The 68123-nt window shown below is 58.4% G+C and overlaps 3 protein-coding genes across 4 annotated transcripts; 2 read left to right on the top strand and 1 right to left on the bottom strand.

Annotated features, from left to right (window-relative positions):
- The first annotated feature begins 11159 nt into the window (after nt 1-11159).
- Nucleotides 11160-16589, top strand: FGF19 (fibroblast growth factor 19). Its single transcript, XM_045486223.1, has 3 exons — nt 11160-11616; nt 11969-12072; nt 14901-16589. Exons 1-3 carry the CDS (start codon nt 11376-11378, stop codon nt 15213-15215), a joined length of 660 nt encoding a protein of 219 aa, XP_045342179.1. The 5' UTR covers nt 11160-11375; the 3' UTR covers nt 15216-16589.
- A 10648-nt stretch (nt 16590-27237) lies between these two features.
- On the top strand, nt 27238-45113 carry LTO1 (LTO1 maturation factor of ABCE1). Of its 2 annotated transcripts, none has more exons than XM_045486222.1 (6): nt 27238-27406; nt 29582-29687; nt 31353-31423; nt 34267-34384; nt 34675-34787; nt 43560-45113. In XM_045486222.1, exons 1-5 carry the CDS (start codon nt 27357-27359, stop codon nt 34741-34743), a joined length of 414 nt encoding a protein of 137 aa, XP_045342178.1. In that variant the 5' UTR covers nt 27238-27356; the 3' UTR covers nt 34744-34787; nt 43560-45113. The 2 variants fall into 2 exon arrangements, with proteins under 2 accessions (XP_045342178.1, XP_045342177.1); XM_045486221.1 differs by lacking the exon at nt 43560-45113 and adding an exon at nt 35300-36399.
- On the bottom strand, nt 44025-59072 carry CCND1 (cyclin D1). Its single transcript, XM_045486219.1, has 6 exons — nt 58893-59072; nt 56693-57086; nt 54919-55134; nt 54228-54387; nt 50027-50175; nt 44025-47501 (listed from the first exon to the last, which is right to left on the bottom strand). The coding sequence occupies exons 2-6, from the start codon at nt 56888-56890 to the stop codon at nt 47337-47339; spliced, it is 888 nt and encodes a 295-aa protein (XP_045342175.1). The 5' UTR covers nt 56891-57086; nt 58893-59072; the 3' UTR covers nt 44025-47336.
- Nucleotides 59073-68123: the final 9051 nt, after the last annotated feature.

Raw genomic sequence — 68123 nt, 5'->3', positions numbered from 1 at the left:
GCGTGCTGTAGTGGGACAAGCATTGACCGATGGAGCCTGCAACGTGTCCCCAGTAGGTGGGTCCCCCTGAATCCTGTGGATGTGACCTTATTTGGACAAAGGGTCTTTGCACATGTACTCAAGTGAAGGACCCAAGATGAGATCATCCTGGATTATCCGGGAGGGGGGGGGGCCCTAAGTCCAGTGACAAGTGTCCCTGTAAGGAAGGAGCCAGGAGTGGGAGATGTGAGACACAGGTGGCGGGGCGGGAGGGGGAGGGGTGCGTGGAGCCCCAGCAGCTGGAGTTACAGGAAGGACCCTGCCCCTCAGAGCATCTGGGAGGATCAGCCCTGTCTCCATTCTCATCTGGGAGTTCCGGCCTCCGGGGCGAAGACCGAATCAGTTTCTGCTGCCCAGGGAGGGAGCCTTGGTTCCCACAGCCCCGGACGCTAACGCAGGGGTCCGCGGGTTCCGACCTGGAATCCCAGCCCCCGTGCTTGCGGGCTGTGCGGCCGTGGGCGGGAGTCCCCACGGCCCTCCCGGTAGGTGTGAGACTCCAGGTGAAACAGAGCCTGGCACAGAGTAGGTGCCCAGGGAATGGCCACCGGTGTTCTCGCAGATGCTGACTGTCGGTGGGCTGGGCCATTTCGAGTTAAAGAGCACCGAACGCCACGTCCCTACCCCTCGGGAGCGTCCCACGTGAGCTGGTGGGAGGCAGGTCGTAGTGATGCCTGGGGCACGGGTGGTCCTGGGGCCGCTCAGGGGCTGTGTGAGGTGCCTCAGCTGTGGCCCCCCCACCCCCCACCCCACCTGGCACCAGACTCCACACCAGTAAGGGACAGAGGAGTCAGAGCTGGCCACCCCTCGCCGGGGACATCACATAAGCACATTTCGGGTCACTGGTCCCGAGTGCAAGACAGACAGATACCATGACTCCAACTGTCTTGTGAGGAGGCCTCCGGAAGGAACCCTTAAAACAAACAAAATCATGGGACTGAGACGCTGATGATGAGAGCGGAAGTTTCGCCCACGAGGGGCCAGGCTTTCTACGCTGGTGACGTGGTCGCATCACTGCCTGGCCGGTGTCTGAGGGGCACACCCTGCCCCTCCCCCCATCACTGACACCCTCGGGGACGCAGGCCGGCCCAGCCTGCTGAGCCATGATCAGCCAGAGGCAGGGCAGACATCGAGTTTGTGTCTGCCCCTGGCCCTTGACTGTGGGGAGTGAGCCCATGGCTCTGCTTGAAGATCGAGGTACGGCCACCTTCCTGGGGCCACGGAGCGGCCACTGCCAGGGTCAGGTGTCAGCATTCCTGTCCAAGGACGACCACGCACTTAGTGAGGCTGGTGATGAGCTGTGCCTGGTGAGGAGAGGCCTGTGCGTGCACGGCACAATGCCTGACCGCCTCCAAGGCCAGGCTTGGGCTCCGAGGACCCGGTCCCTCCACAAGGCTGATTCCTGGCCTCCCGGGGTCATGAGCCTCTTGGAGAAGGTGTTGAGAACTGTCTGTAGGTGGGGCCCAGAAACCTTGACATGAGATCCCAAGGGTTCACGGGTCCGAATTAACACGGGGGTGCCGTCGAGACTTGAACAGGGCTTACGGGTGGATATTTGTGGGAAAGGAGAATGGAGGCAGGTGTGTGGACAAAAGGGGACATGGGGCGGGGTTGGAAAGAAGAAGAAAAAGGGGGTAGAGCCGGAGGAGGGGTGTGGGTTGGGGGCCCCTCCGATCTCTACTGGGGAGGACCATCTGGCTGACTGTCCCGGGCCTCAGTCTCCCCGTCTGGAGAGTGGGGCTGGGTCAGGCCCTTGCACACACACTGCATTCTATAGACGGTGGGGAAACAGGAATCAGACCGGAAACAAGGGGGTCAGGGGGAGGGGTGTCACCCGAGAGTTGACGGGTCAGCCCGGGAATGACGGACGGGTGAGGCTGGAACAACCCCCGGGGGGACCCGGAGGCAAGGGCTGGCGGTGTCTGAGTCCAGACCGGCCCTGGGCAAGGCTTCGGGAAGAGGTCCCTTCTTGTCACAGCTGAAGCACGAGGGGTCTGGGTTGGGGCTCCCACCGCCCCCCCCCCAGAGGTGCCTGGCGAGGAGTCCAGCCCACCTCGGGGGACCCTCGAGCCTTTGCTAAGCCTCTCCTCACACAGCCCTCTGCAGGGTCTCGTCCCATTTCCTAGATGGGGAAACCGGGTCAAGTGCTTGTCCCAAGGCACACGGCAGGAGCCTCTGGAAGGAATCTCCGGCCCCCTTCGTCTGTGGTATGTGCGGCCAGAAACCCTAGCCGGAACTGAGCCCCGAGCATCTGTTTAAATGCCTCAAAACAGAAATACCTCTGTTGTCCGCTGACCTGCTGGGAAGGCAGGGCCGGAAGCCCAGGAGGCCGAAGCCACCGCTCTCCTGACCTTCCTCCCTTCCTTCTCTCCTTCCTTCCTTAACCCAGGTTTATCATGCAACTACACGCCAGGGCTGTGCTGGGCTGAGGGGCGACGGCCGTGACCGAGACCTCCACGGCCCCAGCCACGGCGTCCGCCGAACAGACCGCGGGCGTCAGGTTACCCGCGCACTCATGAACACACACTCGGGCAGGCACGCTCATCCACGGGCACGCACTCGGTCATGTGCTCACGCTCAGGCGCACGCCCGGGAGGGTTCGCGCGCGTGCACGCGCACAGGGTCTGGTGGCGCCGGTCACCGGTAATCGGACCGTGCAGAATGCTCCGGAACTGGGCTTCTCAAGGTCTCTTTTCTCCCTAAAGGGGCTGTTGCCTGGGACCTGGGTGCAGATTTGCTTCTGAGGTCTTACACGAGAGAAACCACTTCAAACAAGGTGCTGAATTCCCAGTACAGAGTAAGACCCCCCAAATCATTTCCCATTAAAGAGGAAGAAAAGGGAAAAAAAAAAAGGCATTACTTACAACCAAGTGACAGAAGACTGAGTCACTATCTATTTGCACAGAGGAGGATGGGGTGGGGTGGGGAGAGGGTTCCTGAGGGAATGACAAGACTTTGGGGTCATTCTCCAGGGAATGGCTGCCTCGGAAAATATGTCCTCTGCCTGTGACATCAGGGACGCAACACGACTCCCGTTTATCTAGGAGACATGCCCCAAAGGACCCAAAATAGCCCCACTTCTTCTCCACACCCCACTTGGTGCTGCTGCTGTGGGTGGGCCCCGTGGCTTCCCAAGCCTTGGTTTCCTGCTCTGGAAAATGGGACGTACGACAGTGGCCACACGCATTCATGGCACTCTTGTAGAGCCCCCCGGGGACGGTGGCTGGGAACCGGGTGCGTGGGCTGCAAACCGCGACCCAAGCAAGGCCTGCCACAAACTGGTACCAGGCAGGTGGGGTGGGTTTCCCCTTCTGTTTTTTTTTTTTATTTTTTGAGAAAGTCCACACCTCCAGAGAAGTTTCTAGAGCGGTGTAAAGAACGCCCATCCCCTTTTCGCCTGTATCACGGCCCTTCCCACCACAGTGGCATTCTCACTGCCTCGTACACACGCATTTATTTTCCTGAACCGTCGGAACGCGAGTCGTGACCAGGACTACGCGAGAGGACTCCGGCACGGGGCTCTGGAACGCAAGGACACTGTGTACATAACCAGGATGCGAGCGCCCGACCCAGGACACCTAACCACGCAGGTGCTAACTAACCAATGAGAGTCCGTACCCAAAGGTCCCCAGGGGTCTCAGCGGTGCCCTTTATGGCGACTTGCTTCCCGGTTACTTTTCAAAAATTGAGGGGAAAGTCACGTAACACAGTGTGAGCCATTTCATTTACTTATCTATTTTAAGATTTTTTAAATAACATTTTAAGTAACCTCTACACTCAATGCGGAGCTCAAACTCACAACCCTGAGGCCAAGAGTCACACACTCCACCGAATGAGCCAGCCAGGTGCCCCCAGGGTCAACCACTTTAAAGTGTAATATTTATTTTTATTTTGTTTATGTTTTTATTTACTTTTGAGACAGAGGGAGACAGAGCATGAGCAGGGGAGGGGCAGAGAGAGAGGGAGACACAGAATCGGAAGCAGGCTCCAGGCTCCGAGCCGTCAGCCCAGAGCCCGACGCGGGGCTCGAACCCACCAACCGTGAGATCATGACCTGAGCCGAAGTCGGACGCTTAACCACTGAGCCATCCAGGCGCCCCTAAAGTGTAATATTTAGGGGCATGTGGGTAGCTCAGCCAGTTAATCATCTGACTCTTAATTTCGACTCGAGTCATGGTCTCGTAGTTCATGAGATCGAAACTTGTCTTGGGCTAGAATCGTGGACGACATGCAACCTACTTCGGATTCTCATTCTCTCTCTCTCAAAATAAATAAGTAAACTTAAAAAAAATAAAGTGTAAATTCAGGGCACCTGGCTGGCTAAGTCACAGGAGCACGCGACTCTTGATCTCAGGGTTGTGGGTTCAAGCCCTGCGCTGGGTATAGAGATAACTTAGAAGTAAAATCTTAAAAAAATAATAACGAGTTAAGCGTGCAATCCGGCATTGCATTTACTGCCTTCACAGCCACCAGAAAAGGACACTCCTGACCCGCCAGTCGGTCGGTCAGTCCCCGGGGCACCTCCTCCCCAACCCCCTGGAATGACCAGTCTGCTCAAGTAGGTGTCTTAAAATATTTTTTAAAATGTTTATTTAGTTATCTTGAGAGAGAGAGGGAGAGAGAGAGAGAGAGACGGGGGGGGGGGGGGAGGAAGAGAGAGAAAGAGAGAGAGAGAGAATCTCAAGCAGGACCACACTCTCAGCTCAGGAGCCTGACACAGGGCTCCATCTCATGAATCGTGAGACCATGAGCCAAGATCAAGAGTCGGATGTTCCGCTGACTGAGCCACCCAGACGCCCCTCAAGCAGGTGGGTTTTTTTTAAATTTTTAAATGTTTATTGATTTTTGAGAGAGAGAGAGAGAGAGAGAGAGCAAGCAGGGGAGGAGCAGAGAGAGAGAGAGAGAGAGAGATGGGGACAGAATCCAAAGCAGGCTCCAGGCCCTGAGCTGTCAGCACAGAGCCCGACGCGGGGCTTGAACCCATGGACCGTGAGATCGTGACCCGAGTCGAAGTCGGACGCTTCACCGACTGAGCCACCCAGGCGCCCCATCCCAAGCAGGTGTTTTTAAGAAGGAGCCATCAGCACGTGGGGTTTTTCTTTTTTAAAAAGACTTTATTACAAATCAAATGTCACACTGGAGTCTGGGTGTGCTCCGGGAGGGAAGGGACGTTGCGGTGATAGAGTGTGTTTCTGGTCCCTTCTCTGCTGCCCACACACCGAACGTCTTTGGGCGAATCTTTCCTCCTCTCTGGTTCTTATTCTGTTCATTTGCTGATCCGGGGTTTCTAAGAAATTGTCTTAAAGGTCCCATCCAACCCTTGAATGAATCACGTGACCAGGCATCGGGCTTCAGTGCCCCTGGCCTCCGGGAATATCTGTCCTGCTCCAGGGTCTCCTCCCAGGCCTGAGGGAAAGGGCCAAGTGCGCAGAAGTGCTGTCCTTGGGTGGGGGGTGGGATCTCACTCGGGGCTTCTCTCTCTCTCTCTCTCTCTCTCTCTCTCTCTCTCTCTCGGAGCCTGGCTTCGCGCCTTGGTGTTTCACCTGCCAGATGGGTCAACAGCTGACTCCTGGTGCTACGGCAGGAACTCTGTGAGAAATGGCTTTGTGAAGCAGACCCCTCCCCGGAGGTGAGGTCTTCTAGGTCGGCGAGGCAGGCAGACTGGCTCTGGTCCCGGGTGAAAGTCGCTGCCCGTCCTCCTCCTGCCCTGGTGGGTTTCTTTCTCTCATGGACGCCTCTCCAAGAGGCCTTCCGGCGTTCCCAAGGTCATGGGGAAAACGAGAGTGGGTAGGGCAGTGTCCGAAACAGCTCCTGAAATGTACTTATGGTGCAGGGGACAGTCTCCAGGATGGGTACACTGCTGGGGACTTCTGGAGAAAGTTCCTGTTTGCGCTACTCCCGCTGGCCCCAACAATCCTGCAACAGAAATGTCAACCCTCACCCACATGGGGCCCCCCTGCTTGCATCACTGGGTGCCCCAAGCACACGCCCTCCGGCTGGGTTAGGAGCCCTGCCCCTGGGGTGACATGGGGCAAGAAAAGGTCTGATGCCTGAGGTCTGCCCCATCAGGAGTGCCCGGAAAGTGTTGGCAGATCAACGAACAATCAGTACGGGGAGGGAAGCCAGGGAAGGGTGGAAGGAAGGACGGACAGAATGCGCAAGGAAAGGATAGACAAACGCAGAGGCCAATGCATTCATAGCCGCATCGACGCCTCCTGGTTCCTTTAAGTGATTCGTGCACTATATCTTGACCCCCAACGACACGTCAGCTTCTGCTCAAGTCACCGAGGGGCACGGCTGTGTCAGGAGCGGGGCCGACTGAGCCGGGGCGGGGGTGGGGTGGCCTCTTGCGGTCCTGCCGGCCAGGGGGCCCACTGCGTCAGGAGGGCTGCCACTCAGCGGCTCCGGGGCTCTCCGGTATCCGTATTTCAATGCTATGGCTTTTGGAGGCATCACTGTTAGCACAGTTCAAGTTTTCTCACGAAGCAACTTTTTGTTTTCTTTCACTCGGTGACATTTACCACGTTCTCGCGTTCCTCAGATATCCATACGCCGACAGGTCCAAACATTTTCCACGGAGCACCTGTCCGCTTTGACGAATAGAATCCACGTACAGAAATCAGCTTTGCAGCCACGTTGGCCAGAGTTCCTGGGTCCCAGGAAAGAGTGCCGGCTCCTGTATCACAGATGAGAAAGGAAGGTCCAACCACACCCAGGTCCTGCCCGACAGGGGAGCTGGGCCAGTGGGTGGGCCTCGGGGCCTTGGGGGTGGCGTGAGGGTTCTGAATCGGTGGCGAAAGAGGCTTCCCGTCCCAGGACCTGTGGTACTTGCTGTGCCTGTGACTTCAACAGAGTCTCAGACTGGGGGAGGTTGTGCCTTCCTTTAGGTGTGGATACAGCAGTGTCGAAGGGGGCTGTAGGAGAGGTTTAATGCCCTGGGAGACGTTCACAAGAAGAGGGGGAAAGGAGGATGTAATTCAAATGCTGTTTCTTTTAAAAATTTTTTTTAATGTTTTTATTTATTTTTGAGACAGAGAGAGACAGAGCATGAGCAGGGGAGGGGCAGAGAGAGAGAGAGGGAGACACAGAATCCGAAGCAGGCTCCAGGCTCCGAGCTGTCAGCACAGAGCCCCATGCGGGGCTCGAACTCACAGACCGCGAGATCATGACCTGAGCCGAAGTCAGATGCTCAACCAACTGAGCCACCCAGGCGCCCCTGTTTTTTTTTTTTTTTTCTTTTTTTTTTTTTTAAGATAAATATATACTTTTTAAAAGTCTGAGGAAGACATTCACCCAAATAGAAGCAGCTCATAATGCGGTCATGATACGCTAGGTTTCAGACTTGTCCCTGGTGTGTTTTTCTGTACTTTTCAAATTTGCAACCACAAACGAGGGCTACTTTTGCAGAAAATATCCAAACTCCATTTCACTGAGGCATAACTTAAAACGCACCCTAATTTTAAGGGCACCATTCAGTGAATTTTGACGGATCTCATTGTTACCATCCCGGTCAAGAAAAAGGACATTCCCATCATCCCAGAAAGCTTCCTCCTGCCTCTTTCTGGTCAATCCCAACCCCCATCTCCTGCCTCAGGCAACTACCGATCAGCTTTTTGTCACCGTAGATTAGACTGGTTTTTTCCCAGTGTGGCCACTACATTTTAAAATAAGCATTAAACGTGAGCAAAGAGAGCCAGAGAACAGCCTTTAGATAAATAACAGCTACCCTATTCTGCACCCGCATATGCTAGGCGGTCTCTACATAGGTATTTATCTCTCCTTCGCTAACGAGATCTTTGCCAGTCCTCACATTAACTCATTTGGAGCTTATAGCGTTCCTTTCGCTGTGTTACAAATAAGGAAACTGAGGCTCAAAGAAGGCTTCCCTTTTCCACTCTGAAAATGGCCTCTGCCAATCTCCCAAAAAGGGGCTGGGGGGTACCCCTTTTTTGGGATAACGATCGAAGTAGGGGAAAAACGGGTCTCGAGGAGGCAGAATGCTTTGGGGGTGGGGGGATGATGCGTGTGCTAGCATATTCTAACAAAAGTATTGAACTGTCTCAGGTGTCCCGAGTTCCAGTCTTGGCTCGGCCAGGAACCAGTGGCTTCCCCCAACCCAAGTATTCACAGCCCTTCCTGTCCCGGGTTTGTTATGGCAGCTTTTACTTTCTAAGGAAGATTTTTTACCACCACCCAGAAGTTTCCGTAATTACAAAGAACTCAACAGCGGGGAGGGGGCAGGGGATTTGGGAGGGGCATGAGGAGGTACTTATGTACTTAAGAAGGCATGTTTGACATTGTAACGTAAATTTCTACCCATAAAGTGAAAAGAAAAACAGCTATTTTCATAGTGTAAAGACTGGAAGTGAACGAGAACAAGATTTTTCTTGGCTGTTGGGACGTGCGTTTAGAAACAACGAAAATCTCTCATTTGCCACAGGAGCAGTTCGGACAAGCCAAGGGCGGCCCCAGAAAAAGCGTTTAGGGCAGTTGAAACGATCCCAGTTAACATCACAAGCCAAGCTCTGCTGGTCACCTGGGCCTGAGACCCCTGGGGCCCCGGGCGGCCTGGGCACCGCGGCGAGGACGCCTCAGACTCTTGCTCCAAATGCCCCTCCCCTCGGCGAATGAAATCTCAGCCGGGGTGGGTCACCTGGTTCAGTCACCACCAGAAGAATCCGCATCATCCCATCCTAGCATATTGGGGGCTGCGTGGTGTCCCCAGCAGGGGGACCTCACCTTCTCCCGGCAGCTCTCACCTGGAGCGTTGGCCGCAGCGCCCCCTGCTGGCCAGCACCGCCTTCCCTCTGCCCCTCTTGGCTTCCTCCCACCCCCCCCCGCAGACCTGCCGGGGCTCCCACCCAGCACACCTGGGTGCAAACACTTGCGGCTTGTCTGGACAAGCCTCAGTTTCCCCCAGATGCAGCGTGGGTTCGTCACCCAAACTTTCCGATGAACTGCGTGGTGCGCAGCAGAGTTGGTGGGTGGCCGCCACTCTTCACGAGCCATGTCCCCGGTACTTTATGTCCACTCTCCCAGGCGACCCCGGGACAAAGCTCAGAGCAGCCACGAGGAGGCAACAGGCCCAGCAGGTCCCTGACCAGTCCAGGGAGTGGCCGGGCACGGATCTGTGGCGAAGACGGTCCCACCCTGGAGCCCACGCCCCCGCTCGGAGGCCACAGCACCTCTCAGAGACCAGGCCTGGCCCGGATTTACAAGCTTGACGGCCTGGGTTCCAATTCCAGGTCCGCTACTCACCGGATGCCTGCCACTTTTCTGAGGCTCTCCTCTCCTATCTGTTCCAGGAGGCGGGGACAGAACACCGTGGACGCTCTTAGAGGGGGTTAAGCCGAGAACGCCCACACTGTGCTTCGAGCAGGGCCTGGGCATAGGAAGCTGATGCCTCGACCGCCTTCCTGAACTCCGTGATCACTGTGGCCAGTCTTCCCACCGTGGCCCTAGGAGGGGCAGCAGAGGAGTCGGGGGTGGAGCCAGAGGCTGGTACCCCCCCCAGACCGATTTGGGGGCACCCCCCCCCCAACGCAGCCTCTGCCGTCCTCCTCTCTGCCCCGCATTTATCCAGGATCTTTAAAACGAAAGCTGCGGGGGAGGGCAATTAAGTTTCATAGGGGCCGCTGTCAATTTAAAGCCACAGGGGGGAAGTAATTAGATTTAACAGAAGCCGTGGCTTTCTGAACCGAGGCACGCAGCGTGGGGGTCCTGGTCTAGAGAGCCTTTGAGATGATGTCTTCTTGCAAAGCCTCTCCTGGTGACATTTTCTGCGCGCGCCGTCATTAACGCCAGTCATTGGGGATTGAACATGGCCTTTACTCATTGAAATTCATTAAGCCTGGCATGGCTTTGCCTCCCCGTGTCTCTACCGTTTGCCCGCCCATTGCCTTGGTGCTGAGACAGCCCAGCTTTTCCCCAAAACTGGCGTCCTGGGGCCCCACACCCAGGAGCGTGGGGGTTTGGAGAGGAAACCGGGAAGCATGTGCGGAAGGGTCCCCAAGAGCACCCTCTCCTTCCCGCCGTGGCATTCTCTGGACGCTGTTGTCCTTTCTGCAAGCATCGTTAGAGAAAGTCTGCGGTTTGCAGGAACCACTTAACCAAGCGGCCCCAATTTCCCCTCTGGTGCCCGCCCCCGTCCCAGCAGCGCCCCGCACCGCTGTTCTCCCCCCTCCCCTTCCTCCGACCGCGACCGCGTTGTTCTCCCCTGGCCCCCCAAGACAGCGCGCCCTGGCCCTGGAGAAGAGCTCAGGGACCCGAGGACCGGATCAAGGACAAAAGGCACCCCAAACGCAGAGGGGCCTCCCTGCGCGGCGCCTGGCCCGAGCCGGGAAGCCCGAGTTTCCCCGCCCGCAGCTGGCAGGCCCCCGCGGAGGCGCCTCCGCGGCGACCGCTTCAGCTCGGGGCACCGCCGCCGCCGGCCCAGGCCGGCCCAGAGGCCGAAACCGGGCCCGAAGCGCCATCTAGCGCTCGCCGCGCGCCACTCCCCCATTGTTCCTCCCGGGACTCGAGCCCGGCCCCCCGTCGGGGGGCAATTTACCGGGGTAAAAGGGGGCGGGAGGGGGGCAGGGATCGCGAGAACATAAAACCAGGAAAACGTGAGCTAGTCCGAGCTGCAGGGGGAAATTCTAATGGACAGCTTTACATCTGGAGATATGACGGCTAGGACCGTCGCGGGAGGGAGCGGAGAGCAGGCTTTTAAGGGGAGAGCGCTCCACAGCCCAGGCGAGGCTGCTCCAGACCGGGAGCGAGGGATGCAAAACTCAGCTGGTCACGGGGTTCGGGCTCCCAGCTCCTGCTAACGCCCCGAGACGAGCGCGTTCCCCGGGGGAGCCGGGGGCCCGGGGGCGGGGCCGGGTGTCTCCTTTATTGCTTTATAAAACCAAACTCGCCCGGCCAAGAGCGACCTGGCCCCCGGCCCCGCCATCGCGCCGCGAGGAGGAGCTCCCCCGAACCCTCCGGTGAAGCGGGGCTACTCCTCCCCCAGGTCCGGGAGGCCTGGGCGGGGTCACCCGGGCGGGGTCCGGGGAGGGGCTGGGGCAGGAGGCGGGGTGTGAGTGGGTGTGTGCGGGGGGCGGAGGGCTGATGCAATCCTGATAAGAAATGCTCGGGAGTCGCGGGCACCCACCCGCCGGGCGGGTAAGACGCGCTATATAAGGTCGCTGGCCTGGAGCCACCGCGCCGTCGGAGCAGGAGCGCTGAGCGCCCAGGCGCCCGGAGCGCACCGTTGCTCGAGGGACGCACCCCGTCTCGGCACGCACAGCCCTGCTACCGCCCAGCCTCCCGCACCCTCGCCGCCAGAACTGCGCCCCGAGCCCGAGGGAGGTGCCATGCGGAGCGCGCCGAGCCGGTGCGCGGTAACCCGCGCCCTGGTCCTAGCCAGTCTCTGGCTGGCAGCAGCCGGGCGCCCCCTAGCCTTCTCGGACGCGGGGCCTCACGTGCACTACGGCTGGGGTGAGCCCATCCGCCTGCGGCACCTGTACACCGCCGGCCCCCACGGCCTCTCCAGCTGCTTCCTGCGCATCCGAGCCGACGGGGGGGTTGACTGCGCGCGGAGCCAGAGCGCGCACAGTGAGTGCCCATCCGCCCCGGTGCCCCTTCTTCCCTTTACGTCCTGCGGGGACCCTACATCGTGGCACCTCTGCGTTTTGCTCCCTGCCCGGGGTCCCTGACGGCGCGGGGAGGTGGGGGATGAGGGCACCGGCACGTGGACCCAGCGCAGCCACGCGTTATCCTTCACTCGCCACCTTCGGTTCCCGCACACCCCCCGCTCCCAGGAACCTGGGTGTTCCATTCCCTCCCCAGGGTCCCAGCCTGCACGCGGAGGTGGAGCGGGGAGGGCGTGGGCCCGTGCGCCGACCGCATCCACGTGCTGTGGGCCCAGAGGGTCCCGGCTACAGCCTTCTGCTTCCCTCACGCTCAGGTTTGGTGGAGATCAGGGCGGTCGCTCTGCGGACCGTGGCCATCAAGGGCGTGCACAGCGTCCGGTACCTCTGCATGGGCGCCGACGGCAGGATGCGAGGGCTGGTAGGTGTCTCCCCCCGGGGGTACGCGCCGGTCCCCAGGCGGAGCCTTGCAGGGAGAGGGGGGCGGTGCGCGCTGAATCGAATCCAGGGTTTCCTCGCTCTGGCCGCCGGGTCCGGCACGGAGCTCGGAAGGGAAGACGGCAAAGGGCCAGATTAATGGAAAGTGCGAATTCTTTTCCACGGAGGTTTACGGTCCTGGCTAGTGGCCACAGGGCGGATGAGAGCTGCCTTTGCATTTCCAATTGAGCCGCAGGGCGGCCCAGTAGGACAGAGGAAACGCGGGACCCGGCTTGCTTTGATATTAAACAGTGAAACCCACCTCGGGCCTTTGCAGTCTCGGCCTGCGCGTGGGTGGTCCTCGCCTCCGTTTCCTTCCCTAGGCTGAAAAATAAAAGGAAAGAACGAGAAAGGATATTCACAACTTGGATCTTTTTTAAAAAGGCAATCTTCAAATGAGTCAGGGATAAAAAAAATCACATCTGGGATTGGGAAGGTTTTCAGCTAATTAGTTGCTACCAGTGTGGTTTCGGCCGACGCCTTGGAATCCCGTTCCAGTGGCGTGTTGGCCCCGGTGTGGGCTCACCTGTACTGCAGAGGCTTTGGGGGGAGGGCGCTGGGGGGAAGGGGCTGGGAAGGCCCAGGTGACCATCGAGGTCTCGGGGCAGGCAGTGTGCGTTTGCTGGGTCCTGGTCTCTGGGAACAAAGGCGGGGGAGTTCAAAGGGAGCCCGCGCCCCTCCCGCGCCCCCGGGCCCACAGAAGAGGCTGTGTGAGGTCCCGGCCCGGCGCTGGGCCTCAATGCAGCCCCGCTGGGCCGGGGCCTCGGACGCCGGAGCGGGGCGGAGGGGGGCGGGGAGGCCGCGCCTCCCGGGATGCCCCCGCCCCCCAGAAAAGATGCAGAGGCCGGGCCTCCCCCGCAGCGCGAATCTTTCTTGGGTCCGCCTTGTTTTGTGGCCCCGAGGCCAGTGTATTCCATCTACACCCGGACTGCCTGCTTCAGGTTTTATGGCGGAGTCCTGCGGGAAAGGACGAGAGTGGAGGGAAAGAAGGGAGGTGGTCGCTTGCTGAAAGCTGACACCCACTCCAAACCCTCAGTTGCCACTTTTGTTATCGCGACAGTTGGGGGGCGGGGGTGGCGGGGAGTAGTGGCCTGAGGACCCGGGGCGCAGATGGGTCCACCCACCATTCAGTCCAAGCTCGGGGATGGGGGGTAGGGTGGGGGAGGGATGCCCCTTAACCGAAAACCCTGTTCTGCCTCTTGATCCCTTGTTTTTGTTTTATTTTTATTTTTATTTTTATTTTTATTTTTATTTTTTAAGACAAATTCCGCTTTCTCCAAGAAACTTGAAGTCACTTCATTTTCTGTGCGGAGTAGAGCGCGGGGCGCGAGTTCCACCCAAAGACCCAGCAGCGATCGCTTTTCCTTCCCTTGTTTATTTATCGGTTCGCATTTCCCCGACGTCTGGTGGCTCGGTCCCAGTGCACGGGTCAGGGGGGGCCAGGACCTGTTGCTCCATTAGACTTGAGCCTTATCAGCGCCTTATCAGCACCGCACTCACTCACCTGCAGTTCAGCGACCTTTGTAGGCTTGGGCACGAAGGAGACTGGGTGCCTCCCCGGGTTGTTTACCGCCCAGCCCTCCTGGCTCCCCGCCTGGGGCTGTCCTCCGCGTCCCCCACGGGGTAATGACCTTCCCCAGCTTGGCACAGGACTTGGCCCACCGCTGCCTCTCAGCTACCAGTGTTCTGGGACCCCCGGGGGCTGCTTTCTGCCCTTCCGGTGGCTTTTCCGGCCACCCGCTGGGTGCAGGCTCCGTCTTGGGCCAGGGGGGAGGAGGCTGCCTTTATCCTGATAATCCTGGCAGGCTGCCTGGAAGGCCCTCCGCCTCTGAATGAGGGAGCCCTGATGTCACCTACCAGGGCATCAGACAAAAAGGCCTCTGGGTTGCCCGCTGTTACTCAGGCCTCAATGGGGAGTAGATGCTTTAATCTGGGCCCCAGGTTGGATTGGGACAGCGCACCTAGTTTAGCAGTGTCTCCCAAAGCGCCGGTGGATGCCAGGAACCTTTTGATGTCAATAGTTGTGCATTTAACGTAAAGGGTGAGGGACCCGTTTACATATTGCATCTCCGATTTTGTGCATATCAGAACAAGACCAAGTTTAAGTGACGCGATTTAGAGAGAGATCCAAAAGACCCATGGAACATATGTACAGATATTGAGTATATACGTGACACGTATTCCTCGAGTCTATGTGTGTCGAAAAGTTATAAAGGTATATAAAACATCTATATGTATAAATTTATAAAGTATATATGCTATGTTCTATATTTAACATTTACTGTTATAATTGTTCACATTTATTTTAAAAAAATTTTTTTAGTGTTTATTATTTTGAGGGGAGGGAGACTCAGAATCCGAAGCGGGCTCCAGGCTCCGAGCTGTCAGCCCAGAGCCCGACGCGGGGCTCGAACTCACAAGCCGTGAGATCACGACCTGAGCCGAAGTCGGACGCTTAACCGACGGAGCCACCCAGGCGCCCCTGATTTTTCACATTTATATATTAGCATACGCTCACTGTGTATAGTCATTAGTATAATGCATACCTTAATAATACAAGTATATATTTGCATATATAACCATGGATTTTAGACACCTTCGTGCTTTATGTAACCTCTAACTCTACGTGCAGATACATACGACCATCACGCAGACCCGAGTGGGAGTATGCACCACAAGTGCTTGCCTGTGCCCGGTTTCCCTGCTCCTTCTGGGGGTGGCACCCCCCAGGGGGCACCCACGGGTGCTCACGGCTGTCTCTTTTCTCCCCAGCTTCAGTACTCTGCTGGGGACTGTGCCTTCCAAGAGGAGATCCGCCCCGACGGCTACAACGTGTACCGGTCCGAGAAGCACCGTCTCCCCGTCTCTTTGAGTAGTGCCCTACAGAGGCAGCTGTACAAGGGCAGAGGGTTTTTGCCCCTGTCCCATTTCTTGCCCATGCTGCCCGGCAGCCCTGCAGAGCCCAGCGACCTCGAGGACCACGTGGAGTCGGAGAGGTTTTCTTCACCCCTGGAAACAGACAGCATGGACCCTTTTGGGATTGCCACCAAAATGGGGTTAGTGAAGAGTCCCAGCTTCCAAAAGTAACTGAGGCTCTGGCCTCCCTCCCTCCCTCCCCCGCCTGTAGAGGCCAGGACCCCAGACCTGGCGTGTTTGCAAAGTGGGTTCCGGCTGTGCTCCTGCAAGTACAACCCTGTTCCTTTTAGCTTTAGGAAGAAACGTAGAGAACTTGTACGTAAACAGAGTTTTACGTTGGCTGTGCCAGCTCTTAGCGGATAGACTTGCATGGTCGTGAAATTGTAAGCCCTCACGCACCCAGCACCTTCATTGCTGGATGATTGGCTGTGCGGGCCTGATACTGCTTGAATATCTCCACGGATGCGGGAGCTCACTACCTTTGGGAAGGTACTTACCGCCAAGCTGAAATTTCCTGCAGTTCTCCGTCGTCTCCAGCAGGGGGGGGGGGGGCCAGCCGGAAGAAAAGACGCCATTTAGAACTCATGTACGGGTGATCAGCTTTGTGAAACCTTGGGAAAATTGGACTCCACCACAGGAGAATTGATGGAAGGTGGCAACTCCAAGGAGGTTCATTGACTCTCCCCAACCGCCCCCCCCCCCACCCCCCCACCCAGGACAGAACCGACCGACGGCCCGCCAGGCTTCAGGAACAGGGGGAGCCCACAGGCCACCTCCAGCCTGGGTAAATCTTGAGAACTCCCGACTACGGCTGGTTCTGGGACAGATCACCGTCACCAGACTCCTTGGCAATCTGCCCAGGGCACACTGGGAAGTCACTTGCTGCCCCCCGGACGGCCAGCGCCCTGCACGAACCCACCGCGTGCCGGGGCTCAGACTGGTTCCCCCAAGTGCACGGCCACCTGGCCACCTGCTCAGAGGGACGGGACGCGAGGACAGTGCCGGCAGCCCCTGCCGTGACGATGCGGGTTTCCACGGGATCCCGTCTGCTTGGGTCACGTGGGTTTCCCACGAGCGCCCCTCGGGACGGAAACCCACAGGCCTGCCCCCTTCCCGCTCCCACACACGGTGCTGTGGCTCTGGCGTTCTCTGCCCCCTTAAGCGCCGTGGGTACGGACCAGAGAGGAACCCACGCCGTCTTCGGGGGCGGCTTCCGATTCCCCAGCCCCGTGCCGGCACCACGTCTTGCCGTGCCACGGGACTCGACGGCCTCCCCCCTTAGGCAGACCGGCACACTTCATCCAAAGAGCCAGAGGAGGTTGGACTCGCAGCCCCGGATCTCGGCCAGTCACTTGCGGAAGCAGCCGGGGAGAGGGGGCCTTTTCCCCAGCACTTAGTTTCCCACGCGGTATTTATGAGTAATTTATTTTGTTTGATATGTACATCTCTTTATTTTCTTACGTTATTTATACCGCCCCCCAAGTCGTATTTATGACGTACGTGAGTTTTGTTTTCTACATTAAAGCACAATTTGTACCAGAAGTTGCATTTCGTGAGCCACCTGGGTGCCTGTGAGGAAGAGCGGGGGGGCCGGGAAGGGAAGCGATCCCGGCGCTGGGCTCAGAGGACACGCTTCGTGCGCGGGCTGCGTTTACAACTGCACTTGGTACGGGAGCTCCTGGGTCATTGTCACCGTCTGTCACCGTCCCCTAAGCTGAGGCTCGGGTGGGTTGGACAATGGATTCGGTTAAACCCAGAGGTGGAGGCTGGTTGGAGCCGGCTTCCCTTCCTGCCTGGGTGCCAGCCTCCTACACGTTAGGGCAGCCACGGTGTAGGAGTGTGTGTGTGTGTGTGTTCAGATGCCTGAAACAAGCCCCAACTAGCAGTGGCCTGACTATGTCTCACCCGCAGCATATTGACATTCGTGGCCACAGTATTCTCTGTCGGGGGCGGGGGCTCCTGAGTGCTTAGATGACCAACAGGGACCCTGGTCTCCAGCCTCTAGATGTCAGCAGCAAGCGGCGAGGAGGGGAACAGCCACGTGGTGCCTGATGGGGACAAGGGTCCAGTTCAGGCCTTCAGCCCGGAGTTACTGGGCGGGTTATGCCGGCCGTTGCTGCCATGAAGATCGTGGTTAAAGTCTACCGACGCCTCTCACGCCCCTGGCGAAGGGTCCTCACTCTTGAACGTGACAATGTGGGCTGGACGACGCCCGCTGTGACCAGCAGGTAGCAGCGTCTACCCCCTTGTTCCACGGGTGAGGGAGGACAGGACCAGCGAGGGAGGGCACTCATCCGAAGTCGCACGGTCCGGAAGCAGCATGGCAGCAGGGCTGTGGGGTCAGGCGGTGAGCCCCCCGCTGTGTCACCTCCAGGAAGTCAGGCCAACCCTCCGCCTGCATCCTGGTGTGGCCGGTGAGATGAACCATGTCTGCACCGCGGGACTGTTGGGAGAATCGAATGGAATTATGTCTGCAAGATGCCTGGTATACAGTGGGCTGCCAGCCCACAGCAGCCCTGGCCAGGACTAGAACTCTTGGCCCTGGACGATGATTTCCACTGGCTCTTAAATCTGGTTGCACGTTGAAATCACCCGGGGAAAAATACGACAGCTAGGCCCCATCCTCAGAGGTCCTGGTTGAACTGGAATGGGTGTGGCCTGGACATTAGGACTCTGTAAAGCTCCCCGGTGATTCAAATGTGCAGCCGAGGATGAGAGCCACAGGAAGGCAGTTTCCATTTGATCCTTTGTGCTCCGGAGACCAATGCTTCAGGGGGAAAATGATGTGGAGTGTCCTCCCTGCAGCACAGCTGACAATAATGAGTAAATGCACAGCTTTGTAAACTAATTCACACTAGAGTGTTGATGGTTGGTACATTTTCACTGTCTCTGTGGAGGACCGTCCATCCATACGAATGGATGACGTGGGCCCTCTGGCAGGAGACGAGGATTATTTTTCAAGGCTGCACCCTTGTACTCACCCCCCCGACCCGCCTCTGCTCCGCGATTCAGGAAGGAGGGTTTGCCTTTTTGCCGCATCTTCCTTCCCTGCCTCGGACAGCCTTGTCAAAAGGTAGCAAATAAAAACACAGCAGCGCCCGGTTCCATTTGAATTTCAGACAAGCAACACGTTTTTTAGTATAAGTCCATCCCACGCAGTAGGAGATATACTTACACTAAGAAACGATTCACCGTTCACCCGAAATTCGGATTTAACCGGGTGCCCTGGATCGTACCCAGCAGCCCTTGCTTTAGACCCACCGCACCGACAGGGGGTCAAAGGGCGAGAGAGTCGCGGGGACAGGAAGTAGTTCAATTGGATAAGCCTGTCCGGGGGTGAGATCCCAGAAGCAGCATCCATCTGATGGCTGCCGTTCCTTTCGGAGGTTCCGAGTCTTTTTCTGTTATTATTTCTTCAGAGAACCCAACTTTGCCGCCCTTCGGAGGCCAGGATGGCAACACCTTGTCCCGATTTCCCCTCCATCTGGGCCGGGCTGTGTTTCTCCTTCATTCCAGCCTGTCTGCGGAGGTAAAGCTGGACGCCACCACTTTCCTCTTCCTCCAGCACCCCAAAATGTGACCGGATTTGGAGATGGGACCTTTAAACGAGGCGATGAAGGGGGCACCTGGGCGGCTCGGTCGGTGAAGCGTCTGACCTCGGCTCAGGTCACTATCTCGTGGTTCATGCGTTCGAGCCCCCTGTCGGGCTCTGGGCTGACGGCTCGGAGCCTGGAGCCTGCTTCGGATTCTGGGTCTCCCTCTCTCTCTGTCCCTCCCCCGCTCACGCTCTGTCTCTCTCTCTCTCAAAAGTAAAGAAACATGTGGGGCGCCTGGGTGGCGCAGTCGGTTGAGCGTCCGACTTCAGCCAGGTCACGATCTCGCGGTCCGCGAGTTTGAGCCCCGCGTCGGGCTCTGGGCTGATGGCTCAGAGCCTGGAGCCTGTTTCCGATTCTGTGTCTCCCTCTCTCTCTGCCCCTCCCCCGTTCATGCTCTGTCTCTCTCTGTCCCAAGAATAAATAAACGTTGAAAAAAAAAAAATTAAAAAAAAAAAAAAGTAAAGAAACATGTAAAAAAATTAACATAAAAGGTGATTAAGTCATGGTGACCTCATGAGAAGGGAGGAGCAGGACGCACAGAGAGAAGATCTGTCCTTGAGCCGCGGAGAGAAGCCTCCTGAGCGACCCAACCTCGGCCTTCCAGCCTCCAGAACAGAGGCGACAAACGAGTGTTCGAGCCTTGCCCTCTGTAGCATTTTGTCCCTGGGCTCGTAGCAAACCCCTGTCTGTCTCCATGTGGTCTGTTCGTGAAGACACGGTGGGGGGGTTTGAACCCGCCCCCGCCCCGTCTCTCCCAGAGCGAAGTCTCCCCGAGCAGGTTCCCTGCTTCCCCCCCCCCCCCACCGCCCACCGGGCTCACGGAAGGCCCTGGAAGGTGTTGTGCTGCGTTGCAGGCAAGAGACAGAGTGCCCCGGGGCTCTGGCTCCGAGGCCTGTCTCCGGGACGTGCCCGCACGGTGAGGGCTGGAGGGAGGTGGGCTCCTTTTTGGCCAGGTGGAGAAGGCAAACTCTATTCTTAGGGCCATGGAGGGTCACAGGGGTCACCCGGCCCCCGGGATGCAGGTCCCTGGGAAGCGCCATCCGCCGTGGGGTGTAGAACAGAATGGGGGACATCATCGCCGGAGTCCCCCAGGCCACGTGGGTGGGGTGCGGTCTCTGTGGCAGTCAGGGCTCAGGGACAACGGGGGGAGAGCGGGGGTCCTGGGAGGAGTCCTCTGACACCAGCGGCTGACCCCCTGGGCCCTTCGGGGGGGCCCCATCTTCCCGCCTGTTGACCGGGGGTCCTTGGATTCCATTTAGAGGGGTGTGTATTTTTCTTTATTAGCCAAGGTGTGGGCAGGGCCTCACTCCCTCCGGAGGCTGTAGGGGGGAGGATCATTCCTGCCTCCTCCAGCTTCTGGGGGCTCCAGGCGTCCCTGGGCTGATGGCTGCGCCCCTCCGGCCTCTGCCTCTGGCTTCATGTGGGTAATCCAGAACGATCCCGTCTCAAGATCTTTACATCCGCCACGATACTTTCCCCAACTAAGGTCACATTCTTTGGTTCTGGGGGCTAAGAGGTGGACACATGGTCTACATGGCTAAGAGGTGGAGCATCATTCAACCCACGACCGATGGAAAGTTGAGAGGAATTGCCATGTCGGAAAGGGTACGCACGTTACGCGTCTTTCCGGAGGCCGCCAGATTGCACTCTCCATTTGTCCAGGGGCAATGCTTATGCACACGTGTGCAGTCAGATCCCTCAGAACCAACGCAGCTGTTTACTTTAGGAAGGACGGGGGGCCGACGGTGAGGGCGCCAGGCCTGGAGTTTCACCCACGACCGACACCAGCCCGGGACTGGTAGGGCCCCGGCGGGGTGGGCGCGGGAGAGGCCCGAGGCAGGCTGGGGGTGGGTGGGGGTCACCTCCTTCCTCGTCAGCTGTCCAGCCCTGTGGCTCCTGGGCCCCCAGGTAGCGTGGAGGGAGCCCAGGCCCAGGTGAAGCCTGGATCCAACACCGGCCCTGGATGAAGTGTCTGAGGGCTGGGGGCAGCTGGGCTCAGACCAGAGCAGGTTGATGGGAGGAGTTCTAGAGTGCCTGGGAGACCTGGGACTCAGGGCTCCGCGATCGTGCTCCTCATCGGAGCTGGATGATGTCAGTCGGCCCAGGCTTCCTTCTCCTTATGTGATCGGAGTGCTCCCAGCTGGACAGGGGCAGCGAGTGGGTCAGGACCTGCTCTAATGGGGGCTGGGCGGCTAGAGGCTGGGGTAGGCGGTAATGGAGGGAGGCCATGTGGTCTGGGGTGGCTTTAACATCTGCCCCTTAGAAGCCACGTGCCCCCCCCCCCCCCGGCCCCCAGAGCCCCGGTGTCCACCCTGAGTGATACTGATAACATCCCTCCAGGGCACATTTTTAAGAATTACAAGTGATAACCTAAGAAGAGGTTCTGACACACAGATAAGTGGGTCCTTATCGTCATTATTGTGGCCTGGCTGGGGAAACGGAAGCTCGGGATAAGAATGTTCGAGCCCCGCAAAAGGGCCGCCAGTAGGGATTTCCCGAGCCCGGCGGCAGGTGGCCCGGAGCCGAGCTGGGCGGCGCGGCCCGAAGCGCAACGGCGCCCCCCAGTGGCGGGTGCGCGAACGGCCCGCGCGCGGCCGACTCCGGCCTCCTGCCTCCCAGGGTCCCCGTCCACCTGCCCAGTTTCGCGGAGAACCTCTGAGACTGGACCCCAGGAGGGCGCGGTGGGAGGGAAGGCTCCTTCCCTTCTGCCACCCGCCGTTAGACACGCGCCTGGAAAACAATACATAAATATACACGTTTATAGATATAAATATTTATATTGACAAAAACGAACATATGTATGTGTATATCTATGAATATATTTACTGCATTTCCTGCAGGCCAGGCACCCATCGTCCCATCATCCCTGCGAGGCGGGGAGGGGACCAGTATTCTTCCCATTTTACAGATGAGCAAATGGAGGTGAGTCCCACTAACGCCCGGTCGGTGAGACTGAATTTCAGACGCTGAGAAAAGCTGGTTTCCTCGAGCAGCACCACACACCCGAGGAGAGGAGGAAATGGAAACAAGGGTCTGGGCTTTACTGCTGCAGAGCTCAGAATGAGTGTGCTCAGGTTTCGGGAGCCCCAGCCTCGCCTCCCGAGGTCACTGTCCCGTTGGGAGGCACATATTCAGGCCGGGAGATAGAAGAGCTCTCCCAGGCTGGGCAGGGGAGCGAAAGCCCAGAGAGGGGCGCTGGGGCCAGAAGGCCCCTGCAGGCCGTGCTCAAACATGCCAGGCAAACAGGGCCAAGGGGACGTCTGGCCCCTCCTCCCTCCCATGGCCCCGGCGGTGGGGGGGTGGGGGGGTGGGGAGAGGGAGGGGGGGCCTTCCCAGCCAGCCACCTGCCAGCTGAGCTGACTTCCGCTCCTTCCTTCGACCCCATGTACGGAGCGTCTACGCTGCACTAGACCCTTGGCAAAGTAAGCTTGCAACTTTAGCATCTGCAAAGATTCAGACGTTCGTATTTTCTTTGACACCTTCGCCGACTTTGAAAATCACAGTTTGGGAGACCCCCTCCTCCTCCTCCTCCCCCTCCTCCCCCCCCCCCCCCCCCCCCAGCCCCGGCCCGGCTCATGCTAGACTCTGTGCAAGTGGGAAGCAGCCAGCCCTTCGGGGCAGAAGCCACTGAGATGTCAGGGTGTGTCTGTCACTCAGCACAACCGAGCCCGAGCTGACACAAGGGTGTGCGGGAGAGGTCGGTCCCCTCTCGGCGGAAGTAGGTACGGCTGGCTGCCGGATCTTTGTGCCACTTTACCCCCGATTGTCTCTGCCTCTCCATACGCGTATGACTCTCCCTCTGAGACCGGCCGGCCTTTGAGGACTTCTGGGGAGTGGGAGGGGCCTGCCTGCCCAGACTCTCCTTGTCTCCTCCTTGCATTTGGAAGCACTGGACGTGTCCCCGTGGATCCCAGAGCAGTCAGGAAGATGGAGGGATTCGGAGCTGGGGGGCCTGGGTGGTGAGCTCGGACCCAAACCTCAGAGCGGAGCCCCAGGGGTGGAGGCTGACCCCTGCCGGCCAGGGCCCTTCTGTAGGGCGTGAGTGCTCGGGGACGCCTCTTGGTCGTGGGTCACAGCACCAGACCCCCAGTCTCTCTGCATGTCTCCTGGCTTGTAGCTGTCAGAGGCTCCGAGCGGGCAGGTAGAAAACGGCCCTTCGGGCTGGGAACGCACACGGGCGCAGCCGCTGGAGAGAACAGTATGGGTTTCCGCAAAAAGCTAAAAATAGAACTAACCCGTGATCCAGTTATGGCGCTGCTGGATATTTACCCCTCGAAATACAAAACCGCTATTGCAAAGGGGTACGTGCCCCCATGTTTATAACAGCATTACTTACCATAGCCAAATCATGGAAGCAGCCCAAGCGTCCACTGGCTGAGGAATGGGTAAAGAAGACGCGGTATATATACACGATGGAATCGAAAAGAATGAAATCTTGCCATTTGCAACGGCATGGATGCAGCTAGAGTATAATGCTAAGCGAAATGAGTCAGACAAAGGCAAATACCATATGATTTCATTCATACGTGGAATTTAAGAAACAAAACAAATGAGCAAAGAAAAAGACAAATCAAGAAACAGACTCCTCATTATAGAGAATAAACTGATGGTCACCAGAGGGAGGTGGGTGGGGGGCATGGGGGAAACAGGTGACGGGGATTAAGAGTACACTCATCACGGGGCAGGGGGGCGCCTGGGTGGCTCAGTCGGTTGAGCGTCCAAATTCGGCTCAGGTCATGATCTCGCGGTCCGTGAGTTCGAGCCCCGCGTCGGGCTCTGTGCTGACCGCTCGGAGCCTGGAGCCTGTTTCAGATTCTGTGTCTCCCTCTCTCTGACCCTCCCCTGTTCATGCTCTGTCTCTCCCTGTCTCAAAAATAAATAAAACGTTAAAAAAATTTAAAAAAAAAAAAAAGAGTACACTCATCACGGGGGAGGAGGGGGCGCCTGGGTGGCTCAGTCAGTTAAGCGTCAGAATCTTGATTTTGGCTCAGGTCATGATCTCACGGTTTGTGGGTTCGAGCCCCGTGTAGGGTTCCCCGCTGTCAGTGGAGCCTGCTTGGGATTCTCTTTCCCTCTCTCTCTGCTTCTCCTCCCACTGTCAAAAAATAAATAAACTTGGGGCGCCTGGGTGGCGCAGTCGGTTGGGCGTCCGACTTCAGCCAGGTCACGATCTCGCGGTCCGTGAGTTCGAGCCCCGCGTCGGGCTCTGGGCTGATGGCTCAGAGCCTGGAGCCTGTTTCCGATTCTGTGTCTCCCTCTCTCTCTGCCCCTCCCCCGTTCATGCTCTGTCTCTCTCTGTCCCAAAAATAAATAAACGTTAAAAAAAAAAAAATTAAAAAAAAAAAAAAGAATTTGAAACTGCTTTTTTTTTTTTCCTTCTGATTATACAAGGCACATTTGCTCCACGACGAAAAGAAAAATCAAACACAGAAACACATCAAGGAGAAGATAAAGATTACTCATCTCGTCAACCCATTAGCCAGAAATGAGCACTCCAGCTCTGTAGCTAAGGACAGAATTAATCTGTAACGGGATAAGGACCCTATGCTTGCAGGGTATTATTATTATCATTTTAAAGTTTGCTTATTTATTTTGAGAGAGAGTGCGCTAGTGGGGGAGAGGCAGAGAGAGAGGGAGAGAGAGAGAATCCCAGGCAGGCTCTGCCGTGTCAGCACTGTTAGTGCACAGAGCCCAACACGGGGCTCAAACCCACAAACCATGAGACCGTGACCTCAGCCGAAATCAAGATTCTGACCCTTAACCGACTGAGCCACCCAGGTGCCCCTGCAGATTTTGAAACATGTATTGAAACTGGCTGAGAGGCCTGAAGTTTTTTTGTTTTTTTGTTTTTTACTGCCTTGGGAACAAATGACACATTTTGTTTTTATCTCGTTTTTTTGTTTTGTTTTTTTTTTTTTGTCCTAACAAAATGGATGTGTTTCCAGGTTAACAACTGTAAATCTGCATGTTCAGGTTCATTTTGCTTAGTTTTGCAGGCTGGCGAATGTTTTGCTGCAGATATAGGTAAAATTTAAAAAAAAAAATCAATTCCAGTAAGCGAATACTTTTCAATGAACTTGGATGAATTTCGTTTTTCTCTTTACTTATATTGACTTGGTTCCGTTTGAACCTGAACAAGAATACGTGAAACATTACAATTTTTTGAAGTGTGTTTTACTTGTTAATACAGTGGATTCCCAGGAGTTGATTATACTATCCCCTTGATACTCTTGTTATAAATTAAATATTTAATAATAGTGTTTTGAAGCCATTAGAATTAATATAATCAAGGCAAGAAAGTTCTATACCTTTGAAAACCTTTTTAGTTTTCATTATACCTAAACAAATTTATGAATTCTTATTCCATTCAATTAAATGGAGAAATTTCAGTTCCTAAGAGCTACCCAAATATCACATTTTCTCAAAAACATACCAGGGAGAAATATTAATTCAGAGTATTTCTATCTACTTTTTAATGGGTTCAGGTGTTGAAAAAGATATCAAATTTGAAACATTTAAGAATTTTGAGGGGCACCTGGGTGGCTCAGTCAGCTAAGCATCCGACTTTGGCTCAGGTCATGATCTCACGGTTCCTGGGTTCCAGCGCTGTGTCAGGTTCTGTGCTGACAACTCAGAGCCTGGAGCCTGCTTCGGATTCTGTGTCTCCCTCTCTCTCTGCTCCTCCCCAGCTCACTCTCTGTCTCTCTCACAAAAATAAATAAACATTTAAAAAGATTTTTAAAACTCAGCTGAAGCTAATCCTTATTAAAAAGAAGAATTTTGAAGTAAATTATATTTGTACTTGAAAATTGCCTTTTTCTACCTTTGAGGCCATGTTTTAAAAGTCTTGTCCTTGTTTGGAAATGAAGCTCCTTGTGCACAAGTACTGAAAATCCAAGATAACAGGGGTGCCTGGGTGGCTCAGTGGGGTGTTTGACTCTTAATTTTGGCTCAGGTCAGGATCTCACAGTTCGTGGGTTCAAGCCCCGCATCGGAGCCTGCTTGGGATTCTCTGTCTCCCTCTCTCTCTCTCTCTCTCAAAAATAAATAAATCAACATTAAAAAAAAAAAAAGAAAATAAAATCTAAGACGACATAACCAATCTCTGACCCTTTAACGTTAAAACAGTCTGGGTTCAAGACAGTATTTTAGGAACATAACCATGGAACACAGTGGGGAATGTCTCTCCAAAGTTGTTTTTCTTTTTTTTTTCCCCCCAAACAATAGTTTGAATCAAATTGTGTTGTTTCTGTAGCACAATCTTTCAAAGCTGTATAAAATTATTTAAAAGTTTGAAATTAAGATTCATACCGTTCTGTATACGACTTTATGTCCACAGATCTTACCCTGTAATCGGTCTCTTCCTCATCACGTATTCTTTTCCCATGGCAAAAAATATAGTTTATTTCATTTTCTTTCAGCTGATGAGGTTTATGTTCAAAAAATCTATTTTATGTATGTAACAATGAAAGAACCACTCCCTTATTTGGGACATATTCGTAATATAAAGTTTTATTACTCATTAATATGCAGGGAGAAGGATATGAAATTGTATGTGTATTGCTATTTTCACCTGAAAATTCAAAGAAAATAATGTAACAAAATTAGCAGAAATTAACTGGTGGCCAGAGTGCTGGGAGAGTGGATTCATTTGCTTGCTTGTTTTGTCCCTTTTCTTACATCCCAAATGTTTTGTGGTTTTATTTGCTGATAAAAAACAAACAAACAAACAAACAAACAAACCTAAAAACGAAAAGATATTTAAAGAACAAACTCATTTCATCTTCTGAAAATCGTATTTCATGGGGCTTTCTTAATGCTCTTAAGACTTATGTTCACTGTGCAACCACGGACACTCAGAAAAAAATATAAAAGAGGATATTTTAAAATTCCCGTAATTCCAAAATCTAGATCTAGTCACTGTGAACATTTTGGTGGTGTGCTTTCATTCTTTTTAAAAGGAGAATTGCTTAATGTAATTGGAACTGGAGGATACGTGGAATTCTTTTTCCCCGTGAACCTCAGGAGCATTTTCCATGACCTCACTTTTGCTTCCAACATTATTTCTGGCGGCCGCTGGAGTCGTCACGGTGCTGCGGGGAACATCAGCGCGCGTCCTGGAGGCGAAGTGACAAGGTCTCGGGCACAGACCCCCCCCCCCCCCCCCCCCCCCCCGTTCTCCGCACTGCCTGACCAGTGGGTTCCGCCCTCAAGCCCTGGGCCCGTTGCTTATCCATTTTAGTAAGCTCTTTACAAACAAGAAACGTGATTCCCTTAGTCATGACGTTCATGAAACACACACCTCTGGATTGTTCCTTAGCTTTTAACGCTATCGCCACTTTGGGCATGCACGGATTTGCATTCTCACGGAGTGAAATATACTGCTTTTCCCTTTAGGATTTCCTCCACGGCTCTGGCGTAGAAACTGCAACTCCGCGCTCACCTGGAGCCGCGTCCCACCCCGAACGCGAAGCCTTGTGTCGCGAAGGGGCCGCTGGACCTCGCCGGCCCCGGCCCCGCCCCCGCGGCCGGCGCGCATGCGTCCTGGCGCCCCGGGTGCCGGCTGGGCCCTCCCGCGTGCCGTCCTTACCCGGCCTGCCCCGCGCCGCCGTCCCCGGAAGTGGCCTCGCCTCCGCGGCGGCGGCGGTGAGTGGGCGCCCGGGGCGCGCGGGTGGCGGCCGCCGCGCGAGGGGCAGGGCGGGCCGGGCGCGCCGCCATGGCCGGGAGTCAGGACGTGTTCGACGCCATCGTGATGGCGGACGAGAGGTGGGTGGCGGGGCCGGGCCGGCGCCCGTTCTCGGTCGCGGAGGCTGCGCGGGCCTGCCGGGCCGCGGGCGTCGGGGGGAGCGCGGCGGGGCCGCGAAGGCCGCGGACGCCTGTGGGGCCGAGAGGCTGTGGCTGCCCTTTTCCCGCTCGGCCGCGCGCCACGCGCCCAGCTGCTGCCCCAGACCCGCCTCCCGCTCCGGGGCGGCCCCGAGCATCTGCTCGGCCTGCTGACTGCCTTCCTCCGGGGACGCCCCCCGTACTTGGGTGGGACGGGCCTTTGCCATCTGGGCGCTGCCCCCTTTCCTTGTTCCGTGGTGGCGGGACATACGGCCGCATTCATGGGCACGCTGATAAATGTGTCAGACGTCATCCCTTTCCCTCCAGAGCCCCCGGGGGAGTGCCGAGGGCTGTGACGGCGGGGACCTGTGCGGCTTTGTGGCCGGCCCACTGGAGACATCAGTAGACCTCAGCCCCGAAAGAGAGCGGACATTGAACAATCAGCCGCTGACATTTATTTAGAGCTTTCTGTGAACCCAGCACTGAGCTAAGTGTTGCATCCGCGTGTTGTTTTAGCCCCACTTGTGAGTCAGACCCCATAACTCCCCCCGCGTCGCAGAGGAGGCGAGGGCACTTCCCGGGGTCGCACAGCCAGTAAGTGGGAGCTGTACGTTGCCTCATCGGGGGGCTTCAGCAAACTTACTTTGTTCTTGGTGATCGCAGGTTAGGTTGGTACCAGTTCCGCTGTTGAGCCCTCAGAGTCAGAGCCTTGACCGTGTTCCAGGCGCCGCTGCGGTGGCACATTTTGCGGTGATCTGATGGCATTTCTCTCTCCCAGAGTACTGGGTTGTGATGGAAAGCCCTGTGTATAATCGTAGGGTGTTGTGAAGCAACTGAGCTGATAGACCCACAGAACTAACCTGGCTGCAGACGAGCGTCACCTCGGAGGTTTCAAAAAAGTAGCTTCCTGGGCCTTACTCCAGATTTACCAAATTATCGGCGGCGATGGGGGCCAAGGCTCTTGAATTTGTATCTTTAAAAATTTCCTGTGGGGGCGCCCGGGTGGCTCAGTTGGTGAAGTGTCCGACTTCGGCTCAGGTCACGATCTCACGGTTTGTGGGTTCGATCCCCACGTCGGGCTCTGTGCTGACAGCTCGGAGCCTGGAGCCCGCTTCCAATTCTGCGTCTCCCTCTCTCTCTGCCCTTCCCCACCTTGTGCTCTGCCTCTCTCTCTCTCTCTCGTGTCTGTCTCTCTCAAAAAAAATAAATAAGCATTAACATTTTTTTTACTCTGTTTCTGGTATCTTACCAGGTTTGGGAATCACAAATTTACCCACACCCTCCCCCCCCCCGCCCCCATGTAGAGGAGGCAAATTGGGTTTCTTTTTTAAAAATTTTTTTTTCAACGTTTATTTATTTTGGGGACAGAGAGAGACACAGCATGAACGGGGGAGGGGCAGAGAGAGAGGGAGACACAGAATCGGAAACAGGCTCCAGGCTCTGAGCCGTCAGCCCAGAGCCCGACGCGGGGCTCGAACTCACGGACCGCGAGATCGTGACCTGGCTGAAGTCGGACGCTTAACCGACTGCGCCACCCAGGCGCCCCTTTTTTTTTTTTTTTAATTAATTAATTTATTTTATTTTATTTTATTTTTATTTTTTTGCAAATTGTGTTTCAAGAGGGGCAGTGACTTGCAGCGAGAGACCGACCAACTTAGGATTGGAACCTAAGTTTTCTTTTTGTACTATTTTAAACAGTTGTTCTTTTCTTTTCTTTTCTTTTCTTTTCTTTCCTTTCTCTGCTTTCTTTTCATTTTTTCTTTTTTTTTTTTAAGATTATTTATTTATTTATTTATTTGGAGAGAGACAGTGAGGAGGGGAAGGGCCGAGAGAGAGGGAGAAAGAAAATCTCAAGCAGGCTCTACGCTGTCAGTGAGAAGCCCACCTCAGGACTCGAACTCGGGGATCACGACCCGAGCTGAAATCAAAAGTCGGATGGTTAATCGACTGAGCCCCCCGGGCGCCCCTGGGACCTAAGCTTTCTGACTTACATTCCACATTGTCTCTATTATACAGTGTCTCGCCTTGCTGAGTCTGGGTAACGTGGGAGAGAAGGATTTGTCCAGGGAAAACACTCTCCCTCCTGGTTGTTTGATCAAGCTGGTCTCTCCCTTACAGGTTTCATGGGGAAGGATATCAGGAAGGCTACGAAGAAGGCAGTAGCTTGGGTATAATTGAAGGAAGACGGTACGGCACGTTACGTGGAGCCGAAATTGGGTCCGAGGTAAGCGAGAACCCCCCATTGAGAAATGAGCCCTTTTCGTGTAGTTTATCATTTGCTCTGATGATCCATATGGTAGAGCCAGGGCATCAGGCCTCCCTAAACAGCAGCGGTCCAGACAGGGCGGATAGAGAAATGTTCTTGGTACGGAGCGACAGAGCAGATTGCTGTACAAGGACGCCTGGTCCCCTTGCGCTCTGCGGGTACCGCGGCTCGTACAGGTTGAAGTCTTGTGTCAGCCCCAGGTCGGGCAAGTCTGCTGGCGCCATCGTTCCAACAACATCTGCTCACTCCACGTCTCCGCGTCACACTTCGGTACTTCTCGCAAGGTTTCAAGGCTGTCCGTTATTTTCTTTTAGGTTTTTAAGGTTTATTTATTTAGAGAGAGACGGCGTGGGTGGGGGAGGGGCAGAGAGAAAGGGAGAGCGAGAATCCCACGCAGGCTCCGCACTGTCAGCACAGAGCCGGACGTGGGGCCGGACGTCACAAAACTGAGATCGTCACCTGAGCCGAGGTCAAGAGTCCGATGCTTAACCCACCGAGCCACCCGGACGCCCCTCAAAGCTTTTCATTATTGTTATTTTCGTTTTGGTGATCTGTGGTCCGTGGTTATGCCTTGCTGAACGCTCAGGTGTTGGTTAGCATTTTTTAGCAATAAAGTATTTTTAATTAGGGTATGTACATTTTTTTTTTTTTTAAGGCAAAATCAATTGCACACGTAATACAGCACAGCGTGCTGTAAACATAACTTTCAAAGCATCGTCTGTTGCGGCGGTCTGGAACCGAACCTGCAGGGTCTGCGAGGTGTGCCTTTATAAAGACAACGAAACTGCCGCCTGAGGAACGAGGAGACGAGTCCTCGGTCACCTCTGTTTATGCCCGAGTAGCCCGTAGTGGCGCCCTGTGTCTTAAGCCAGCTGAATCCTCACCTTGTGTCCTGTGACAGCACTCCACTTCCGTTCCCCTTGAAAGTCCATGAAGTCCATAGTTTTCCTTCTCTTCTGCCCTTCGTGGCGGACGGCCGGCTCTAAGTGGCCAAGCCGGTGGCAGTCGTGACTGCGTTAGATGTCTGTTGCGGTAAAGCTGATCCCCACAGGCGGTGTGGGCCGCAGACGACACATGCTCATCATGCCACGCGCATTCTGGGGGAGCAGCGGGACATGGCGCTGCGGTCAGGGTATCAGCCATGTGAAGGCTCGACTGGGGCCGGGAGCCCCCCTTCCAGGACGGCTCGCTCACACCGTTGTGCCGGCCACGTGGACCTCCCCGTGGGCTGCTCGAGCGTCCCGGTGACGCTTGGCGCGAGCGATCTGAGACAGCAGGGCAGAAGCGACGCTGTCCGTCACGCCTCAATTCAGAAGCCGTGCGCTGCCTTCTCTTCCGCGTTCTCCCGGCTGCGTGGGCCGGCTTGCTGCGGTTACAGGGGACCGCACGGGACACGCCTCCCAGGGTGCGGGGCCCGTGGGGCCTTCTTGCGAGGCTGCCACCCCTCTGATGGCTCGGCCTCTTGACTTCCGTGGCGTGAGGCCCAGCACGTGCTTCCAGAACCTGTGGCACAAGAAGCACCGCTGCCCTCCCCCCCCCTTGAGTGCTGAGAGCTTGAAGATTAGGTCAAGTGTAGCTGGTTGCTGATTCCTCTCACTCTTAAATGTTTTTATAAATTCACAGATTGGGTGCTACCAGGGGTTTGCTTTCGCTTGGCGATGTCTCCTGCACAGTTGTGCCACCGAGAAAGACAGGTAAAGTTGAAGATTTCTTTCTTCTCCAGCACGTGGACCAGGAGTCCTGGTTCCATAGCTCCCTGTGACTTTGGACAGTTAATGCGTCCGTCTCCTCACCTCCAAAGTGGGAAAACAATCGGGCCAGACTTGAATGTTGTCGCGATATTTACAGGGAATGGTAAATAGAGAGTGTGGGCCCTGTTTTTGGTGTTCGATGAGCAAGGTTCTGATTACTTGTGAGGAGTTTTTGGCGCCCTCTGCCTTTTCCTGGAATCTTAGATACCCGGCCAGTAAGATAATGTTCAAATTGATGACATCTTCTTGTTCATCTTTCCCCTGGGCTTCTGGTAAGCGCTGTAGGATGTTCTTGGTGTGAACGGGGCCCAGGAATGGTGACTGTGTTGTCGTTAGTTTTTTAATGCAGCTGCTAGGTCTGCTTGTGTGATAAGGCATTGAGTATGTTTGACCCAAGTCTGGTACTTGGAGGCACCTAGTAAATGTTGGCCGTGTTTTGTATCGTTCGTACTCTTTTTAGAAAAACTCTCCCTACTGTGTGCTACCTGCTCAAGCCCCCGCAGCCCCGTTGCACATCTGTCTTTGCCCTAAGCTGGAAATGAGCCTTAAGGCAAAAGGCACACGTGGTCTGGCCGTCTGGCCGTCCTCCTGCTCGCGGGCCCCTGCGTCATGCTGTCGTCTGGTGGCTTTGCCTGGCCTGGGAGGGGCCCTAGGACAGTGGATAACAGAGCAGGGAGGGTGGCATTCCCCTGTCGGAGCGACTCATTGTCTTATTTGAAATAACTTTGAACTTCTAGAATTTGGGCCGCCTCCGTATCCGAATGTGAGGAGAGGAATGCCGGCGGCTGACTGTGGGTGATGCCGAGATCGCCCGCGATGGGCTGCCTCCATTGAGTCCCCATGAGTAGCCCAGGGTGGACCGGATGTGGAGTTAGCCCAGGGCACCTCGCCGGGGGTCGGGGTGGGGGGGTGGGGGGGGCAGGGATGGTCCTCTGAGGACTGCGGGAGCAGGCGGGAAGCGAGCGGTGGGCGTCTGGTGGCACCCCTGGGTGGCAGTCCCAGCTGAGCTTGGCTCTCCGTCTGGGTCTGGCCCACGAGAGGACAGGATGGGGAGAGGCAGTGCTTGGCGCTCTCCATCAGTCTCCCCTTCTCTCCAGCTCCGACGCGTGCTGGCTTCCGGAGGAGAGCCGCGCTGTGTGGAGGGGTCCCACAGCCAGGGCCTGCCGCCCCCGCCCCCCATGGGGGCTCCTAAGTCCTTCCTTTTTGTTTTCTTAAAGTTTATTTTGGGAGCGAGAGATTGAGCCTGTGCGTGGAGGGGAGGGGCAGAGAGAGAAGGAGAATCCCAAGCAGGCTCCGCACTGTCAGCACAGAGCCCGGTGTGGGGCTCGAACTCACAAACTTTGAGGTCATGACCTGAGCCGAAATTGAGAGTGGGACGCTTAACCCACCGAGCCACCCAGGCGCCCCTAATTTCTTCAAGCCGTGCACGCAGCCCCTTGTCAGGAGAAAGCCCTGCAGCCCCCTCGCTGCACCGGCACAGCCGGAGGGGCTCTGTGAAACACAGTCTAAAAGCCTTTCTCACCGAGCTGTGGCTCCCAGGTTTTTGCGCTTAAAAGAAATTTTTTTAGTTTATTTTTGAGAGAGAAACAGAGCATGAGTGGGGGAGGGGCGGAGGGAGGGGGAGACACGGGATCCGAAGCAGGATCCAAGCTCTGAGCTGTCGGCACAGAGCCCGACGCGGGGCTCGAACCCACGAACCGCGAGATCATGACCTGAGCCGAAGTTGGGTACTCGACCCACTGAGCCACTCGGGCACCCCCGCAGGCTTTTGCATTTTTATGTCAGTATGATTTTAAAAAATTAAAAAATTTTTAAATGTTTTATTTATTTTTGAGAGACAGAGAGAGAGAGAGAGAGAGAGGGGCAGAACGTGAGAGGGAGAGACAGAGAGGGAGGCCCAGAATCCGAAGCAGGCTCTATCTAGGCTCTGAGCTGTCAGCACAGAGCCCGACGCGGGGCTCGAAGCCACGAACCACAAGACCATGACCTGAGCCCAGGTCGGACGCTTAACTGACTGAGCCCCCCAGGCGCCCCCTGTCAGTACAGGTTTTAAATGGTTGTTTAAATGTGCACACGTGTGAACAGTCTCCCCCAGCCCCCGGGGGTGGGCCCCGGCCTCCAGGGTCCAGGGGAAGCGGAGAGACTTAACCCTTGCAGGGTCCGGTACTTTCCCTCCGTCCTGGGTACTGAGCTTCACGGAGATGACTGCTCCAGAAAGCCTGTGATGTGGCCGGAAGGTGTGCGTGTTGCAGACCAGGATGCCGAGGCTCACAGACGTCCCACAGCCGCCCCGCCTCCCAGCAGAGCTTTGTCTCGCCGGGAGAGGGGACCGAACCCGGACCCCTGACCCTGATTCCTGCCCTTGGGAGGGAGGGGCTTGCCGGTTTACCTGCTGCCCAACTCGCCAGGGCTGTGAGCGTGAACGTGTCGAGGTCCCGAAAATCCCAGGCCCCAGAGCAGGCTGGGTCGTGCCCCGGCACTCTTTTCTTGTCTGGCTTTGTCTGTCCCCGCGTCTGTGACCTAGAGAAGCCGTGGTTGCTGTGGTCGTGGCGGGCGCTTGCTCCCTGGCCGGGAGACCGGTCTCTCCGTAGCGTCATACACCCCGATGGCGAGTGTGGGGTGTGGGCGAGAGCACGTGGCCAGGTAAATAAATATTGAGTGTAGCGAGAAATTAACCATCTGGCTTCTGAACCCAGGCACGCTTCCCACGCCCACCGCTTTCAAGTACGCGATCGGCAAAGCTGTTACGTAAGCAGACTAAAAGTCTTTATTTCTGTGCTTTACAGCAAAAAGATGAAGGCCTTAGAATCGTTGATCGGAATGATTCAGAAGTTCCCTTACGACGACCCTACCTATGATAAACTTCACGAAGACTTAGACAGAATTAGAGGGAAATTCAAACAGGTCTGTCCCCTGCACGTCTCTCTTCGATTCGGAAGTGCGTTTCTCTGGCGGCTGGTGCGTGGTCTCGGGGCTCACGTCGCTCGTGGTCTGGGGGCTGCGTGCGCCCTGTAAGCCGCATTTCTGCGTCTCCGTGTCAGAAAAGGGAAGACGGCCTAGAGAACGGGGTTGGGACTTCCTTAGGGGGTGGGGTCGTGGAGTCGAGAAGCTGCAGGTAGAAAGTTTTGTTCTGATTTGTGAGTAAAAATACGTAAGGTTTTAAAACATACATCCTTTTCCTTTTGTGTTTTCAGCTTTGTTCACTACTGAATGTTCAGCCGGACTTTAAAATTAGTGCGGAAGGTTCTGGACTTTCATTTTGAGGATGACAGATGAACAAAGACGAAACATCAAGGAACAGATGTCCGTATGTTAAGTGTTTAAAAATGTGATTCAAGGCAAAACAATGATGGAGTATTCATTGTTCTGGGGGGAGGGATCCAGTTCGGCCGGTGAAAGGGCTTCCTTCTCCCTGGGGGCCTCCTGTGTTGCCTCGGTGCCCCCCCGCGGTCCCTCCACACAGGCCCGGCCTTTGTCAGGTCCTGTCCATGCTGCGGTCTGAGCGGGTCCCCCCCCCGCCCCGGGCCCCGGGAGGCCTCTCCCTTGCGGTGCAGGGTCCGCTGGCCTTGCGGCCCCCTCCAGTGGACGGGCCCGGCCGGTTCTAGACTGGGGGTGGCCCTGGCTGCGATTTCCCCCCCCGAGCCTGAAATCAGCACTCAGAAGAACAGGTCTTTAACAGCCAAGAGCACCACGGCTGGCCTGACGGGAGATGGCGGCGGCGTGCCCAGGACAGTGCCCTTCGTTGACCCGAAAGATGTGCCGGCGCCGGGTGATGTGCTCCCTGTTCCGGTTAATCCCTGCAGTGTTCCCACTTCACAGATGAGGAGACCGAGACCCACGGGGACTGCCCGGTCCGAGGGCGCCCGGGAAGCAGAGCTGGGGCTCCGTCCTGCGCCCGCCTGTCACCACCGTCTGGGGCTGCCTGCCCTGGAACGCGCCTTCGCAGCCATGGAGCAGGGTCGCTGCTCTCGGGCCCGGTGTGCCCAGGTCCCCGCTGGGGAGTCCACCACGGTGCTGACGTGGGCACCTGGCTTGGAGCGGGTTCCGAGGGAGCCTGGGCACGCTCTTCGCAAGGCCCCTCTCCGCATCGGGCTGGGGCTTGGCAGCGTTGAGCGTGGGTAAGGGGAGGACACTTCAAGGACTAGATGTCAGGCCACTGTCGTGCGTACGCAGAAAGTTTGGGAGCCTTACGTTGAGGGCGCTGTGTTTTCCTGTCCTACGAGTTCCTCTGCCTTCTGCCCGTACCTGGCGGGCATCTGTATACACCGTGAGGTCTGGATTGCTGGAACAGGTGACGCAAGGTCGTGGCTCCTGGGCGTCCCTCTGCCCGTGCGTCTGCGCATCCCCGGGGGGTGGGGGGGCAGGGTTGCCGGCAGGTCCCGCCTGCTCCTGTCCGCGGCAGCGCGGCCGAAAGTGACTCGTGAGATTGATAAGGGGTAACCGCGAATCGTCCCGGTTTTTAAATACGTTCCAGAGCGTCTTAGCGAGGGCTGTCGTGCCGCCCGGGCCGGTGGTCGTGAGAGCCTGCCGGGAGACCCGAGGCCGGGGGCCTCGAAGGAGCGGGGCGCTGGGTGTTTTCTTTCCTCTGGTTCCGTTGCCCTGGCGAGTGTGCTGAGGACGAGAGAGGTGGCTTCAGCTGGTGAAGGTGGACACTCGGGCTCGAGCCTGGCACGCTGTCGCAGGCGGGAGCGTCACCGCGCACGTCCCTGTCTCCGCCCCACCCGGCTCCTGGGGCGCTCGCGTGCTCGTGCACCGCCTCATGGCCGGACCCTGCGGCCACAGACACCGACTGCGGGCGTCCCTCGCCGGTGGGATGGGGGGCTCTGGTGGTTTTCCCTGGGGGACTGTTTTCTGAGCGTTCTGTTTTGATAACGTATTACTGTTACAAGCGGAGAGCACAATAAATAGATTGCAAAGCAGAAGGCCTTCTGGTACTGTTTGTAATGTGACATCCAGCAACTTAACTACTTTCTGGTATTTGGGATTTAGGTACAAAAGCAGGCAGGCATGCGTCGGCCCGGGCGCAGCTTCCCGTTGTGTTTCTGTCCACGCGCCTCGTTAAAACACGGAGATGTGGTTCTTGGGAGAGAGTAGTGCCCTGTGAAGTTCGGGGAAGGGTCAGCTCCCGCCGCCCCGGGCCCGGCCACCTGTCCGCACTTACTACTGTGCCCTCCTGCCCAGACCCGCCGTGTCCCTCTCTGTGTCAGCCTCTCCCGCCGCGGGTGTTAGCGTGGGCCAAAGGCGGCCTTTCCCTCTTCCCTCTCCGCACGGGAGGCCAAGCTGCCTCCCCCGTTTCCTTCAGAGGCTCTGGACGCGGGCTGCCCCCGTGCCCGCCCAGCTCCTTCGCAGACAACTGGACCCGGTGTCTAGGAACCCTTGGCCGCCTCGGACACTCCTTGATTATGGCACAAACCCAGGCCACCTTGACGCTTGCGCTCCGTGCTGGGGGATGTCATCTGCAGCGACTGGTTCAGGCGTGAGCATGGCTCCCCTCGGCCGATGAGACGCGAGTGGAAGTCTTCTGGGGGTTTCTGGGAAAGGTTATAGCACTCCAGAGAGAACATACCTGTTTTGGAAGCTGTCCCACGGGACTGCTTGTCCCGTGGATGTGACCGACCCCTGGAATCACTGCAGGAGACTTGCACCTGGCTATGGACGAAACCACACCTGGGCGTGGTGTGGCAGGAGCCGGCGAGGACCCGGCCCTGGTGGCACCGAGCAGCTGCCGGCCAGCCCCTGAGCCGCATTGCTTCTGGACTTGATGTTATTACATGAGCTGACGAATGTCCCCGAGTTCAAGGCTGTTGGGGTTGGGTTTCCGTTCACAGGCAAGGTTTCCTGCTTGTGTTCCCCCGTCCCATCCGATCCTGTCCTGGGCACCTAGTTCTCTCGGATGTTAACCTTTGTCCGTGTTGGCCTTGAGTTTGGGAGCTGTCCGGCTTGGGTTTTGTTTCTTTCTGGTGGGTTCATTGTTTCCCCAAGGCTTTGGCCTGCTCCCTCTTTCCTGTTGGAAACCCCCAGCATGTTTTGTGCCACTATTAGCCCACTGGGGCCACCATGACAGACACTGTGGACTGAGGCTCAGCCAATAGACCTGTCCTGTCCCCCCCATCCTGGAGGCTGGAGCCCGAGGTCCAGGCATGGGCAGGACCAGGCCTCCCGAGGCCTCTGTCCTTGTGTGTGGACGGCCGTCCTCTCTGTGTCCTCACAGGGCCGTCCCTCTGCCTGTGTCTGTGTCCTGATCCCCTCTTCTTGCAAGGACCCCGGTCACACGGGATCAGGGCCCACCCTTGCCTTAAGGTGAGCATGTTACCATAATCACCTCTGTGAAGACCCATCTCCAGATACAGACCCTCTGTGAGGTGCTGGGGGTCAGGGCATCAACGTCGGAAATTCTGGGGACACCATTCAGCCCATAGCAGCCACCCGCATGGCTGCTGGGAAAGACTGCTGACTTAGGACTTGGGAGGGAAGAAGGCGTTTCACCTGGAGCTGCTTCATCGAATTCTGGAATGTGAGTGATCGGGACCTAGGGCAATGCCTGCTGCCTAAAAGAGCACCACTTTTCACTTCTTACTTATGTCGTATTCATCTCACTTTTTCTCTCCCCAGGAGTGAGGAAAGAATTCAGAGACGCTCAGGGAGCCTGTCAGTGGGGTGGGGTGTTCAGTATAAGGGAACGGGAAGGTGGGCAGGGAAGGCTTCCTGGAGGAGGTGCCCTTCATCCCACTGCTTTTGTGAGTTTTCATCGGACCTCAGCACCACAGAGAATCTCCCGCTGTACTTGTGAACAGCAATGGAATATAGAGGTAACCAGACACGAATTAGCCTGGAGGTCATCCTCCTTCCTAGATCAGGCCCAGTCCTGGATGAATGAAGTGGGCAGCTGGTCTCTGACTCAGGAAACTCAAGTCACCAAGCAAGTACTGTTGACCAGAGAAGAGTGGGCGTGGCGTTCATTCCTTACAGGGTACGAGTCCCACAGTTGAGGGCCCTGCCACGAAAGGGTCAGTGGCTTGTCTGAGTTGACTAAGTGGCCCCGCTGGGGCTTTGCAGATTCATTGTCCGAATAGGAAGTTCACTCCTAACTTTGGGGGCTTCTAACTCTCTTCTTCGTGCCCGATTAGAGCCTCCCCCCCCCCACCTCCCCCCACCCCCACCAGCATCAAGGTGCTTGCCCGTTTGTCCCTTGGGGACCCCTGTGGAGACCGCACTTTGGCCGCGTCTCTTCGGGCGCTGTAGCAGATCAGCGGGGCCTTGGGTGGCGGGTCCAGAGGTTCTGTCGTGGGTGATTCCCGAACGTGACCTTGTTTGCGCTGCTCAAGAGTGATGGGCCGGGGAGCGCAGGCACCCGGGAGCGCTCGCTGAACCCAAGGTCAGTGACAGGTTGGCTCCGCCTTTCCCACCAGGATTCAGCGAGCATGTGCCATAGCAGTGGGGGAGTGCCCCCGGAATGGCGGGGTGCTCGCTGAACCTGCCCCCCGGTTTGCGAGCTCTGACTCGTCTGTCGTGGGTTGAATTGTGTCCCCTGCAAAGAGCTGTGCTGCAGTGCTCGCCCCGAGTACCTGTGGATGCAGCCTGATTTGGAAGTAGGGTGTCGGCAGGTGCGATTAAGGCACGAGGGGGATGGGTCGCACCCAAGTGACCGGCCTCAACGAGGAGGGGGGACTCACAGGGAGGAGATGCCGTGTGAGGCAGACACGCAGGCGGGGCCGAGGTCGCAGCCGTAAGCCAGAGAAGGCCAGGAGTGCCAGCAGCCACTGGAGGCAGGGAGAGAGCATGGGCCATCCCACACCTTGGTTTCAGACCTCCAGCCTCCACAGCTCAGCCCCGGCATTTATATCGGCAACGCATTAAATCCAGGAAAGGCAGAAAACGTATGGACACTGCTGTGGGTAAGAATCCTTGAAAACCAAATGACAGGATGCCCATATCAGACTGACTTAAACAGTAAAGGACAGCGATGGTCTCCTGGAACAAAAGGGCTCTCACTGGCTTCAGGAAAGGCTTGATCCAGCAGCTCGTCCGGAGAGCTGGTACCTCCTTTCTGGTTTCCCATAAGACCTGCTTCAAGCTTAGATGCCACCCCAAGGCCCGCAGCAGCTCCCACAGGGTGGTGGGAGAACCGCCCCAGTGCCCAGGGTCCCGTGGAGGACAGGGGAGGGCTCCCTTTTTCAGAAGCCCCAGGAAACCTCTCTCCCTGTGTCATTGGCTCTGTTAGACTCCGCATTTACCCTCGAGCCTGCCACCGTTCAACACCACCACCCCTGGGCGGGGGCGGGCAGATGTGCTGTTGGGTTTGAGCCCATCCTGGCCTGTCCTGGAGCTGGGGATGGGGTCATTCTCACCCATGCCACAGAGCAGAAGGACCGGCACCGGGCGGGGGGATTGGGGCTGGCGCGAAGAACGGGAACTGTCCCCTTTATGAGCCCAAAGACGAAGTAAGTGTGGCCTTGCTGCTGCTACCCAGAGAGCCACCGTGGGGTTTGGGGGTCTGTCTTTCCACACCCGGGTGACGCACGGGGTGATGATGGCCTCTACTGAGCAGTGACTGTGTCGGGCGCCGAGCTAAGTACCTCACACACTCGGGCCATCTAGCCCTCACCTCCCGAAAGCACCGAACCGAGGTTACTGAGCTCCAGGTCCGGGCTGGGCCAGGCCTCAGATGCCGAGCAGGGTGCAGACCCCACCCTGCCCTCCGTCCAGCATCCGTTCTCCTGGACACACTTATTCCCATTTTCCAGGTGAGAAAGTTGAAGCTCAGAGAGGGAAAGGTTGCAGAGCTGAGATCCAGCCCCCAGGCCTTTTACGCCCAGACACGCATGCTCACGGACGCATGCGCGCGCGTGTGTGAGCGTGCTCTCTGAACCACCGTGGGTCACCTCGCACGTCCGCTGCCTGGAGGAGGGCAGCCTGGCTCGCCGGCCAGGACACCGCCCTGACTCGGGACCACGGACAGAAGCCTGGCACATGGGTGGACCTGACCTCGGCCGCTGGGCCTCCTGGCGGAGCTGAGCTTCAAGCGCACGTGCTGGCCGTCACGCGAAGCTTCGTGCGTTTTCTTCAGGCCCGCTTTTGAAGACTGTGCCCTCTGCAAGGTGGCCAAGCCAACGGACAGGATGCGGGCTTCGGACACACGATCTGGCCCCTGGGCCTGACTTGGTCAGTTCCTGGCTGTGTGATCCAGGCCCCGTCGCTTCCCCTCTCCGGGCCCTGGTCTCCTCATCTACAACAGGAGGCTGAAAATCGCCACCCTCGGCCCCGTGCAGCCCACGCCCGTCGGGGCCCACGAGGCCCGGCTGGCACGCGGCTGTGCTCATCATTTACCGTCGTCCGCGCCCGCTTCTGCCCAGGGGCGTAGTCGAGAGGGACGGAGGACGTGTGGCCGGCGGAGCCGCAGCCACTGGCTCTGGCCCTTTGTGTGGACTCTGCCCACGCTTGGCCCCCAAGATGGAGAAGCTTGTAGCTGTGGGAACGCAGGGCCCGCTCACCAGTGGTTTCAAGAGCTGGGGAGGCTGTAAGGCGGGCCCAGTGCCTGGTCTGCAGCTCGCACTTGGGGCGTCTGAGCCGTTACCCTCCTGTGCTGGACGGAGAAGGAACCCCTCGGAGGGCCGGGGTCTGAGGCGCGCAGTGATCCCCCAGGTTGGCCCACTAGCTCTTAAGAAGACTGAGACGTTGGCCTGTCTGCGCTGCCTACAGCTGAAAATTAAAAGGATTAACGGACGCGGCCTTCTTTGAGAGGCTCGAGGCCCACCGAAGCCCCTTTAGGAGGGCTTCATATTTCTCCCCCCGCCCCAACCTCCTTGTGGGCCCCTGGGAGTGGTGGTGACAATGCCCCCGGATGTGGGCCTCAAGGCCCTCGGCCCGGAGCTGCCCGCCCACCGTCCGCCCGCTATTGTCTGCCGGGCCGCAGTGTGGCTCGGGGCCGGGGGGCCGGTGGGCCAGGGGACTGTGGGAACGGATTAGAGTCTCTGGGTCCGAGTCCCCCTCTGCATAAACTCCTGATCAAAGGCATTCCTGGGATGACAGAGCCCTGTGTGCCGCAGAGGCCTGTCCAGCCCGTGGGGCGTGTGCTTCACGCAGCCAGCTACCCGGACACGTGTGGGAGCCCACACCGCGAGCGGCCTGCGGTGTGACCGTCGTCCCCCCGCCAAACACAGAGCCAAGGCGCGGGGGCAGCGAGGCTTCCAGGAGGCCCCCGGCACCACAGGCTTGGGTGGGTCCCAGGAGCCCGAGGTGTGGCCGTAGTTCCCGGGGGCCCGGCAGTGCCCACCTCTGCAGACACAGCCGGCTGCTTGCCCCCCGGGGCCCCTGGGGCTGCTCCTCGTGACACAGGGGTTTGCCCATGGCGCCTGGGTTCGGCCAGAGCCGTCCGTCTGCAGCGCACGACACAAGCTGGGGTCGGCCCACGGGCCCGGCCTGTTGCCCCTTCTGTCCTGTTCCCACTTCCGCTTCCGAGCACCCCCGTCTGCCAGGCTGGGAATAGGGCGGCAGAGAAGGGACAGCGAGGTGGCCGTCCTCAAGGACTCCTAGCCCGGAGTGGGGAACACTCAGGTGTCGTGACTCCTGGACCTTCCAGAGCCACCTGCCGGGGGCAGGGGTGGCGGTGCCTGCAGGGGGGCCTTGAAGGGGAGCGGAGGGGAGGGCACTTCAGGCGCAGAGCTGGAGGCAGGAGATAGTCTGGTGTGTCTGTAGTCCGCGGGGGTGGAGACTCGGGTTGGAGCTTCTGAGGCTGGGGGAACGTAGGTCGGGGGGGGGAGACTTGAGGGGGGGAGTGGGGCGTGAGTCCGGGAGAGGTGAGGTGAGGAGGGAGAGGTGGGGTGAGGGGAGAGGCGGTGTGGGGTGGGAGGGGTGAGCGGGAGTGAGGTGGGTCAGGTGGGGAGAGGGGGAAAGAGGGTAGACAGGGGTGAAGGAGGAGAGGTGGCTCGGGTCTCGGGCCCTTGGACCAAGCTGGAAGGAGCTAGAAGCCCCCAAAGGTCTGGGCCCAGGTGGTCAGGAGGCAGTGGGCCCAGTGAGGACGGTCTTTCCGGCTGGGGAGAAGGGGCAGCACGGAGCCTTCGTCTCAGAGGCCCCTCGAAGGCCAGCTTCTACCTGGGATACAGGCAGGGGACAGGCCCTCACTGTCCCCCACCCCCCTCCCCGAGGAGCCACGGGCACTTTGGCAGGGAAGGCCTACAGAGTCCTTTCTCGGGGTCTTCAGAGACCAGAGGCAGGGTGGGGGAGGTGGCAGACCCCTCCACCTGCTGCCCCTGCCCTGCACAGGGGCTTGGGCTCCCCTCCCCCACTTGCTGGATGTCTGCTGGAACCTGATGCCGTGAGGTTGTTACCCCTGCCCCCCGAAACCGCTCCTCAGGACACACCTGGCTGGTCCCCGGGGCTGGGCGCCTATGATGGGGCACATCCGGACACTTGCAGGGCGCCGCCCCGGCTCTGACCCACTCCCGGAGTGCGTGTGGCATGGGCTGTATGTCCGCCGTCAGCCCTGGGGCTGCCGTGGGGAGCGCAGTCACCCCGGTCCCGCCACCCCCCGCCTGCTCCCGGCTGCCCCAGTGCCTGGAGCACCAACTAGCGGGTCTGGAGGCTCCCCGCTGGGGTGAGGGGCACCCTCAGGGGCGGGGCTGGTATACAGCAGGAGCCTCATAAAGGCCACGGCAAACTGATCTGATAAGGAGCGCTATCCTTGGCACGTGAACCAGCTTCCCTCCTGAGCAGTCATGCACCCGACAGCCCCGGGGTGGGTGACACGTTGGGGACCCCAGACTCTGAGAAGAGACCCGGGCCCCATGGCGGGGGCCCAAGGCCCGCTGACGCCTCCCCAGTCCGCTCCCCGCCTCCACCTGGGCTGGAAACGAGGCCGGCCACGTGCATCTGAAGCCGAGGCGGACATCACAGGTGTCCGCTGGGCCTCCCAGGTCACTAGGTCCGTGTGAAAGGCCACCGGCCTGCGGCCCAAACACGAGCGCTGTGCTCTTCTCCCTGAGCTGGGGGCGCCTCAGGACCGTGATTCACCAAAAGCAAACACCAGTTTGCGCCAGAGGAGGATTAGTGAATGCCGGCTTGTTTATTTTCCTATCTGCAGATAGCCTGGGAGGGGGCTGGTGGAGCGTGGGCCGGGAACCAGTCCCGAGCCGCCTGCAAAGACACTGACCAGCCGCTCTCCAGGGCTCCACCCTGGGGTCCCAGCGGCCCCTCCCACCGCATGCCCCCGTCTGGACTTCCTTCCTCCCAGCCGAGAGCATCACTTACTCCCTCTGGGTCACCGGGGGACCTCTGGCAATGTTGGGTTCTGGCTGTGACACCTGGGGACTGTCCCGCCATCTGTTGGGAAGAGGCCAGGGACGCGGCTAAATACCGCACAGTGCACAGGGCGGCCCCCCCCCCCCCCACGACAGAGGAGGACCCGGCCCCAGGTGTGGACGGCTCCAAGGTGCGAACCCCCGCGCCCAGTCCGGGAACCGGCCGCTTGGGCACCTGTTCGTCAGCACCGGGCCCCCCCCCGGCCCTGGCTCCCTGCCCACCCCAGGAAACAGACAGACACGGCACCGGGGTTTTACCAATTTTATTTCTAGACTTTTCACGTTTGTCTTTTGTTTTCTGCTGGCAACGTGCCGGTTACACGTCTGTGCTGGGAAACGCCGCAGGGTGCAACCGAAATACACACAGACCACAGCTGCCCACCCACCAAGAGACCCTCACAGACTTGCTGGTCACAGGACAGACTCCGCTGTGCTCCCCGGACCGGCCACGGCCTTTGAGCACACACGACGTTCACACCCCCCCCACCAGGACAGACCGTCCCTCAAGGGCCCCGTTTGGTTCAGACACAGAGATGCCGCAGCCACAAGGGTTGAGGTAAGCGGAGGCAGTGCTCCTGCAGGGGCGGGGCGGGGCGGGGCGGGTTCGGGGCCTGCCAATGGCCTGGGAGCACACAGGCTGACCCCGCTGGGGCAGGGGCCGCAGATGGTGCAAATCCTTGGAGTCGAGCAGCGTGCCAGGCGACATGGGAACACGGCGCTGTTAGCTGGCCTCACTGAGGCTTGGAGTCCTTTGACATTAGCATCACGCTGTACTGAAGAGAGCAACACACAGAAAACGCGGGCACAGAATGACAGATGCCACACGGCCGGAGCTGTAACCCGGTCCCGAAGCCGCTCTGAGCGTCCAGAGTGACGGAGCCCCGCAGCACAGCACCACGCGGCACGTCAGGACACACTCGTCACGATAATTATAATAATGCAACTTTCATAGCTACACGCAAAGAACGACACGGCTGTAAAAACCACAGTGGTGGTACGTCCCAGGTCAGGAGGACAGCCCAGCATCACAGGCGCAGGGAGGAGGAGGCGGACGTGACCCGGGCCTCGGGGATGCCGGGCTGCGCGCACGAACGCGGCCCGGAGCCCATCCCGCCGGGCCCGTTTGGGGATCCCGTCTGCGTGTCTGTTTGCCGAAGCAGGAGGCCGCGGGCCAGACGGGGCCTGACCGCCTGGTCTACACATGGCTAAGAGAAGCATGAGGTATCGTGAAACAGGAACCTTTTTGGAATAGAGCAGTAATCACATTAAGTCAAAATTGATCACATAAAAAAAAAAAATCTACAAAAAAAAAAAGGCATCCTTAATACATTTTTCTATGAGAAAATTAAAACTAGAACATGGCAGTATATGACATCGTAAAACAAAACAAAACAAACTGATCCTCCAATAGCAGCAAAACAATGTGAAAGAGACACAGAAAAGCAACGTGAATCTGTTTTCCAAACCGGGTGCTGGGAAGTCATCGGTAGCAGCGAATCAGGAAGCGGAGCGGCAGCCTGCCCGTCGCGTGGTCCCGCCCTCAGCCCTCCGCGCACACGCACCTCGCGCCCTCGCCAAGCACCAGCCCTGTGCTCTCGCTACCTCCCGACGCTCCCTACGCAGTCGTTACAAAAAAGGTACACAGCCAAGATGTGCAAATTGTCTACGGGTTGCTAACCTTTCTTGAAAGGAGGGGACGAGGGGACAAGAATGTGGGGGGGGGGGGCGCTGAACTGGTTTCGAGTACCCTAATTTTCCGCCTAACTGATGCCTCTCGGATCGGGTTCCCGCCCTGGGAACCAAACGGCACAATCCATGCTGTGTTTTTTTCCTCAGGACTTTTGTTCTCTCTCCTATAAAAAAGGACCTAACGGTTATACACCGTGTGAAACCCATAACCCCAAAGGCAGAAAGGTGTGTGTGTGTGTGTGTGTGTGTGTGTGTGTGTGTTTACATCAAGGGGAGATTACATTACTTTATAAATCATACTGGCCTTACGAACATCCTCTGCAATAAATATTCTTTTTAGCCTTAACTATAAATTATATATTTTAGTGTTTCAAAACCTTCCTAACCCTTAAACTACACCTTCTCGAGGTAAACCTTTAAAGGCCCCTACTCTCAAACACCAGTTGGCACCAAGGGATTCCTAAACTTACACTACCCTACAGAGAAAGAAACGCATCATCCTGGCAATGTAAGAATGCACTTCTTGACTGGAAGCTCGCCTTCGAGAACACCCCCTCTCGCTAACTCCACAGTGACATGCACTTGCCTTGCAATCCCGTCTGCACCCAAGTACGTGAATATTCCCAAACCATTCCATTAAGAAACTGCCCCCCCCTCCACACACAACATAAACAGAGAGATGCGTTGAAAGTGCTTTGAAATGGAATGGTTCTAGAATATCGAGAAGGAAAAAATGGTTTTAGAGCACTGGAGAGGGAAAATGGTTCTAGAACTTAACGTTAAACAGGAAAAGGAGTTCTAGAACATTAAAGAGGAGAAATGGTTCTAGAACATTGAAGAGGGAAAATGGTTCTAGAGTATTGAGAAGGGGGGGCGGGGAAGGAGCCGTGGATTTCACCTGGACGTGAGCAGGCTGTGGGTCTGTGGGGTGAGAAACCGGCATCTCCTAAACAGGCCTCTACAAAAATATGAAGATTATAAAAATAGAATATATTACGTCGCGGTGGCGGGTTCTCTTTTACAGTAGCGCAGGCCAGGAGTCAGAGCTGGATTTCTGTGGCCGCCACGCCGGCCGGTGCCCGGCCACCCGCCCCGGGTCGGGCCACAGGCGGAGGGAGGGTTAGCACGCGGCCGTGCTGAGCTCTACGCTACGCTGACCGAGGTTACGCCAGCCACTGACAGGTGAGGAGGTTACGCGCCTACCTACGGGATAAAATGAACGCGCACAAATGACTTACTCATAAAGTGACTACATGCCCAAGCAAGCGAGTTGTGGGACGCCTAGAACCGCCTTAAAGCTGTGCTCCTTCAGAACAGCACACGAACACGTTTGCTGCCTACGACCCTCTTCCGCTTCAGAAATGGTTTCTTGGCTTTTCTCTCGTTTTTACCGTGTTTTCATGCTTTTTTTTTTTTTTTTTTTTTGCCGTCGTTTTGTTTTAAACACAGAAAGAATCAAATCTAATCCTCCCCTGCAGACTTGTTCCTTGTGTTAATGCCTATCCTTACGACACAGAGACACAAACACGTTCGCGTACGACCTAGTTGATTATGGGGTGTAAGATTCTCTATTTTTGTAGCACAGCCTCCCCCCACCCCCTCCCCCCAGCTCAGGGTTATGCAAATACTATTTTTTTTCTCTCCTTTTTTTTTTCTTTTCTTTTTTTTTTTTTTTTTTTAAAGACAGCTTCTCGGATACTTTTTTTTTCTTTTGCTTATGTCAGAGACGAAAGGGAGAAAGAGCAAAGGAAAAAAACCGACAGTAAAGGAGAAGGAAGCTTTCCCTTCTGGTCGTGACCGGTCCTGGCGAGGAGCGGTCCTGTCCAGGGAGCACCCGGGGCCGGCCCCTCCCGCGCCACGCGTGCGCGCCCTCAAATGTTCACGTCTCGAACGTCGGTGGGTGTGCAGGCCAGGTCGGCCTCCTCCTCCTCCTCCTCCTCCTCCGCCGCCTTGGGGTCTAGGCTCTGCTGCTGGGCCTGGCGCAGGCTGGACTCCAGCAGGGCCTCGATCTGCTCCTGGCACGCCCGGAGACAGTCCTGGCCAGACGGGAGACAGGGAGACGGGGTGCTCAGAAGGGGGCCTGTGGTCAAGGCCCTCCTGCAAACGCCAAGACCTGGACCACCTTGTGAAAGTGAGGCTAATCTAAAGCACCGCCTCCCCGCAGTCGGGTGGGGCCACCCACGGGCATGGGCTCTGCTTGGCCCCCGGCTGCTCCGGCCTGAGGAGCCCCCGTGCTTCCCGGGCTACGGAGTCCCCACTCGCGTCCGAAGGCCCCGGAGGCCACAGGGCTGCCGGCTGTCTCCCGTGCCCACCTGGTGCCTCCCTGGCCTGTCCCCGAGCCCCCCCTCTCCACCCGAGGACCCTGGCCCCCCGCTGGAATCCCTCTGCCAGGCTGTCATCCTGGCTCCCTGTTCCCACCAGCCCGAACTCAGCGCTATTTGACCCAGGACAGAGAGGCCCTCTGAGCTCTGCTTTTGGGACTTAACCTCTGCCGTGTCAGCCCCTGCGGTGAACCCAGCCTTCCGAGATGAATGGCTGTCAAAAGCGTTAGGCCGTGCATGACTGAGAATGAGCGTTGGGTGGCCCCGGGGGGACTCGGACCCTCTATCCCCCGCTGTCCTCACCCGCTTGGCCTGCACCCTGGGAGACACGCTGGCCTGGCCCAGCGTGCACCCCCGCAATCCCGCGGCCCTCCTCTGCCAGCAACCACCCCGAGTTCCCGATGCCCAAGAAGTGATCTTGGGGAGTCCAGGGCTTCTCGTGGTCTCATGGTGGCCAGTCTCCCCGCAGCTCAAAAGCGCAGGTGTCGGGCTTTGTCCTAACCCTGGGATGCCACACTGGGGCTTCTTTTCTAGAACCAGGTCGTCTCTGGTCCAGCCCGGAAGACAGATCCGAGCCTTTCCCCAGAGGAACAGGTGAACCGCGGGCCCACCTGGGGAGGGTGCTGCGAAACGGGTGTCCAGTGCCCCAGAGAAGGGGATCCAGGCCAGCAAAGCTTCCGAGCGAACCCCGGGGGACCTGCCACGTTTACAGAGCCACACGCTCCCGCGCGGAGGGCTCTCCTACGCCACCGGTTCAGTATTTGTCGTGGCTGGTGAGGAAAGCGGTGTAGGTGCAAAAAGCCAGTTTTACGGATGAGGAAACTGAGGCTCGAGAGGCCTGGTGTTGGACTCAGGGCAGAGGGGTGCAGGGAGGGACTTGTTTCCTCCTCGCAGCCAGCAGCCTCGGCCCAGAAGAGCTGCCTCTGGCAGCCGGGAGCCAGCTCGGAGCAAGGGCAGACGCGGCTCATGCCCCAGGAATACGCAGGGCCCCGCCCACCACCCAGTGTTTTCCGGACGTTTGTCGCCGGGTGACCAGACTAGCGAATCGCAGCCTCAACCGATTTCTCCCCCGTCCTCAGCTGAGATCTTGTTTCAGATCTAACTGACACGATCTCCATGCAAATAAGGGGTCGTGCAGTGATTTCCTACAACTGTCTGTGCCCAGCACCGTCTGTGGGGTCTCTCTCTGAAGGGGAGAGGCAGGGGTCATCTTTCCAGGACACCCCATCCCTCTGGGGGGCCCAGGAAGCACTGGGACTGAGGGAGCCCCCCCTCAACCCCCCACTGCCTCCGGGAGCCGCCTGCTCCCAACAGGGAGATAAGCAAGCATGCCGCCTCCTCCAGGCAGCCGGCAGTGCTGGGCAGCGGACGGGCAAGCTTCTGCCCCGCAGCCCGGCTTTTCTTCCCCGAATCGTGAGGGGAGGTGGCAGCCGCTAGGGCCCACGACGGAGCCTCCAGGCACTCGAGGGTGGGCCGCCAGAAGGCAGCCCGCGTCCGAGCCAGACCTGGACCGGGGTCAGGGCGGTCACTGGCTCCCATAAGGCACGCCCAGCAGGGCCGAGGGCTGACCCGTCATCCTCGCTGGTCTAATCTGGTAAAGGCCACAAACCCTTGTAATTGTTATTTTCACTCTTTCTTTTAAGACAAAAACGGAATCGGGAATAAAACAATGGCATTTGTAAGCAGGAAGGACACCACGGACTCCGGCTCGGGCTGTAATAGCAGCAGGCACTCAGAGAGGGCCGTAAAACACAAGGTTGTCTCCACGGGCCTTTGTTGCGTCTGGAGACCTCACAGGAGCCCTTTTAAAGCCTCCATTTATGAGCCGTCCGCATTGTTGCACAGACAAAGCTGGACGGGGCCACAGCTCCACATGCCATTAGGGCACGGATCATTGACGGGCCTGCCTTGTGGCCCCGCTCCCTGGACGGCTCACCGGGAGGGGTTTGTGGCTCCTGCCTGCTCCTGGGAAACCTGAGGACCCTCCTGGCCTGCCAGCAGGTACTGCGAGATGCTTCTCCTTCCAAAGGAGCCCCGGGAGGGTGGGGTGAGGCCGGCACCCGGTCAGCCTGGGGCCAGGGCTCTGTATGACCAGGTCCCTTGCGTCTGAACACAGGGCACCCCCCGCCCTCCCCCATCAAGGAACTGGCTTTGGACCCCCGGGTACTAGAAGTTTCTAGTACCCGGTTGCTGAGCAGGCCAGCCAAGCCAGCGTAGGAGCGGCGCAACTGATCACTTACCGCGTCACACTTGATCACTTTGGAGAGGAACCGGGTGAGGCGCGGATAGGACAGGAAGCTGTTGGAGCTCCCCAGGGGCAGGCCTTGCACCGCGGCCAGCACGCTCCCCGCTGCCACCATGGAAGGCGGGTTGGAAATGAACTTCACGTCTGCAGGAGGAAGGGAGAGAGGCGAGGGGCTGTGAGCGGGCGGCGGCGGGGAGGGGGGCCTCCCCGGGACCCCGTGGTCCCACCAGCCCCGCATCAGGGTGCGGAGGCTGGGAGAGCACAAGCCGGGCCTGCATTGCACCCAGCTGGAGCCGGGACACCGGCAGAGAACAAACCGCAAAGGCCTGCGGGGAGGGGCGTCGCTATACTGGAGCCCTGGGAACGTGTTGCTTATTCACATTCTAAAAGGTGACAAACCTACAAGGGAGAAGGCATGCTGCGGGGCCACAGGGACTGGAGACGGCCTGCCAGGCCTCCAGGGACCCAGCCTGTACTCTCGGAGGGGTGCACCTGTCTCACCTTCCCCAGGGCAGCCCTCTGGGCATGTGCAGGGGGCAGTGGTCAGTGGTCCTGCAGTGGTGGCCTTGGATGCTTATCCTCTGTTTATCCCCCTCCTGGGACGTGGCATTACCTCATTATTCCACCCGCCAGTTGCCAGCATGCCGTCCCCTCTGCCCCCGGCACAGCTCAGCGAGGGCGGAACCCCTGCCTTTGCTCCGAGGGTGAGGCCAGCACTCGCCACACTTGTTACGGAAAGGTGGGAAAGCAGGAAGGATGTTTAAGCAGCCACGTGGTGCCCCGTGGGCTGCCGTTCTGTGACACAGAGCCAGGAATTCTTGGTGGGGGAGGCCACCGAGTTCCGAATCTCGATCGGGGGCTCAGCCCCTTTGCCTCATCTTACACGCATAGGGCACAGGACCGGGCTGGGTGAGCTGAGCGTGAAAGGAGGGGACCTCGTGGGCCAGGGTGCGTGTCCCCAGTAGCCTAGCTGAGGCTTCGTCCTGGGAGGAGACATCAGGTTGTACCGTTGCCAGCAAAGCAGGCTGGGGAAGAAAGGAGCCACCCTGGAGGGGGAACAGAGCCCGCTGCCGGGCACCGTGGAAACTTGAAAAAGAAATACCTAACAAGGCCCGCTCCCCTCTTTCCCTCTTTAAATGGGAGCATTTCCAGGGCGCCTGGATGGCTCAGTCGGTTAAGCGTCTGACTTTGGCCTAGGTCATGATCTTGCAATTTGTGAGTTTGTGAATTTGTGAGCCCCACGTCAGGCTCTGTGCCAACAGCTCGAAGCCTGGAGCCTGCTTCCGATTCTGCGTCTCCCTCTCTCTCTGCCCCTCCCCTGCTCATGCTGTCTCTCTCTGTCTCTTAAAAACAAATAAATGTTAAAAAAAAGTTTTAAAGAAAAAAATATATTAAATAAACGGGAGCATTTCCACCCAGTCTGTGAGTGGAGAGCCATGAATGAAAAGCTTGTCATTGAGGGACATCAGGGCTGCAGGAGCACCTGGGTGGATCAGTCGGTTAAGCATCGACTTCGGCTCAGGTCGTGATCTCCCAGTTCCCAAGTTCGAGCCCTGCACCGGGCTTTCTGCTGTCAGCACGGAGCCTGCTTGGGATCCCCTGTCCCCCCCTCTGTCTCCCCCTCCCCTGCTCACATGCGTGCTCTCAAAAATAAACATTAAAAAAAAGTTGCTGCAGTCCCAGCAACAATTTGGTTGGAGCTCGAGACTCCCGTCCAAGACGGATGGTGTAACGGGGGGAGGGCTCGCTCCTGAAGCCCACGTCCCCACTGAAGCGTATGTGTGCCTTTGCGGTGTGGGGCTTATGTGTGTAGATAAGGAATATGTGTGTGTGTGTGTGTGTGTGCACGTATGTAGGTAAGGAACAACCTGACTATATCGTCCAACACTTCGACTCGGCGCCCAGCGCAAAGAGCCTGGGGCCACTGCCAGAGCAGCCGCTGGGGCTGTGCGGGTTTGCTGACCCTTGCTCAGACCCATCCGTTAGACTCGATTTTTCTGTCCGCTTCCAACAGCACCTGTAGTTTCTTTACCCAGCCCACTGCGATTCCCCGGAAGGCTCCAGTGCACACGCAGGCATATACGTTAACAGAAAACCCACCGCGGTGCGGGGGATACGTGCACATCTGCAGATACGCTGGAGGCCCAGTTTGCAGGCCCACACAGCACGGAGAGCAGAGTTCCCCCCCCCCCCCACGACACCGTTCAGCGGGACCCTGGCCCCGTGGAGGACAAAAACATCTTTGGGGGCTTTTGCTTACACTTCCCCCTCACGCCAGTCTGTTTCTGTTTCTGAGCTGCCATCGCGTTACTCCAGAGAGAGTGGTCCCCTCGTGACCAAGGGCCTGGCTGCGCCTCGGCTATGTTGCAACCGTGCAGGTGAGGATTTGGACCGAGAATCTTTCCAAGGAGGGACGTGGATGGGCAGGTGACCCTCTCCTCCCCCCCCCCCCCCCCCCCCCCCCCCCCCGCCTGTCTCCTGTGGTGGGGGGGAGCCCGCCCTGGAGGTAATGCATGTGAAAAGCTGTCGCAGCCAGCCAGCCATCGCTGCACCTTCCCTCCGGGTGGACCCCAGGCACCGGGGCCTGGGATGCACCCTGCAGGCCCCAGGTTGGGGGCGGGGGGGGGGTGGTGGTGCTTGCTGGGCACGGTCTCAGGGGCCCCGCGTGCTTACACACGGCGGCCCGCGGCAGCTGGACAGCCAGCACCAAAGCGCGTTTGCAGCCTCCGCACCAGGCTCGCTCGCCTCACTGCCAGCGCCCCACGAGGGCTCCACACCCCACTTCCGCGGGGTTCTGGGAGAGGGGAAACTCCAGGCTGCCCCAGCCATCCTGGGGGGGGAGGGTGCACAAGAACTGTTCCTTGCATGATCTCCAGGAAACTTTGCCATTTCTCTGAACCACTTTCAGCTCCTTAAAAGGCTGCCTGGAAATCTCCGGAGGCCTCTCTCTTCTGAGGCGCCCCAGCCAGAGAACGCCTCCCTGCCTGCTTGAGGGGCTGGCCCCCGGAGGCCGAGGGGACGGCCCGCGGGAGGCTCTCTACCCCTGCCAGAGGGCTGGAGCCACCACCCTGCAGATCCGTCAGGGCCCACGGTGTGCCCCCCCACTCCCCTTGCTTGGAAGGGCTCGGAGGAGGGGTTCGTGCAGGGTGGAGAAGCCGGCAGACTCTCGCCTGACCCGGAAATCCCAGCCACCAGAGCACCCGGACAGCGGGAGGGTGCCGGGAGATGTCGGAACGGGGGCTCTACCGCTCCCGGGCAGGGACTGAAAGAGGCCGACCTCCCCCCTTTGGATGTTGCGTGGCCCACAGACTGGGGGAGCCCCACACGACGTGGCAGCTGAGGCCTGACCCGGGGCAGAGGCGGCCCGGTGTGGAGCTGGCTGGGATGAGGACGTGGGTCCCCAGGCAGGGTTCTCCAGGTCTGCTGGGCCCAGTCCACGTGATCAGAGGGAGAAAGAAAGGGGTCGGTGTCAGGGTCAGGGCCCGGGGGAGACAAGGCAACACTGGGCGCACGTCTGCCTGCCCTGACTTCTGAAAGGCTGGCTGTCCCAGGGCCCGGGCCAGGGCAGTGTCAGGCAGGGGCCTCCAGGGACCATCCAGAGCCCTGCCAGCGGGGAGAAGACTGGCCCCCTGCTGCTAACCATGGCGGCCCAAGCCCGGCCGATCTGAAGCCCCTCCCAGGGCTCAGCTGAGCCCAGCCGGCCCGAGGCACCCCTGGCGGGGCCTCTGGCGGCCAAGCTGTGCTGCTGGCCGCCCCCGCACGAGGGCTGCTGCTGGCCGCCCAGAGCACGTGGTGCAGGCACCGCGGGCCGGCACTCCCCACCCCTGTAGGCGCCCCTGGCAGGTGGCCCAGCCCGGGAGAGGCCAGAAGGGGGCCCCTTGAGGACATGGAGAAGGACTGGTGTGTGTGTGTGTGTGTGTGTGTGTGTGTTGGGGGGGGCGGGAGGACGGGAGTGGGGAGGCAGGCTGGGCAGCCGAGGTCAACCTCTCTCAGCATGGAGTGGCCGCGGCCTGGCCACCCACCCACACCCATCCCCAAGGCGCTGCGTGGTGGCCGTGGCCAGCCTCCGCTGCGCGACCCCAGGAGGGCACCCCCCCCCAGCCCATCTAGCCCCAGCGCACAGCCCAAGGAAGGAAGAGGAGCCCCTGTGAGAGGCACCCCGGGAGACCGGGGCCAGCAGGACCCAGCTGCCCTACCTGTGGCACAGAGGGCGACGAAGGTCTGCGCGTGCTTCCGGATGATCTGTTTGTTCTCCTCGGCCACGGGCATTTTGGAGAGGAAGTGCTCGATGAAATCGTGCGGGGTCATCGCGGCCAGGTTCCACTTGAGCTTGTTCACCAGGACCAGCTCCATTTGCTGTGAACGTGCGGTGACCCAGGGTAAAGAGAGGTGCAGGGGCAGCCCCTGCCCCTCCCCTCCGTGGGGCACGGCCCAGGAGAGAAGGGATAAGGGATGCTGGGGGCCCAGGAGGTGGGGGAGAGCAGGCCATCCCCAAAGAGGTCCCCAAAGAGAAAGTGACGTGGAAAAAAAGGCCCACTGTTCCCAGGTCGGGCCAAAAAAATGACCCCCACCTGGAACGCAAGACCTGGTAGCCAGCGCGGGCCGCCAGCGTCGTCGCCGCTAGAGGGCGCGAGCCGCCCACTTTTCGGCCGCGCTAGGGGCGCAGACGAGTGGGAGTCGGAGCGACCGCGAGCGGTGGGGCGCCGCAGCTGGGGGGCGGCGGGGGTCCCGCCCGCTCCTCGAGGGGGGCCCCACCGAGCGGCCGCCCGCCCATGGGGCATAGGGAGTGCCGGCGGCCCGCGGGGCCTCCCGCCCTCTGCACCTCCCCCACCCCCGGGGTCCTGGGGGTCCTGGGGCGTCGGTGGGCGGTGGGGGGTCCCAGGTTACCAGCAGCTCGTCGGGCCGGATGGAGTTGTCAGTGTAGATGCACAGCTTCTCGGCCGTCAGGGGAATGGTCTCCTTCATCTTGGAGGCCACGAACATGCAGGTGGCCCCCAGCAGCTGCAGGCGGCTCTTTTTCACGGGCTCCAGCGACAGGAAGCGGTCCAGGTAGTTCATGGCCAGCGGGAAGACCTCTTCCTCGCACTTCTGCTCCTCACAGACCTGCCGGGGCACGGGGGCCGTGACCGCCGCCGCCGGGCCCCCTCCGCGGAGACCCCGCGGTCACCCCCCCCCCCCACCACCGGGCTCGCGCTGGGGCTACGGGTCGTCCCGAGCGCGCGGGGGGTCGGGGCAGGGGGCGGCAGAAGCGGCGGCTGCCGCGCCCCCTCCCCGGCGTGTCCCCAGTGCCCACCCTCCCCGAAACTGAAAGGGAAAGTCCCAGCGAGGCTGGCACGGTGGGGGCGGGTGTGGGCACGGCTGGCGGCGTGCGCCGCGCGCGGGCGGCCGGCCCCGGGGACCCCGGCCCGCGTGGGTGCTCCGGGGACCGCCGGGCCGGGGCTCGCTCCAAATGGGGTGCGGGGCCGCGGGGCGGGCCGCGGGGCCGGGCGCCGCGCTCACAGCGCCTGCGAGACACAAAGGTGGCGTCCCAGGCCGCCGCGCCGCATTTCCCCAGACGTCATCTTTTCAAAAAATATTTAAAAATATTAAAAAAATAACTGAGTACATAAAAAACCCCTGAAAATGACCCTCGGGCGGCCCTTTACCCAGGCCGGGGGTCTAGAGCTCGTTGCAGACTCCGGGGAGAGCCCCAGGAATTCAAACTCGGTGGCCCCCCCCTTCCCCCTGGGCGCGGGCGCCGTTTCCCTCTCGCAAGGGCACCACGCCGCACTTTCAAAAATTATTTTAAAATATCTGCGGGTCCCCTGGGCGCCCACCGGAGACCTGAAAATGTGCCCCGGGCCGCCGGCTTGCTCCAGGCAGGTCCCCCAAGCCGAGACCCCTGCAGACCGGGGTCAATCCCCAGCGTCTTGGGGGCCACGCGACCTTGCAGCTCGGCGTGCTCTCCGGCCCAGGCTGGCCGTGCGGGGCGCCCCGGGACTCGCAGCTTGAACAAAGGGGCCCCTCTTCCCGAGCGGGGTCCCCCCCAAGCTGCCCGCGCTCCGTCCCCGCGCCCCTCCCTCCGGTTCCCGGCGGCCGCGCGGCCCCTCGCGGCGGCCCCAGCGCCTCGCCGGCCGCTCCCCGCCCCCACCCTGCCCCCAATTATTAATAAACACTTTTGCTTTGCAATAAAAGAACAAAGATGGCGCATAATACTGGCACGAGCGGCCCTTGCATACGTGTCCGTGGATATTAATTTAAAAATCAAATCTATGCCCCCTCCCCCTGGAGCAGGCGGCTCACGGCCGTGCAGGCGGAGAGGAGGCGAGGGGGCTCGGGCGCAGGCAGGGGCCACAAAGGGCGCCCAGGCCGCCGGCCCGCACCCTCGAGCCAACTGGGGTGCCCCTGGCATTGGCTTTCCCCGAAGGGGACCCCTCCCCGACCGCTCCACCCCCACCCCCCCGCCAGGATAGGGAATCTCAATCGACCCCACCCCCACCTCCTCCCCGTTCAAAAAATACCCACAATATCTATATATTGTGAAAATGCAGTTCCTAGCAACACCCCGGCAAACTTCAAAGTTGAGGTGGGAGAGAAGGGAGGGAGAGGAGCGGCAAAGAAATGTGGGTTTGGGCAACAAGTTGCAGGAAAGGTCCTAAGAAAGCGGCCCGAAGCCCCGCACCTCCAGCATCCAGGTGGCCACGATCTTCCGCATGGACGGCAGGATCTCCTTCTGCACACACTTGAAGTAGGACACCGAGGGCGCGCAGGTCTCCTCCGCCTTGAGCATGGCCCGCAGCACCCGGTCGTTGAGGAGGTTGGCATCGGGGTATGCCCGGCGGATGGTCTCCACCTCGCAGCATAAGAGTTGGTGTGCCATGGCTGGGGCTCTGCTGGGCGGCCTGGGGACGGCGGTGGGTCCCGGGTCGGTCCGCGCTCGGCTTTAGCTCCCGCTGTCCCGCGCTCCCTCGAGCTCGTCTGCCCCTCGCCGGAGCGCGCGGACGCTGCTGCTCGCTGCTACTGCGCCGACAGCCCTCTGGAGGCTCCAGGACTTTGCAACTTCCAACAAAACTCCCCTGTAGTCCGTGTGACGTTACTGTTGTTAAGCAGAGATCAAAGCCGGGCAGAGAATGGGAGCGGGCGGAGGGGAGGGGGGGCGGGCGCAGGGGGAGGGGGCGCGGGCTCCGAGCGCCGGGGAGCGGAGAGGGGCAGAGCCCAAAAGCCATCCCGGAGGCGCCGCGCCTGCCCCGCGGCGGAGTTGCCCCCGAAGCCTGGTTTTCATAGAAATGCAAATCGCCCGAGGCTGCCTTTCTCCCCGCCGGGGAAGAGGGGTGCAAGGGTGTCTGCCCTCCCCGTGTGGGTCCCCTGGGATTTGGGGAGTGGGTGGAGGTGGCTTTGCAGGGGGGACAAGGGGGGGGGCGGGCCACACGCAGCCAGGGGAGAGCGCATGGGGGGGGGGGGGACTCTGGGGCCCGGCGACACCCTATACACGAGCCGGGAGAATGGGCGCATTTCCGAAAACGCCACGAGGGCACCCACGGGCGGACAGGCGGCCAAGGAATCTCAGCGTCTGCATCTTCTTTCATTTTCATTAACACGTGTAAATTTCAGGAACCATTTAGCATTCAGGGACGCGGAGCAGAGTCCGCGACCCTGGTGGAGGCTTCATTCCCGCGCCAGGGGGGGTCGTTGCAAATGCCCGAAGGGGTATCCCTAAACCCTAAAGGGATTTCAGCCTAGCATGAGCTCGCTCAAAAAATAAAATAAATAAAATAAATGCCCGAAAATTCCAGCAGCAGCCCAAGATGGTGGCCAGCATTTCCTTCATCCTGTCCTCCTCGCCTGGGGGATCTGCGAGTTGGCTCCCTACCTTGACCAGTACATCCTTTTAGGGATCCCCAATCTCCCCAGCCCCCCCACCCCCGTCCCGGCAATTTAACAGCTAGAAAAACACCCTGGATGGAAGGCTGCGAAAACAAGTTGTCTCTGTCCTGCCTCATTTTTTAATTAAAAATAAATTAAATCGCTGGAAATATTAGTCGCGTCTATGTGACAAGACCACCGGAAGCTTCCTAATCGGTTTTGCTGGGGGGTGTGGACACCTCTGCACCTTTTACAATCAGCCCCGGGCTGCATTCGTGAGCCTGTGGGGGGATGGCAGGGGCTGGCAAAAATTAGAACAATTCCAAGTTAAAGAAATGGGTGTACTGATCTGGTTTTAAACAAAATCTATACGTATTTGTGGTTATACCAGAGGGAACCCAATGTTATCGCTAAACTAAGAGATATACAAAAGAACACAGAAAAGTGGTCTTAAAAAAGTTTTTAAGATTTAGTCTTCTTCGGTTGCTTTTTTTTTTTTTTTTTTTTAAATAAAAGGACATTTTGCCCTGTCTTAACTTTTAAAAAAAGTTTTTACACTACCTGCCCCCACTTAAGAAAACTGTTCATTTACTTCCCTCTGGACATAGTGGAGCGTCATCAAACCGTGTATCCTCTTAGCAGTAAAGGCTCAAAAAATACGGATGAAAAAGCCCCCTCCCCTTCGCCAAGGGCACACGCAGCAAGACAGGACACCCCCCCCCCCACTTCCAGGGCTGATTCTTCCCGCTCCCCCTCCCCCGCCGGGTATTAGGGTTACGAATATTCCGGGTCCAGGAGGGTAATTACCCCCAGCTCACGCCTCGTAAGCGGTGGGTGGCCCGAGCGGGGAGCGCCCACCGCCGTGTCCCCCTCCCCGGGCACCCACGCTCGCCTTGGCCCCGGGCACGCCGGTGCCTCGCAGCAGCAGCCCGCGCACGAGGGCGGCCCGACTGCTTTTTCATTCATAAAATCCCGACCGGGCGGCTGCCCCGATGATTTATGGGGCTGCGCGCTCTCACCGGGCCGCTTCTGCCCCGGGGGGCGAGGGGACCGAGCCCCGCGAGCGCCTCGGTCCGGTCCGGCCCGGGGCGGCGGGCGACGGCGAGGGGCAGCGGGTCATAAAGAGGCTCGCCCACTACGGCTAAACGGGCTCCGGGTCCGGGAGGGAGCTTCCCCCTAACCCGGGAGAAAGACAGAGGAAACTGGAATTAGCATGAGCCAATGGGGGCGCGGCGCTGTTACTAGGCGGACCGGGCAGATCTCGACTAGGAACTTCGTTGATTTCCCCGCTCAGGGACGGGCGCAAAAGTGCAAGCCCGGCCGGCGAGCGTGAAGAGCCGTCCAGGAACCCGCGGGGGAGGCGCAGGAATTTGGGGCCTGGCGGGGAAGGCCAGCGGCCCAGCCCCCACCCCGGGGAGCCCAGAAACGCGTCCCTGGGGCTGCAGAGAGAGCCGACAGCTCCGGGCCCTTAAGGGCGGCCGCTTCTAGGAGAGCCGAGGGCGCGTTTTTATTTTAATGTGTGTGTGTGTGTGTGTGTCCCAAAGAGAAAAGCAACTTAAAAAAAAAAAAAAAAAAAAAACTTTTCTGTTGCAGTTTAATTTTGCACTGCCTTTAAAAAACCCCACCACGAAGCAGGAACTGCGAGTCCTGGGCTCATTTAAAGTGCTCTGCGGTTATTTCTCGGTGACTATTTGGAGACAAAGGGCCAGCGGCCCAATCGGGAAGGCACTACGTTGGTTGGAAAGAAAATCCCAAAGTAACCGAAATCACCTTCCCGCTTTCCTGGCCCCCTCGCTCACCACCCCCAGGGGAGACGGCGGCCGCGGTGGATCTTCGGCCCCGAGAGGGCGAATTCCGCGGCCGGCGCGTTTGCCACCGTCCCTGGCTGTGGGAACCTTCATTCAGGCGGGGGAAGGGAGCGCGTTCATTCAGGAACCGGCCCGCCGCGGCGCCGACCCCTGGACGCACTGCGGCTGCGCGCCGGCCCGCGGTGGGGCTTTGGGGAGGGGGGTGCGAGGCCCAGTGGAGCTCTTCCCCCGGCCTCGACCTCCCGCAGCCGCCCACCCCACACAGGACCCGAGCTGGCGCACCCAGGTGGGGTCACCTGCAGCCGCATACCTGGCGGCAACTTGAAAGGACCTGGCTCCAGCTCCGCGAGTTTTCCATTGTTAAGCCCTTAAGTCGCTCTGGAAAACGCTTCCGAATGCTGGCCACGGGGTCCCCCGGCGCGGGGGCTCCCCTTCCCCCACCCCGCTCGCCTCGGGCGCGCCCGGAGCTCCACGTGCCTGCCGCAGTAGCTCCGCCTGGGCTCTGCGGTGCCCACCCGGGCGCTCCAAAGCTGCGGGGCTTGCCGGGACGAACTCCGGCTCCGGCGCCCACCTGGGAACGGTCGCACGTTGGGAACGGGGGCAGCCGCACCTCCCACCGTCCCAAGCCGCCCATGTGCGTTTCCGCCCCCGAGAGTTAATTCCAGCCACACACGGACTAACGCCCTACCCGAGTCCCGGTCGTCCGCCTGGCGGGATGCGGGGACGGGGCACTCCGCTCCCAGCTCTGAGGGCTGTGGGCACGATGTGCCCGGAGTTAAAGAGCAAACCCCAACAGGTGTGGGGGGGGGGTGGCTCACAACGCCCCCGGTTTCCCTAGGAAGAAGGTGCAGTCTTAGGGGTGAAAGAAGAATCCAACGCCTTGAACTTCGTCCCTCAAAACGCATCGCCTGGTGTCCTGAGCTATTGTATGAAACCCCAAAGTTCGCTAGGAATTCCCTGGACTCTTGGCTCAGGCCCCTGGCCGGTCTCTAGCCAAGTGTCGCGGAGTGGGAGCCCAGACCGAGCAGATAACCACCTCCAACCGAGGTAAAGAAATCGGTTGGGGGGCGGGGGTAATGACCTAGGAGGCCAAGACGTGTCCGCGTGTCCCGGGGCCGGGCAGGGCCAAGGCCTACCCGAGGTGGAGCAGACCCCGCCCCTGACCGGGGCGCGGAGCGCCGCTGCGGAGACTCGCGGGGGCGCCGCGGAAGCAAGAGGGATGGCTCATCCGCGCCGGACCTTCCCAGACGAGGACCCGCACTGATACCCTCGTGGACTCCCGCGTGCTCCCGCCCCGCCCGGGAAGGGCTCGACGCCCCCTCATTCGCCTTGGAGGACTTGTCACTGGCTCCCCAACCCCGCGCTTTCCCGGAGACCGTGTTGGGGGAGGACCCCACATCCTCGTGCCTGCTTCTTTGTGCCCTTGGGATGCCCCAAAGCGTTCCCAGCCTTCGCTTTGGCCTTGGGGGTGGGTGGAGGGATGGCCGGGGTCTTTATTATGGGGAACCTCCGAGTCCTGGGGCTCCAGACACTTGCTAGGAGGGGAAAGGGAAGGACAATTTTTTTTCCAGGTGCGCAAATTGGGGTTGCACGCCCAACGCCCAGCACCCCTGCTCTTGGGTCCCTTGGCCTCGCGCCGTGAGGGCTGGGGGCGGATCGCGGGTCTGGACCCTCTGGGGAGTTCTGGGCATGCGGAGTCCGAGGGGCCCAAAGGGCCGCGGTCTAACACCAAACCCCGCCGGGGTGCTTGCGCGGGGTTCGACCTACTCCCGCGAGTCCTGGGCGATGCGGCGGGGGGCCGGGGTGCGGTCGGATTGGGGAGAGATGGGAGGCGAGAGCGCGCGCCCGGGGAACCTGGGCCTTGGCTCCGGAGCAGCTCAGGGCCGCGCCGCGCATTCCGCACATTCCCGCCCGGCCTCGGTTCCGCCGCCACGTGGTTGCTCTGCGCGCCGCGCTTACCGTAGGGCTTGGAGAAGGCGCGCATCCGCGGCCCCGGAGCGCGTGCAGACCTCCCAGGGTGCGGGGCGCGGAGGCCAGTTCCAGCCACCCTACCCAGCAGCCCTCGCCTCCCTCTCCTCTGCATAGATCGCTTTTTTGTTGTTTGTTGTTTTTTGTGTTTTTAAACGTAACAAGAGTTGTACTGCTGGAGTGGTGACATACTCATTTGTAAAGGCGGGCCGGAAGAGTCTCAGGCCCCACTGCTATTTGTAATTGGGTGACTGTCCATCTGAGGAACACGACCGAACCAGACGAGTGAGTGCCTTCCCAGCGGTGACAAAGCTCGTCAGAGGAGCCGCGGCTTCGGATCGTTTTCTCCTCCTTTTCCTTCTTCAAACTCAGTGGGTGGCTCAGTCGATTGGGAAGCTGGGAGGAGCTTAGCCCATAGGGAAAAAAAAGCCCAATAAGCTGGCTATAACTATTTTTTTTTTTTTTTTTTTTTGGTAAAGTCCTTAAGGGTCTTTTTCTGAGGATCGGTTCCAGATAAAGAGTCCAGCGCATCCCTGGATCCTGAGCAGCAGACCTTGACGGACAGGATGCCTGCCTCTGCCTCCTGGGTCCCACGGGAACCCATCGGACTGGGGCTAGGCGGAGGTCCCTCCCCCCTGCTGGGAGGGGTGAGAGGGCTCCAGATAGCGCCACCTCTCCCAATCCCCAGTGGACAGATGGCTCTCCCCACAATCGCCAAAGGGGGGATGGGGGTGGGAGGGAAAGGCTGTTCCCCCCCCCCCACCAAAACGTGAGGCATGCCCATTTTTGCCTAGGACCTTCACTCAGGTACCTGTCCTCATTCCTCGCTTCTCCTGCAAGGTACCCCACCCCCAAGCTCATTGCTATCGTGCATTTCACCTTCCAAACAAACCTCAGAAACACACTTGGTGGGTGGGGAAACTGAGGCACCTTATCCAGCCTCATGCGGCCGGCAGCGTGTCTGTGCCCTTAGCCTGCACCTCCCTCGGTGTCGTGGGCACCGTCAGAACAATTTCAGGGGCCTTTGAAGCCAATAAGGATAATAATCTACTCTTTCAAGAATTCACGCAAAGCCGAGCCCTTTTTTCAAGGTATCAGGAAGTTTGCAGCCACGTTTGCGAAGTGGCCAAGCCCGTCACCCACATGCATCTGCCAGGAGCCGTGCGGTCTTGGGGAAACCCCTGTCTTCATGTGTAAGATGGGGTATGGCCTCACTCTTCCCAAGGCCACGGAGCAGAGCGATTAAGGTAATATGTGTGAAGCAGTGAGCAGCCCGGCCTGGCCTGGTGTATGTCAAGGCCTGTTAAATGTATTCATTCATGTATTTGCTCTTGTGCAGAAGGAAGGCCATGTGATGCGTGGTGTATGTGGAATTGATTAAACATCTCCGTTTACATTCACAAAGAGGATTTAAAAATGACTCTCTAGTCTGTAAGCTTGCTTTTACTTGCTGAGTTCTCCTGAGCTGGCCGTGGACAGGAGACCTAAATCCTAGAATGCATTTTTAAATTAAAGAGAAGTCGAGCCGTATTAATTTTCCCTCCTTCCTTCTCACCCTGGAAAAGGAGTAGACAAGCTTACTTAAAAAGGAAGCGCGTCCATTAGGGGCACAAGCGGCCATACAAGAATGAAGGATATAAAGTGGGGGGGGGGGGGACGGTTCTGCTGGGTCCAAGAGGGCCGGTCCCGCAAGGCACTGCTCAGGTCTCTGGATGAACGGGGCTTGTGCCTGACATCCCTTTGCGTAAAAAGATCCCCTCTCTACTCAAGGGGAAGCGGGGAGGCAATCACAAGTGACATTGGCCAAAGGCGTGGGTCAAAGTGACGTGGCTAGAAGCCGAGAGGCACAAGTGTAAGAAGCCGGGAGGCTGACCGTGTCAGCCCACGGCCGGGGCACCGCCTGCCCAAGGGGAGGATGGAGAGGGTCAAGGAGCCTGGCTTAAACATTTAAGTGTAGTTGGAGCTTCTAGAGGAGAGAGGGCCCCTGGGCCTGCCCGCCTGGCGAGGTGGGGGGGGGGGATTCCTGTGCCCCCAGGACCCTGGGTATCTATTGCCCTTTGCGCCTTTGGACTGAGCTGCCTGGTTTCCTTCTGACCCAGAGACAAGGCTGGAAGAACCAGCTGGAGATCTGTCAGGCAAAATGCAACGTTAGATGCAGCCAACAGCTGACGTCCCGCCAGCTCCCAGGGCCTTCCCGGCTCCCTTCCCTCTCCTGCTTCAGTACTGAGCATGTGGGACGCCCTCAGCAAGGAGCACCTTGCCCGGGAGGCGTCTGTCCTTGACCCAGAGGGATGCGCTGACCTTTCGTCCTCACGCTGGGGGCGGGGGACCGGGGGACCGACTCCTGGGCAGCCTCGTGACTTGGGAGCCTGTAGGGAGAGGTGGGAGATGCCGAGAGGTGGAGTGAGCGGCTGGCTCCTAAGTCCGTGGCGGGGAGGGTGGTGTGGGGATTAGGACCCTGAGCCAGGTGTGGAATAAAGACCTCGGAATTCCATCCAGCCCCATGGTGTTTCCTTAGCCGACCATCCACAGGATATTTACCCATACCAGAGAGAAGGGGTGGGGTAGGGTGGGCCAGCTGAGTCCTCAGCCTCTACCTTCAGCCTCAACCCTCCCTTGGCCTTGGAGAGACCGCTGTTACAAAGGGCCACACACCGGGGGCCTTAAAGTGACGGACATTTGTTCTGTCACGGCCTGGAGGCCAGTGTCCCAAATCAAGAAACAGGGCCACGCTCCCCCCAGAGGCTCCGGGGGAGGCTCCTTCCTGCCTCTTTCAGCCTCTGGGGGCTTCAGGTGTCCCTGGGCTGGTGGCTGAACCCCTCCAGCCTCTGCCTCTGTCTTCCTGTGGCCACTCTTCTGTGTTCCTGTGTTCTCTCTTCCTCTCTTATAAGGACACTTCCTTGGATTTAGGACCCACACGGATAAACCGAGATGATGTCATCTCAAGATCCTTCACTTGGTTACATCTGCAAAGACCTTTTTTTTTTTTTTTTCCAAATAAGGTCAGATTCGCAGGCTCTGGTGGTGGGGAGGTAGACCTGTCTTTTTGGGGGGCACCGTTTAACCCGCTAGGGCTGGGGAGAGGGAGAAACGGGGGATGTGCTTTGTGGCCGCTTAGAATAGACAGTCACATCCTTGGGTTTGCCAAGGACTTGGTTTGAGTCAGGCCTTTTTAACTGTTTGGGGGCAGGGAGACAGGCCTCAAACACGACTGAGTGACAGTCTCTGTCCTCCAGGGGCTTTCCATGGACACCTGAGATATAGTGCCTGGAAATTGCTTCTGAGTGAGAGTTCACGGCCAAACTGGCAGGTGCCTTCTGCAGGCCACCCCTGTCCTTTCCGGACATAGAAGCACCGAGCATTCTGATTGCCATTAGCATCCGGACGGGGGCAAAGAGAAAGGCTTCACCCAAGAATGAGGAAGGGCACAGAAGGAACAGGCAAGGAGGCAGGACAGAATGTTCTAGATGTTTGAACAGCACAGAGAAAACCCTAAGGGAGAAAAGTGCAGGGTATTCTCTTCCCTCAAAAGCAAAGAGTCTCGGGGGTCTGGGTGGCTTGACTGGTTGGGCGTCTGACTTCGGCTCGGGTCACGATCTCACGGTCTGTGAGTTTGAGCCCCAACTCGGGCTCTGTGCTGACAGCTCAGAGCCTGGAGCCTGCTTTGGATTCTATGTCTCCCTCTCTGCCTCTCCCCTGCTTGTGCTCTGTCTCTCTCTCTGTCTCAAAAATCAACATTAAAAAAAAATTACCCCCTTTACCCCCATTTTACAGACGAGGAAATCGAGGCCGGCAGGCTCATGTGGCCATGGCGGAGCTGGGACGCCTCCTGGCTCTGTCTGACTCTAAAATCCAGGGCAAAGAGGCACATCACAAAGCACCTAGAATCACGAGGTTCACTTGATTTAAAAACAGCTTTATTGAGATATAATTTACGTAGGGTAAAGTTCACTCATTTAAAGTGTACAAGCCAGTGGTTTTCAGTCTATTCCCAGAGTTGTGCAGCCATCAGCAAGATCTCATCGTAGGACATTTTCGTCACCCCCCAAAGAAGCCTTGTGCCCACGTGGTGGTCCTTGGGTTTTGCCTTCACCCCCCCTCCTCTGTCAGAATCATGCCCTCCTGAGTGCCCGTGAGCCAGGTTTCGTGTGGTTTCTTGTGTCTCTTTTTGTAGCGGGGCTCATCCTGAGCGCACCTCCGGTTGGGGGTCGGTTCTCGGGCATTAGCTCTCTGGGACCCAGGACACCCGAGACAGACCTGGACACTTTGAGAGAGGATCTCTCAACCATTTGCTGCCTCATGCCTCACCCTTGTCCCTGCTTCCATATTTCCTCCTTTTCCTTCTGCAGGGAGCTCAGAGCATCTGGAACCACAGGCATTTATAAGGAATGTTTTTGGCTGTGACTTAAGAGCCTCTGTAGGATCAGCTCCTAAGTAGCCGTGCGTCCTATGTAGCCGTGCGTCCTATGTAGCCATGCGTCCTAAGTAGCCGTGCGTCCTATGTAGCCGTGCGTCCTAAGTAGCCATGCGTCCTATGTAGCCGTGCGTCCTATGTAGCCGTGCGTCCTAAGTAGCCGTGCGTCCTATGTAGCCGTGCGTCCTATGTAGCCGTGCGTCCTAAGTAGCCGTGCGTCCTATGTAGCCGTGCGTCCTATGTAGCCGTGCGTCCTGTGTAGCCGTGCGTCCTAAGTAGCCGTGAGTCCTATGTAGCCGTGCGTCCTAAGTAGCCGTGTGTCCTATGTAGCGTGCGTCCTAAGTAGCCGTGCGTCCATCCATGCCCTGTGAAGCTGGAGGGGAGGGTAGACATTGCCAGGAGCCCTGGCACAGGCATCTGTGGTGCCTCGGCTCTGATTCTCACCGACTCAACCCGCACCTTTAGCGTCCCAGACGTAACCCAGGGGGTCAACCTGAAAAAGAGAAAATAATCTTAGGGGCCTCTGTTCAGAACAGGCACCATCCCCACTGTCAAGGAGCGTGGATAAGTGGACCTACCCACAGGGGCCGCCTGAGTCCCGTAACAGGGCAGTGGCCGATGGCGGGGGAGCAGGAAGGAAGAAACCAGGGAACCTCCCGCGAACTCGCCCGAGGGTGATTGCGGGTGTGTATGAGTTACCTACTGCTGTGTAACGAATCAGCCCGGCACCCAGCAACGTACAACAGCCGGCATTTTCTCGAGCAGTGGCTGAAGGTCAGGAAGCCGGGAGACGCCTGGTCAAGCGGCCTGGCTCCAGCCTCGTGAGGCTGCAGTGAGGTGTCCACGGGGCTGCCTCACCTCCTGGTCCTCACACACGGCTCGGAAACAGAGACAGCCCAAAACAGAGGCTGCAGCCTTTCGCGGCCTCATCGGAAAGGTGGAATGCTATCGCTCCGCCACATGCTGTTGGTCACGTAGACCGGTCCTGGAGCACTGTGGGGGGGGGGGGGCACTGCACAGGGACGTGAATGACGCAGGAGGCCATTCCGGAGGCTCGTGGAACCGGGTGGGGTTTCCAGGTTGAGGAAGTGCGGGCACAGGGGCACAGGTGGGGACAGAGCCGTGGGCACGGTGGGAGACGTTGAGTTGTGCCTGGTCTAGGTGCGGCTTAAGCTGATTGTTTCCCGCACGAATCCCGCAACTTTGCAAGTGCGGGGCTGTGTCTGTTCTGTCCCTGAGGTCACGGGGTCTGGTGACAGGGCCCGGGCCGGGGCAGTCATCCACAGAGTCGTGGTGGGGACGGTACAGAGTCCTCGCGGGGCGGGACGTGGGGCGTGTCTTACTGCCCCCCGTTTCTGCCTGTTTTCTGCCTCTGGGTTTCCTTTTCTACCTAAATCCGTCAGTGCTGGTGTTTGTTGATTGCCACAGAACCCGACGAGCCGGGCACCAGCACTGAGAACGCTCGCGTCCGGCGGGACCCGCGGCTCCCCTGCCACGTATGTGCCTGTGAGAGTCACCCTTGAGGCGAGCTCGTGTCCGATAACTGGGGGAGGGAGGGGACAGAACTTCTGGTGTATTCGGAGGATGAGAGAACATTCAGGGGAAAAAGCAAGATACAAACATACCCAGGCATCACTAGCTCAACTGTAGGACAGACACAGCTGGTTCGAAGGACGTAGGACGAGACGGGAGGAGCTGAGACTTGGGGGGGGGGGGGAGGGGGAGGGGGGATGGGAACGATGGTTTCCCCTTCCGTCTATATTTTAGTTTCATGTTCTTTTTTGTTTTTCTGTTTAGGTAGCGCATGACTTTTGTTTGTTTATTTCTTTGAAAGAGAGAGGACACAAGTGAGGGAGGGGCAGAGAGAGGGAGAGAGAATCCCACAAGGGGGGGGGGGGAGAGAGAGAGAGGAGTGGAGCTCACCCAAAGCAGGGCTTGTGTTTTACTCGAAGCGGGGCTCGAGCTCTCCCGACGTGGGACTCGAACTCACGAACCGTGAGATCATGACCTGAGCCCCGCAGGTGCTCTTATTTTTATATTCTATGTGTTTTCCATCCACT

This window comes from Leopardus geoffroyi, chromosome D1 (genome assembly GCF_018350155.1).
Source record: "Leopardus geoffroyi isolate Oge1 chromosome D1, O.geoffroyi_Oge1_pat1.0, whole genome shotgun sequence".
NCBI classification, from domain to species: Eukaryota; Metazoa; Chordata; class Mammalia; order Carnivora; family Felidae; genus Leopardus; species Leopardus geoffroyi.
Note: the sequence above shows the minus strand (reverse complement) of the source record. Positions and strands in the feature narration are given on the sequence as shown.

Bases quoted from the DNA above. Each gene is read 5' to 3' on its own strand.
- FGF19 (XM_045486223.1), top strand. From the start codon at position 11,376: ATGCGGAGCGCGCCGAGCCGGTGCGCGGTAACCCGCGCCCTGGTCCTA. The intron at 11,617-11,968 runs GTGAGTGCCCAT...CCTCACGCTCAG, and splicing joins GCGGAGCCAGAGCGCGCACA to GTTTGGTGGAGATCAGGGCG. The intron at 12,073-14,900 runs GTAGGTGTCTCC...TTTTCTCCCCAG, and splicing joins ACGGCAGGATGCGAGGGCTG to CTTCAGTACTCTGCTGGGGA.
- LTO1 (XM_045486222.1), top strand. From the start codon at position 27,357: ATGGCCGGGAGTCAGGACGTGTTCGACGCCATCGTGATGGCGGACGAG. The intron at 29,688-31,352 runs GTAAGCGAGAAC...ATAAATTCACAG, and splicing joins GAGCCGAAATTGGGTCCGAG to ATTGGGTGCTACCAGGGGTT. The intron at 31,424-34,266 runs GTAAAGTTGAAG...TGTGCTTTACAG, and splicing joins TGTGCCACCGAGAAAGACAG to CAAAAAGATGAAGGCCTTAG.
- CCND1 (XM_045486219.1), bottom strand. From the start codon at position 56,890: ATGGCACACCAACTCTTATGCTGCGAGGTGGAGACCATCCGCCGGGCA. The intron at 54,388-54,918 runs GTAACCTGGGAC...GCACGTTCACAG, and splicing joins TCCGGCCCGACGAGCTGCTG to CAAATGGAGCTGGTCCTGGT. The intron at 50,176-54,227 runs GTAGGGCAGCTG...TTCCTCCTGCAG, and splicing joins CGTCGCCCTCTGTGCCACAG to ACGTGAAGTTCATTTCCAAC.